Genomic DNA, 72,089 nt, shown 5'->3' on the forward strand with positions numbered 1-72,089 from the left:
AAAAAACAGGTATACAAGTGATACATGCTGATTCCTCTAAATGATAATAGTCAAGAGTATGCACATATGAAAGTTAAATTTCATGTGACTGTTCTATTTACGACATTTTTAATTGTTATCAAAATTATTCTAACAACTACAATGTGTTCATTGATATGAACTGTGCTATCACAAAAATGTTAACACCCTGACTGTATCTTAAGTTAAATTTCAGAAGACGTATATATTTCTCCAAAATATTTTCTGTAATCCCATAAAGCAAAAACAAAAGCATAGAGAAGACAATGTAATTAACACCTCTTTAAAAATATAGTTCCTAAATCAGCAACACTTTATCACACAGAAAAAAATAAATAAACAATGATTGGTAAGTCTAGAAAAGTTCTATTCTACTAAAGAAGATAGCATTAGATAACTCATTTTAAATGCTTCATTGTGTATAGCTAACATGAGATAGTTAGTTGGTCATTCTCAATAAATGACCAAATAAAATAAAACATCTGAGTATATTTAATACATTGCAATTTTAAAAATATAGAATAGAAACTTCCATTAGAAAATGATAACTAAATTGGAATGAAAAATAGTGATTATAAACATATGAATAATTAAATACTCTTCATCAGAAACTATACATTTACAATAATTCTTTAAAAGCAACTACTGTTAAAAAAACTTAAATATAGATAGACATTTTAAACGACAGTTTCAGTTATTTTTAATATTGAACATATGTTTCAAAATTCTAGAAACCGACTTATCTATGTAAAAACATGAGTTTCTATATTTTTGTAATAAAAACATTGATACAGTAAATTATTTGACAATTATAACAACAGGCTTTATAGTTTATAAAGTCATTCAAAATATTTTGCCTCTATCAATATGAATATTATTTAAACATTCTTGTAATTCAGTAAAGAGTTAAAATGTTAAATCTGAGGCACTGAAATACAGCATTTAAATCTTCCAGCATTCTTGTATAATATACTCTCCCTGATTTCTGATCGAAAATCTAATATTTAGTTCAATTTTTCATTATTTTCTTATTGAAAAATGAAAACATTTGAGTCAGATAATTTCTGTGATTTTAACTTAACTATATATAATATGTTTTCATATGCTCGAATTTTAGTTTTGATGACTACTGGATTTAAATTATTTAGAGGACTGTTTTAGATGCCCAAGATAATACTGTGGCTTTGTTTCCATAGGTTTTTACTTATGTTTTTATTCCTTATTTCATGACTTGTTTCTAATTTGTAATTTTTAGAAGGTATTAGGGTCATTTATAATACAATATAAAACCTTGAAAAGAAAAGATATTATCTACTCTTTAGAGACTACAGTACTTATGTGCTCTATATTGTTAATTATATAATTCTAATTTTGTTGTCACTTACTTGATCTGTGATGTGCAAAGACAGTTTAAATAGTCTGATGTGTAATTCTTATTGTACTTCCTGAAGTTATTGTGTCTTGTTTTTTTATGCTGTTTTATTTGGAACTATGCTTTTGGAGAATTACATGACTTGGATTTCATTTAATGCTTTAGATTCTGAGATCAATTTTGTCTGCTATCAATACTGATGGCTCTAACTTTTTTATTGGTTATATTTGCCTCATGTATTTATGCTCATATTTTTACATTCAAAGTTCTTAGGCATATGTCTTGTATTTTGTTTTATTATCCAAACTGAGTTTTTAATTAATTTAATACTTGATTTTATCCCATTTTGTGATCTTACCATACAAGTGTGACTATAAATGTCAGACTATTAGATATTATATTTTATGGTTTCTTGTTATTTGAAATGTTTTACATACAGACATTTGCTGATTTAAATTTCCTCCTAATTTTTTCATGCTTCCTCCCTCATTCTTTTATTTGAAATCGATTTTTAAATTAGTTGCTTACAATTTATAGAATTTTATATTTATAGCATTTCTTTTACGAATTATATGTTACACGGCCTTTCATTTTATAATAAGAGTTACCAATCACCTTGATTCTATTGCCTATGTAATAATTTCAATTCCCTCCCCTCCCTTCCAGTCTATGCCATGATAGAGTTTCATTTCAGAGTTCCTTATTGGGCACCAAATCTTGGTCAGATAGCGTACCTTATTGAGAAGGATTTTTCAAGAAGAACTCGTGGGTGCTTTATTATCTGAATTTTTTATATTTTTAGGTGTCTGTTCCTGTTATAGATGGATAAAATGTGGCTAAATATAAGATTCTTGGGTTATGCTTCAGAAAACTATAGATCAGCACCATCCAGTAAAACTTTCTGATCTACACCTGCCATATCCAGTAGAGTAGCTACTAGTTTTGTGTTGTTTTGTTTGATTGTTTGTTTGCTTAATGAATTTTGAAGTTCAATGATTAGGTATATATGTAATTATTAATATATTATGACAATTTTCTGGTTTGACCCTTTTATTATTATAATAATTTCTCCTTTTCACTTAGAACACTCTTGGTGTTGTCTACTTTTATTATAACATTGCCACACCAGATTTCTTGTGTTAACTCTTTGCATGCTACATATTTTTTTTCCACCTGTTTACTTTAAACCTATTCATATCTTTACATTTCAAGTATGTTTCTTGTAACTGGCACATAAGCGGCTATGGGGAGAAATAGAAAGGTGGGATTACAAGGGATAACAAGGAAACTTTTGGGAGATGATGGTGTGCTCACTAACTTGAATGTGGTAGTGTTTCTGCAGATGACATTTATCAAATCTTACACTTTAAATGCACTTTGTTTATTGTATGTCAATTAAGTCTCAATAAAAAGAATCCACCTCTGTTACTTACTTGCTTCAGTTTCTTCTCAATTTAAAACAGGCAAAATTATAGTTTCTCTGTAAGTCGGCAACTATGGTCAAAAGAAGCAATACATAACGCTATTCACCATAGTCACAATATGGAAACAATCTACATGTCTCTTGATGAATGAATAGATAAAGAAGATGTGATATATATACACAGTGGAATACTATTCAACCTTAAAAAGAAGATAATTATACCGCTTGTGACAATATGGATGAAACTGGAAGACATTATGCTAAGTTAAATAAACCAGGAACAGAAAGATAAGTACTGCATGATCTCATTTATATGTGGATTCTAAAAAGACCAGATTCATAGAAACAGAGAGTAAAAGAGTAGTTACCAGGGGGGATGGGTTGAGCGAAATGGGAAGGTGTTGGTTAAAGGATATAAATGTTCAGTTATAAGATGAATACATTCAGGAAACCTAATGTACAACATGGTGACTAAATAATATTGTATTATATACTTGAAATTTGCTATGAGAGTAGGTTAGAAGTATTCTCAGCACACACACAGGAAAACACACACACAGTTAACTATGTGAGGTAATGAATTAATTAGCTTGATTATGGTATTCATTTTACAAAGTATACTTAACATTAAAACGTCACATTTACACCTTAAATATATACAACTTTTATTTGTCAGTTATATCTCAATAAATTTGGAGAAAAATTGGACAATGCATGAGAAGCATCTATAACTTGGTGAGTGCTCACTGAATGTTTGCTTTTATATTTTACATATTTTGGAGTTTCTATTACATTGATTTATAGTGTATACATCATTATTCAAAATTTTACAAAGCCTATTACAGTTTCACAAATTGCAAATACATCACTTAAACCTCATTCTTTATTATTCTTGATTTCCAAATGTATTTTCTATTCTTGCTAGGGATTTTGGTCTCTCCACCCACAGTCATTAACAGGATACCTTTGCTATTTTCATTGAAATTACATCAAATTTCAAATTATTTCAAAGGAGAAATGTTATCATTATGAATTTATTTTGAGTAACTAACATTGTAACTTTATCAGAAAAAAAAACTTTAATTATATTACAGAACTATTACTTCTGAATATGATGCCAAATGAGTGGTTTAACTTAATTTTTAAATTCAAATCTGTTACTTGAAATTACTATACTAGTTTGGATTTGATACACTAATTACATATGTGTAATAGAATCACCTGTTTTGAATTGAAAATTGCTTCTGTAATTGTTCTCCATCTTATAGATCCTGCCATTCTAGTCTGCTTTGGAAACATTCTGTCGGTAGATGACAAACCTCGCCGCATTTAGTTATTAGAAAATCATTTTTCCCAGATTCCCACTGAAGTCAAACAAAAGGCTAAGCATAAATTATGAGATATCTCCCTTCAAAAACATATATTCTGCTGTTCTTTATATCATAGTCCATAGCTAGGAGTTACCACATCAAAAAGTGTTCTTAATGAAGGCCAGCTATTATAATATCTCACTATAAAATTACAACAAAATTGAGAGTTTAAAATGTGCTCCTGGAACAAAATGATCAGTATATGTGGAACTCAGCTTATTACGGCACCTGCTGTGGCTCTGACTGAAGTCAAGAGACTGATAGATGAGCTTTGTCTATTTGGGTCTTAGGGGCCTCAAAGTCACTTAGATGGATGACTGCTTATGGAGAACAACATAACATTTTTGTACAGGACGAGAAATCTAGGTTGGCGCCAATAGACTGCAATGCTTGCCTAAACTCAATATTCAGATCATGACTATTTAATTTATCTGTCAATGACTTGTTCCTGATTTGCATTACACCTATTTGGCATCTCTATGCAGACGGTATAGTCTAGCAGTTTTGTATTCAATGTAATGGAAGAGTGTTCTGAGCATTTATGAAACATTTTTTTCTAATCCAATTTTATTTCATTGAGACATTTATGTTTTAATTGATGCAGCTAGAATTCAGATATAGTGACATATGAACTAAAACCCATAAATATTCCCATAACTTGGCAGTCCCGTGGTAGTTTAAATTAACCTATGGGATTCAAGTGTTAAACCAGTACATCAAACAAAACAGAGTAAAAAAGAAAGTACTTGTAAACAGGTCTAATGCTAATACAGAATACATTCTTAAATTTTATGTAATAGATAGGCTCCCATTCATAACTAAACAGAATATAAGGCCATACTCTTAGAAGCTTTTTGAAATAATATGCTCCTTCTAAGTTATGATAGAACTATGCTAAATCATACATTTATTATATTAAATAATATTTGGCAAAGGCCCTCGATATGTTTTATTTTAATAATCTATGTTTAAGATAAAATACTATTAACTTGCTTCCTACTAATATCATACAGGCCTAAAGCTTTGGTGAAACAATCAACAGACAAAATGATGTTTAGGATAATAAGTTGTGATAAATGCATTAGTCAGCTTAGGCTGCATAGCAAAATACAATAGACCAGGAGTATAAAACAAAAGAATTTATTTATCACATTTCTGGAAGCTAACAAGTCCAATATCAAGTTGGCCACTAAGTAAGTTTCATTCTGAAGTGTCTCCTCTTGACTTGAAGAGAGCCACCATCCACTGTGAACTCGCATGACCTCTTCTTTGTGCAAATGCTCAGAGAGAAAGCAAGTTCTCTGGTGTCTTTTCTGAGAAGACACTAAGCCCATCAGACTGAGGCCCCACCCTCATGGTGTCATCTAATATTGATTACCTCCCCGAAGTCCAATTTCAAAATACCCACATTGGCTCTTAGAACTTCAACATGTTATTATTATTATGTATTATTATTATTATTATTTTGCGACAAAGTCTCAAAATACTGAGGCTGGAGTATAGTACTACAATCATAGTTCGCTGCAGCCTGGAACTCCTGGGCTCAAGCCATCCTCCCACTTCAGCATCCCTAGCAGCTGGGACTAAAGACAAAGTCCAATTGGGCAGATTGCTTGAGCCCAGGAGTTTGAGACCAGCTTGGGAGACATGGTGAGACCCTGTCTCCAAAAAACAATTAGAAAGATATTGTGGGACGAATAGTTAAGCCCATTTTAGAGACTTTACCATACTTAAAAATTGTCCTCCAAAAAGGTTGTATTAGAGTACATCGTCAACATGGCACATGAATGTTTATGTCTGAACCTTCTCTAGGTTAGTGCACACTTGCAGGTAGTGTCGTTCTGTTGAAACAGCCGGAAGTCACATCTTAAAACAAATCTGATGAATCAAGAATTTGTTGAACCGAGTTAGATTTGGTTTCTTTCTGCAGAATCTGTCTGTAAACACCAAAACATTTAGTCAGCTTATAAAATTCAGTAAACAAATTAAATTTATTATAGATTTACTTTTTAGAAATAAATTCAGTTGACATGATAATACAGATATATTTAATAACAAAGGTAATAAATGTTAATAATAAATATTTGATAATAAAGAAATATTTGCAAAACTACAAGTTTAAAACTTTTATAAACTTATAAACCATGGCAAATAATTTGTCATTTTATTTAAAAATGTCACTCATTTTCTAATAAAGAAGTGCTACCCTTCTACTATAATCTTAATCCTGATAGGCAAATTGTCACCCTGGTTGAAAACTGTATAATAGCTTTGATTCACTGTCCATAGCCACCTGTTATCAAAAACAAAGCATTAGATGGTGTTAATAATCCCTACTTTGAATGTTGCTTGACTTCCATAGCATCAGTTGAAATAACTATGTCCACAGAAATTAACTTTAAAAATGATACAAGTTTATTGAAAAAATATCCATCTGCCTTCTATATGAGATCAGAGATTAACCACTTACTAATTTAATCAGCCTTTAATTTACTCTTTAAAAATATCTGGAAAAATATTTTAGTATCTCATATAGAAAGAACGACATTATCTGCAATATCTGAATCTGTGTGATGATTCTTTCAGGATTGGTTTAATATGATTCAGGGTGGTCAATTAAATAAGCTCTTCTATTGTTCTGGCTGAATAGTGATTTGATTTTCCAAGCCTACTAATCCATTATTTTAATTAGCATTAAATTCGTAAAAAAAAAACTAAATAGGTTTTAAAGGATCTTAAAAACCCCGAAATAAATACCACAAATGCAATTATCAGAAGGAAAGACAATAATAACTCTCATTTGGGTAATAAAGTAGAACTGCTTTCACGGAAAATAATTAGAGCAATAAAAACACACTTTAGACATATTTAGAAGTGTTTGAATGCCACATGGATTACTGCCACCTTTGGGAAGAAACTTGGAATGTAGTTGACAAGAAAGATTTGATTTTTTGATTTATTTATTCAGTCCATGCCACAGAGTTCATGCAGAAGCAGTAAGGTAGCATAATTTAGAAAATTCAAAAAGACTCTCAAAGCCAAACACACACACACACACACACACACACACACACAAATAACTAAATGCCCACCTATATTTTGGGAGATTGGGAGAGAGATTCAAGGGAAATTTTCAAAATCCAAAGAAGGTTATTAAATTATTCTAATGTTAGAGGAAAATAATGCACCAGAGCAAGTGGTGAAAGTTTCTTTATATATTTAACTCTATGGTACTGCAGCTGTTGCTGTAGATATTTAAGTATGTGTTATCCAGGGATTTTCCTGGATAACATGGAAGAGTATTCTGTAGAATACTGTTGAATAGAAGAATGAATATGAATATGAATAATAAATTCATACAGAATATAGATAATTTGGGGAAGGAAGCAAATACAGCATTAGAACAATGATGCTTAAGTCAAAGCACTATTCATACTTTCTTAGGTGTTTTCCACATTTATTGTTTCCACTTTCTCATCATCTGTTGACTTTTGGCACATATCTATCCCCTATTTTAATTTTTAAAAATTTTATCCTGACTTGTTTGCTATTATAAATAATGCTATAATAAACATTATTTTAGCTAAAACTGTATACACCCTTAACATTTTTATTTCATTTAAGGTAGATTCTCAGAATGAATGGGGTGACTTAAATGCATCAAAACAGGGATAGAATAAATAGGTAAGTTTATAGGAAGAACAAATCCATCTCACTTTGAACATCTCTGAGGGAATAAGGGAGACAGCACTGGGCAGTGGGAAAGGTGAACTACCATGCAGCTGTATGGGGGTTCACACCTGTAATCCCAGCACTTTAGGAGGCCGAGACAGGTGGATCACCTGAGGTCGGGCGTTCCAGACCAGCCTGACCAACATGGAGAAACCCTGTCTCTACTAAAAATACAAAATTAGCCGGGCATGGTGGTGCATGCCTGTAACCCCAGCTACTCGGGAGGCTGAGGTAGGAGAATCTCTTGAACCCGGGAGGCAGAGGTTGCGATGAACTGAGATCGCGCCATGCACTCCAGCCTGGGCAACAAGAGCAAAACTCCGTCTCAAAAAAAAAAAAAAAAAAAGTAACATAAAACTCAGTAATGCTGCAAAAAGAAAACAAAAGAGTATCAAGGAGTAGCTAAAAGTAAACACTAACTCATATTAGTATTCTTACATTGAAATAATTATTTCACACACCTCTTCGAACATTTATTAAAAGGACTTCTAAAGTATGAGGTCATTAGTATATAATGCATTGTTTTAAATATCAGCACTCCTTCTAAAATCATGTCATATTATGGTGCACTAATTTGTATAACAGGAGAAAAATATCATATTACATTCATGACTTTGAACTGTACATATAAATATTAATGAAGTCTCTCTGTTTTCTTCCATTCAGAGAAAACCAATATTTACTTTAATGCTACTTACTCAAAAACAGGACATCATCATGTCACCCTCATCATCCAAAACGTTTATTAAGCACACATATGATGCTTTTCTTTGGGGATTGTCTAATTCAGGGCTCAAATTCTCTCATGGTGATAGCGTATGATGCCAGAAAAAAATAGTAAGAACACAGCCTACCTGCAGATATTGTGTTTAGGCATATGCATCTCTCATATACTTGTACTATCTACACTTCTGAGCCTGGACCAAGCCATTCATCATCATTATTACACACATAGCCAGTGATTATGATATTTACATACCTTAAATGATCCTTTGAAAAGCATCAGCTGAGGAAATGACTATTCGCTTGAACAAAATATCTAGAAGGTGAGTGGCTAGTAACTGATGAAGTCATCCTGACTTTGATGCAACCTTTGACTTTACAGAGATCTCTGATCCACTGACCACATTAATTTCTTATGATCTCTCAATTCCCTCCAGGTATCACTATCCTTCTTATCTAACACAGATTTCACAATTTATCATCATCTTCACTGTTTTTTTCAAATATTCTCAAATTCTTGCCTTTTACACTCATTATTTTCAAGGGAGAAAAGTCAAAACTGGGATAATTCTTACTAGCTGTCTTCTTTTTAATATCACTAGACTTGGTGAGAAATCACACAACTAGCTCACTAGGTGCTGCATTCTCATTTCAAGATCAAATACCACCAATCAGCATTCAATACAATTTGCCCTATTTCTTAATTTCCCCAAAGCCTAGCATTCCTAACCCTCTTCTTCTCTTTTTTTTAAAACCACCTGCCCTTTCTCTACCCTCACTTTCAATTGATGATTAATTCTAACCTTACACTCCACTGAAAAAGCAACAGTCCTCAAATGTGAATTTCCTCATCTTTTCTCACCACCAAACATAGAAATCTACTTATATCACCAAGAACTTTTCCCCTTCTCTTTGCTACTAAAAGAGATGGCATCCATGTTTATTGCAGCAAACACCAGCCTCTTCTTTGCTCCAAGCCCTATCTCGCCACCTTCTTCTGGTTCATTTTCAGTGTTCTTATATGCACACAACCAAGTCATAATGAGCCGCGTTCATGAGCAAAACAGCAAGGAAAGCTCCCTTTTATCCCTAATATCCTTTAAATTCCACTTTATTCTTCAGCCCTCTGTCTAAGCAAAATTTCTTAAACATGTTGTTTTGATTCACTGAATCAATTTCCTCATGTGATATTGACTTTGACATACTCCAATCTGGTTTCCACCCTTTGCATGTTATTACACTATTTTTCCAAAATATCAATCACCTCTGTCTTGCTAAATAGAAAAGGAAGTTTTTCTTTGTTGTTGTTGTTGTTTTGTTTTGTTTGTTTGTTTTTGGAGACACAGTCTTGCTCTGTCACTTAGGCTGGAGTGCTGCTGTGGTGTGATCTCAGCTCACTACAATCTCCACTTCCTGAGTTCAAGCGATTCTCGTGCCTGAGTCTCCCAAGTAACTGGGATTACAGGCACCCGCCACCACTCCCAGCTAATTTTTGTATTTTTAGTAGAGATAGGGTTTCACCATGTTGGCCAGGTTGGTCTTGAACTCCTTACCTCAGGTGATACCCCTGCCTCAGCCTCTCAAAGTGCTATGATTACAGGCATGAGCCACCACGCCCAGCTGGAAGTGTCTTAACTTCAATGTACTAAATCTTTTGTGTAAAGTGACCTGTCAGCTATTCCCTTTTTCTTTAGAGTCTCTACTCTCTGTTTCTGTGATACCACATTTTCCTGTCTTTTCCTCTGTTATTCCTGTGCGTCTTCCCCTGGTTTCTATTTCTCTATCTGCCTGTAAATAATTATATTCCTATGAATATGGACCTGGTTCCTCTTCTTTTTTACTCCTGTACTCTCTTCCTGATTAGCTCATCTAATTTCATATTTTTCAATGCTCTTTCCTGGTAACAGTTCATATCTTTGTATTTCTACCCAGGATCTTTCTTATGAGCTCCAGGTTAACATATTAATATATTCAACTTGTCTAACATTTCTAATGAGGTATTTCACAGATATCTCCAACCTAGCTTGTTCACACGGAAACACTTGATTCAGATCCTGGTGCTTCAGTCAACCCACAGAGACTTCTTTTTCCATCTTAGCAAATGATGGACACGATCATCGGTCCAGTGATTAAAGTCAGGAACCCAGCCACCACGCTTTTCTATATCTTCAATTTTATCTTCGAAATGTCTCTGAAATCTGTTCACTTCGTGTCATATAAGTCAGCTTCCATCCTAGTCCAATCAACATCATAACTTACTCCTCCTCTCAAGAGTCATCTTTTGACATAAAAATTGGATTATAATACTCCCCAGCATAATAATTTACCATTGTATTTATAATAAAATATGGAATTTTCCCTGGTTTTACATAAAAATACATGCCACTTTGAGGGAATTTCAGTCTCACCACATTCCATCGTCTTCACGCTCCAACTCCATCTTTGTTTTCACCATCTCCCTAGGCTCACTCTGCTCCAGCCACACTGGCTTTCATTCATTTCCTCAGTCCTGTTTCCCAGTTGTGGTATTTTCAAGCTGCACTAAGGACATTTCCACTCCCCTGAGCCCAGTCTCTGCGGAGTTTGTTTCATCTTATATATCACATCTCACTATACATATCCCTACATACCCTTTCTCCTACACATACTTTCTAAAATATATTTTCTTCATTTTTTATCTATCTGAAAAACTTGTTTCCTTCAAAAGCTTATCAAATCTATTATTTATTTAATATTTACTTGCTTTGTTTTATCATTATTTATCATTTCAGTAGCCTATTAAAACTTAGTGCCACTAGTATACCATTTTTTTCAACACAGTAATCCAGCCCACTAATTTCACATCTTATATATGGTGGACACTTAATATTCATTAAATAAATGGCTATTATCTTTATGTGTGTGTGTATATATACACACGCACACATACATATGTATACAATTAGTGTGTCTCATAGGGTGGAATGTTTTCACTGTTGGTATACAATATGATCTTAGATGGCATACGAAAAACCATTAATTTTTTTTTATTTTAAAAACATAAATAGGCCAGGCATGCTGGCTTACACCTGTAACCCAACACTTTGGGAGGCCAAAGATGGAGAGCTGCTTGAGCCCATGAGGTTGAGACCATCCTGGGCAACATAGTAAGATTTCATTTCTAAAATTTAAAAGAATAAAAAAGATAACTGTGGCCTGTAGTCCCAGCCACCATTTTAGTTGGCTGAGGTGGATCGCTTGAGTCTGTGAGGTTGAGGCTGAAGTGAGCCATGGTCATACCATTACATTGCAGTCTGGGTGACAGAGCAAGACTACATTACAAAAATAAATAAATAAATATACAACTTTATTATATTATAAATTATATTTTCTATAAATATTTGTATTACATAATAAATTATAAATTACATAGGTAAATTATAATATGCATTTATTTTCATATGCTTAGAAAATATAGACCAGCTCTGAAACCTACAACTTTTCAGATAATATGCATGGGACATCACTAAATATTATCACTGAATTTGAGAGAAAATATTGGATATGTTATAATATAGGTGAGAATTAGCTATGTGCAAGCTTTGAGAGTAGCTTATACATTTTTGAAATATGAGAACACTGGTCTAAGATAAGCTGAAAACTTGATGTTGTAGTAAATCCACTTACCAGAGGAAAAAGTGGAAAATTTAAAGGCTAGTGCACAGTTATTAACCTACTCTGGCAGATTGTATTATTATGCCCAAATCCTCACTGCCCATCCCAGGAGGAGAAATACATTTCCCATGCCATATCTGTCAGGCTCCGCCATTTGACTTACTTTGAAAAATGAATGTGAGCATAGGTTATGGGTTTAGAAGAAGCTGTCAAGGCCAGAACATGGCTAGCAGGCTCCCTTTTTACCCTTTGTCACAAGAGCCAGCAATGTTCCCGATGGAGGTTGATCTGTGAGTTTAAGTTCCAAAATGAAGTTAAACGGGAAGAATGCTATAACTTGTGAAGGGTCTAAAATTTTGTTCTACTTACAAGCTAACACAGAAGCCTGTCACAGTTTTATGGATGTTGGCCAAAAAAAAAAAAAAAAAAAAAAAAAATATATATATATATATATATATATATATAGTAAATAAAGCAAAGATGTTGTATTACAGACAAAGGAATGTATTGCTCTGCAGAAATAGACAATCTTTTAAAGATAGACCTCTTCTGAACTTAATGCTTCATGGAATAAGTACTGTTGTTCACATATGTCAAACAGACATTTCCTAGAGTTGCAAAATCAATATGACATTCTAATTAAATAATGCCTAAAAAAAACCTAAGCTCTGTGGACTTAATTTATTACAGTAATAACAATAGCTAGAGTATCATTATTTGCCCATGTTCCCCGAGCTTTGGTTCTTACAGGGCAGCACAAAGAAGACCAGGATACCTGCATATGGAGTGGGATGCTTTACAGGGAAGGATCCAACTAGCTTAGGGAACCCAAAACTTTTTAATGGGCAGCAAGGCTGCCCAACATTTGCCCTGGAGAAAAGCAGTGTCCTTATACTGTTCTTTCCTTGAAAAGACACAATTAGTGCCTGTTGCAAGACATGGAGAAATGCAAAAGACCCTTTAACAATAGTCACCTAACACAGTCAAACAACAATAGATATCTAGCATGAGTAAGAATTAAATTCTCGTTATTGTGTGCCTCTGAGATTTGGGGCTTATTACCCCGTAGTCTAGCATAATCTAGACTTTTCTGAATAGTGTATCTATATCTGTTGATTTTATAGGAATATAGACATGAAATTTAGAAATTCCTTAAACTTCCAGAACTATAGGGAAAAATTGCACATATATAAAAAGTATATACAAACACATTTTTCTTTTTTTTTATTATTATTATACTTTAAGTTCTAGGGTACATGTGCATAACGTGCAGGTTTGTTACCTATGTATACTTGTGCCACGTTGCTGTGCTGCACCCATCAACTCGTCAGCACCCATCAACTCGTCATTTACATCAGGTATAACTCCCAATGCAATCCCTCCCCCCTCCCCCCTCCCCATGATAGACCCCGGTGTGTGATGTCCCCCTTCCCGAGTCCAAGTGATATCATTGTTCAGTTCCCACCTATGAGTGAGAACATGTGGTGACAAACACATTTTTCTTTAGCTAGAAAGCTTGTGACACATTATGAGATTTTAAAGAGTCTATAACCCGAACAATTCTAAAATAAGCCAACAATCTTTTTATAGCTCCCATGTATAGATATTTCGAATTTCCATTAATGTCTAAGCAGAAAGAGAGTATTTTTTAAAAAACACAAAAGGAAATATACATATATGTGCCAGGAAGATGGAAAGTCCAGAAAGAAAATTGGTACTTTTCCTATTAATAAAAACATTATTTTCTGAGTATAATACTTGATATGATATAAGAATATTCTCTTTTAGCCGAGAAACCCCCTAAAAGTTTAGGTGTTATGTTTGGAATATGAATGTTTCTTCAACCTCTTACATAATATTTGCTTGGACTATATTTTTCTCTATCTAAAATGTTTGAGATCACACACACTGCTTATAAAATAAAATGATTGAAACAGAGAAATATAAGCCAGTTATTCTTTATATTCATACAAGACAACCAAATTTATCTTAAATTTTCTTGAATTACAGTCAAATTTCTCACTGAAATGGCACTGAGTAGAAGGATTTCTCTTTAAATCTGGAAGTATTTCAATCAAATTAAAAAGTCAAATAATAGCATAAAGTAAATATATGTGGTTAATAAATGCTTTTACTTACTGACCTTCAATTTAGAATTGAGATGTGCGTGTGTGTGTGTGTGTGTGTGTGTGTGTGTGTGAAAGAGAGAAGGAGAGAGAGATTAAAAGCATACATTTTAAACTCTTAAGTCAAAAAGAGAAAATTTACTTATTAGTGTGTTAGTGCTCCAGGCTCCAGTGGTAGTCAAGCCATCTAAATCAGGGATTGAGTTAAGAAGGCCCACAGTTAGGAGAGGGGCAGACAACACAGTGAATCTCAGAGTTAAAGGGACAAGTCGAGTCAAAGTTTATTAGAAAATGCGGAGACTGAAAATCCGTACAGACATGCATTAAGTGAAGACGAAGGGCCAGAGGGAAGACTGACATTAGGGTAACCAGGCAAGCTTCAGCTCCCACTGTCTTCAGGTAGACGGTTTGGAGCTAGGGCAGTGACTGCCTCTGGGAAGAGAGACCAGAGTTGTTTTCTAAAACAGGCCTTGACTCTAGTTCTTAACCCTCCTGCTGAGTGGGTTTAGCCCTCATTTTGAAGCACCAAAACCATGGAAATTGGGGTAGATCAGGAGTCCTTAATATGGAGTCTTAGAATTTGGAAAAGTATTTACTTTTATAAATTTCTAACTGAAATTGAGCATTGTATTCGATATAAATGTAGGCAAAAACCACAAAAGCATTAGTATTAACTGTAATGGTGTCTTTATTAGCAGGAGAAATCAGATATTTTTGTATCACATTGTAGTTGTTGCATCTATTTTGAAATATCTTTTATATTCATGACTACATCATAATACCTTTTATGATGGATCTTCTTTGTAACTTTGCAATATTTCATTTTACTAATTTAACACATTCTAAGAAGAGGCTTATGGCTTCACTAGACTATCAACGGGATGGGAGATACAAAAAAAATACGGTTAAGAATCTTTTATACAGATGTGCGAAGTTTCAGACTGTTCAAAAGTGTTGATAGTTTTAGAAATGGGATTGTTTTACCTTCTTAATGCATAAGAAAAAGCATCTAAATAGTCATTAATAGTTTAAAATTAACTGCATTCTGGTAAATGTTGAAAATTCTGAATTTATTTTTTGTCAAAGGAACATGTTATTTTTGTGTATGCACAAATATATCAGTAATGACAATTTCAAAATCGAAGACAATGTGCACAGTGCCCATAATTATATCAGTATCAGGGATGGGAAGAACTTTGGATCAGGAATTCAGTCTTCAGCAGGCCTCACACTACCTATGACAAACTCATTCTGTAAGCCTCAGATTCTTCACCTGAGTCGACTGGGCTGCATCATCTCCAAGAAGTCTTTCAGTTCTGTTGTTTAGTGATTTTAATATACACTAAATAAGTCATTTGTGATTTAATTAATAACACAATGCATTTAAAAATAATTAAAAAGCTTTCAACTTGATGTAAAATAGTTTGATTCAAAGAGGAAAAATATATATACACATACATTGTTTGACTAGTATCAATGTATAGCTGCAAAGACTGACATGTTTTTAACTATCTATTCAACTTATAGGTTGCTTTAAGTGCTATATTGTGTCATTTCATAAAGACCAGCAGCTTTACCAAGACTACCTTTCCTTTGTAAAGATAGACAATCTCTTTAAGACAGACCTCTTCAAAACTTAGCGCTTCACCGAATAAGTACTGTTGTTCACATATGTCAAATAGACATTTCCTGGAGTCACAAGATTAATATGGCATTCTAATTATATAATGCCTAAAAAGTAATGCCCATAATGTCTCCATGGGAAAAACCTGATTGAAGACTCTGCTAAACATTACCTATTACCTGAAATTTAAGAATTCCATGACAATGAAAAACTGCATCTCAGATCAGTAAGTCAGGTCTCTCTCACACCAGATTCTCCATGTTGTTAAATTAAAAATTGCTTCTCAGAAATGCCATGATACAGAATATTTGTAGATTGACCTAGATGAGCAATCAAAATCATCAAAGAAAGGATGAAAAAAGAATTTTAAGAAAACATTTGAAACATTTTATTTCTAAAATTGACAAAAATCCATTTCATCCAAATGAAAGGCCTCAAAATCTGTTAGCAAAGAAGAGTGGAGTGAAATGCAGTAAATGTATCTAAAATTATAAAAGTGTTTTTAAAAGTACCTTTCTCATTACATCAAAATGCAATTTTTAGACAGAGACATTGTAACATGACTCTGTGTGCTGTGCTGTGTGTACAATAAAGAAAGCAAAATTAATCCCTTCCCCTGACAACCTCTAGAAATGAAAACCCATTACAGTAATAATATTTGTACTTAGGTCTTGATGTTTTTGTGCTGAATTTGAATGCCATGAAATGATTATATATAGTGGTTGATGGGGATATATGTGCAGATAATTACATAAATAATCTTCTTTACTTAGGGGCAAGGTAACTTTTTAGATTGGGTAAAACTAGTTGTAACCTAATAAAACTCTTTAATACTTTTCTGTACTGCTGAAGCTTGAATTTTAGTATCCCAAAGATTAATTAGGGATATTTCACTTTTCACTGGGATCCAAGGACAGAATAAGCCCTACAACTTCATGACCATTGGCCAGATGCCTATCCTCGAGATACAAGCATCTACTTGACTCATTAGCATCCTTAAAAATGTCAAGGATCTTATAGTGTTGCTCTGCTCTGAAAAGGAATGTAACCTACAAAATTAAGAAGACAGCCTTCACAAAAATAATGTTTAAAAACCAGGGTACGTGTCTCACATACAAGAAAGAATTCTCCCTGGAACTGAAATACTAAACTATCCTTGTTGACCCACCTAAGTTATCCTTCCATTTTTCTTTAGCCATGATGACTTTGATTTCGATCTGTGAAATGAAAGTTTCTTAAGATTTTTCACACAATATGTAGGAAAAACTACTACCTTGTTGCCTTCACTTTCTTCATTGTTCCTTCTTTTTATCTCACTGCAAATTAGCTTGTATGCCTTCATTTGCCAGGAATGCTTACTTTAAAAGTCACCAATTATTTCTTAGCAGGATACACTGTCTTAGTATGATTCATTAGTAGGATACATTAGTCTACTTGGCAGCTACTTGCATGTCAATCTCTCGCTTTCTTAAAATTAAATAGTTATTTGTTGAATGAATAAACGAATGAATGCTTATACTCTCGTCGTTTACCTTTTCTGTTTTTAAGTCCTTCTTCTCTGCCATCTGATGCATACACATAGTTTTATTTTCTGCCTTTCTAGATGATGCTTAGTTATCTTACTGTTTTCTCTACAGTATTCTTTACCAAATTCTAGATCTTGATGTTCAAATGCCTGTTAAAAATTCCCTAAACAATTTCATCACCAATAGATTAAATTCAATATGTCTCCTGATCATCACATTTTCTATTTTTGTTTATATCACTTATATCTCAGTTATTCAAGCTCAACATCTCAGTTTTTGTCAAAACTTCTCACTTTCCAATTAGACGTGGAATCTTGAAGTTTCTGCCTCTGTATTTTGTTTTGTGTTTTTTTCACTGATAACACTATGGTTCACATCAACAGTGCATTTTCTCAGCCTTTTAAGCATGAAATTATAGGCTTAGTTTTCCCCTGAAACCCTGATGCAAAACACGATGTATAGCATACTGTAATTGTTCCATAGACATTGTATAAAACTAGTGAATTTTCCTACATAATCCCACCCCTTTCCAAACCACCTCTAATGAATTTTTCTTACTGAAAAGAAGTTTTGAAAATAACCTACTCCAGCTAAAATGAAAACAGAACATTGCAATAATTCTGCATTACTTAATGAACAAAATCCCAAGCTCTTTTGTCTAATACACCACAATTTTTTCCAACACTAACGTTCTTTTCTGAACCCTAATCCCATTTGTTTTGCTCCTCATTCTGGAATTCTGCTATTAGCTTATTTAATGTTTCAGTCCTTACGAAGACTAGAACTCTTACCTAAGTCTTGCCAATCTCCTTTCCAGAGATTAGAACTTTGATTCTGTCTCTAGGGCAGTGAGTTAGAGTTGTACAATTCCTAAGAGAAAAATGCACTGCTAGAATGAACTCCCTCAAAAACAATGGGCATTCCTGTTATCTCCCTTTGCACATTTCTTTCTTTTCATATGCATCATGACAAGAAGTTACCATGAATTTTGAACATCAAAGTGTATTTGTTCACAAACTGAAATTTGTTTTCAATAAGAGGAATGGGTTTCCCCCAAGAAGGTGAATCTAATACCAGATCTAACCTCTACTCTGCTTACTGTTATTGATTCTGTCTGCAGATATATTTTCTGTTAAAATATTCTAGAATATGTTTCATTTTATTCTTATAACAAATATGGCAAGCTTCCATGTGTTAATTGTTATCTATTTCTTATAAACCCATGGGACTATGACCTTATTAAGGAAAAGGAGTATGTTTTATATTTTATTGAATAATTCACTATAATTTGTACATTAGTTCATATAAAGAGGGTACTCAAATATTTATCAAATGAGTTTTATACTCCATTCATTATCCCTTTTTACCTCATGACACCACAATAGGGTTGCTACTGTCTTTTTGGCTCTTGACTTAAAGAGAAATTAGGGACAGCTATTCTGGTCATGATTGGTTCATAACTGAAAATATGTCCTAAAATAACCTGATATTAAAAAATGAAGATTCAGAGTTCTTGAAGGTCACAGAGAAGATTGAGAATTATTGATAAACTTTAACATTTTGGTCAATTTTAAGAATAAATTTGTCTTTTATTGGACATTGCTCAATAATGTATTTTAAATTGGGGAGATTTTTATGCATCTGCAAACACAATGAACAAATTGTCCATTTATCTTGAAAAACAAGAATCATGAAATTTTAGAAGCAGAATAATATTTTGCAATAAAAGCTCACACTTTTCATTTTGCCAAAGAGAAAACTAACACAGAGAAATTTGCACTCCCAAGACCAAAAAGAGCCAGAATTTCAATAGCTGTAAGGGGAACTGAGTGGGATTCCTAGTCAGAAGGGAAAGCACTTTGAGAGAAGTCCTTGAAATACATATTGCTAATTTCTCCCTGATTGCCATTCTTCTGTTTTTCCTACTAGCTGCACATGATCACTCATCTAAAGACTACGTTTGAAGCATCCTTTAAAATAGGTATGGCAATGAGATTAAATTGCTTGGACTTCTTCTCTTCCTGTTTTCATACCTTCCCACCAGTTGGGATCCAGATCTAGTTTAATCTGAAAAGGTTAAGCAGAGTTTCCCAATCCCTGGGCTGTGAATCGGTGCCTGTCTGTGGCCTGTTAAGAACTAGACTATACAGCAGGAGAGGAGCAGACGGCAAGGCAGCATCACCTCATGTCATTAGATTCTCAGAGGAGCACCAACCCTACTGTGAATTGCACATGTGAGGGATCTAGGCTGCACACACCTTAAGATAATCTAACTAATGCCTGATGATACAGGGTGGAACAGTTTCATCCTCAAACCATGCCCATCCCACCTCCACCACCCTGTCCATGGAAAAATTGTCTTCCATGAAACCAGTCCCTGGTGCCAAGAGGGTTGGGCACAAATGGGTTAAAACAACAATAGAGAAGGAAACAGGGAGCCTCTATGAGCTTATGGAGGATAGCTACCTACTTGCCTGAATTGCTTTCTTATACCTGGATTATTGCATGAGGAATAATATTCTGAATGTTTGAAACATTGTATTTTTGGATGTCTTTTGATTGCAGTGTAGTCTGTGCCCTAATATGCCCTCAGGCCAGCTATCCGGATACATAGAACACAGAATTTTAGTGGTAAATGAGTCCTTAAAGAATTCCTGATCCAATCACTTATCTGCTTGCTGACAGATATACAATTAGGCAATTTCATTGAGTACTTGCAACTTCATTGAGTACTTCCAAGAGAAATATCTTGCAGACTATTTATCTTGTCATTAACTTACCAAGCTTTCCCCCACTAAAGCATCATGTTAAAAATATATGCCTGTGAGAGCAGCAAATGAAAGTGTATATCACTTAGAGAGAAAGTTATGCTGTAGCACAATGTACTGTTCCTCTGAAGCATATATAACTTTGTTCTCCAAAGTTAACTTATTCCTTATGTTCTTATAACTGTTTATTCAAACATGGGATCACAAATAGTTAATGAGTAACTAATTGCTACCTAACAGGAACCATGCTTGGACAATATTCTTGTCCTCATGTTTGATTTAAAAAAAAAAAAGTTATTAAAATAATTAAATTAGCAAGTCTAGTCAACATTACTAAGGCAAAGCACATACTTGTGTTGGGGTGTTAAACAGGAGGACCTAACATAATTTGGTGTTAAGAATTCTGAACTTTTTGTTTGAACTTATTTTTATATGTAATCTGTTATAGTGGCAAAATACTATTAATTTTGGCTGGTCAATAAAATTTTGAGGGCATGAGGAGGAGTGTAAAGCAAGACATTTTTCATGGTGCGGTGAAAATAATCCTAGTGATAGAGAAAAATAACAGAAGAATTTCATGCACCCTCTTTATGTGTAAGACAGAATGGGGAAGAATCATCGAACCACAACCAGAAGTGAAAGAGAAGAACACACAAAAGAAGTTTTTGGCTGTCTATCCAGAGAATAATGCCTCTTTCCAACTGGCCCTATCTAAGTTAAGTAAGCAGAACTATATAACTATGTAATGCTTTGAGTGTGTGATTGTCATAACTTGGAGTTTTAGGGTTATTGAAACAATAAAATATTGCTTGTATGTGTGCGTGTGAATGAATCTTATATAGAATGTATCCATTATGATATAGAAAACTCATTTTATAGATTAAAAATTGATTTCAATAATTTGAAATAACTTATAATAATGAGTTTCATATTACTAGATGTGAGAATTCAGTGAAGGCACTGAATTAGAATGTGACTAAAGGCATATATTGCCTACATGTTGGTTTGAACATTGCAACTCTACCTATTGCTAAGGCAATAGCAATAATAATAATAATAAAGCAGAGAGGAAGAAACAAGTCATTAGTCCTTCATGGTTATCCCTTTAAAGTCATGATATCTGTACTGTAGGATGGTCTGTAAAAATGAAAGAGAAGACAGATGGCAAGGCAGAACCCAGCATAAGTTTGAATGGTATCCACCAGGAGGAAAATGCTTTATAATTGGTAAATACTATAATGAAATATGTTAATGCACATTACAAGGATTTAGAAGTCAAGGCCCATCTGTGTGAAACAAATATCGCCAATAAAGATGTTTTCCCACTTGTATTATCAAAGGATCAAATAGTAATTTCAATCACAGTTCAGAGACAAGCCATATGTTAAAAGGTCTCTCACATCTCAAAGGCAGTAGTGTGTTATGTAGTCATATTTTCAGAAATAATAGGGAAGTTGCTTCATTATTTCCTATTTTCTTTTTCACAGTCTTTTAATTGATCTTATGTGTGTGGTTCTATCTGTTAGTTCACCACAGATTCAGAGGTACCGTTGAATCTTTCCAGAATGCCATTGTTAGTTCATAGTTTCTGATTTATAAAGAGTGCAAATGGGATTGATATATTCTGTCCCCGCATCAGCCTCTGCCCTTCTTCATTTCCCTTTAAAACATTTCTGGAAGCCTAAGAAATCTACAATTATTTCTCTTCGGGCACTTTGCAATACAACTGAAAGTATATTTTGAAATACAGTATTGCTCATGCAAGCATTGCTATTGATTATGCAAAACAAATCTGCCTGTTATGGTGCACGTATTGCAAAAAAAAAAATGCTATATTATGTGGACTGTGTTCTCTGTTGATGAAAAACATGTACCTGCTCACAGCTCTGATTCCAAAGGCCCAATTTACTAAAAATTAGTGATCCGTCAGATTAATGGGCATAAAGCAATCTGCACTGTTGGCGCCTTGAAATTTCTTGCATCAGTCACCAGATCATGATTTACTAATAGGATTTCAGATCTTGCAAAATAGCACAATTCTAACCACATATTAATATTTAATCTGGCATTTTAAGTGCACTTAACAAAAGACCCTAGAGCTGCTGACAGGACCCTAAATTGTGAATTTCTTAAAAGGGAATTGAGCAGGTCCATAGTGATTTCATCAAAAATAAAAATAAAAAGGAAAAGGAAAATAAATGTGTTTCTACATTTCTTATGTAGACCTCACAAGCCTGGGCTCTCATTTTTCTTAAAACTATTTATCATGCATTTTTAGTTGCTTTATTAGAGAATCGCAAGACTGGATCTAGCGGCTGGCTGCAAAATGTACAATTTGATGACAGCCGATGCATTTTGGTTAATAAATTTTATATTAGACAATTTGTTCCTAAAATAATTCATTGGCACTTCCAAAATGTTGCTAAATGAGAGATGATACAGCCTATAAATCACTTGAATCACCTTATTTCTTGCTTCTAAGTAACTAAATCTGTTCTGTAGTAGTGAGTTGAAGCTTCTCAGTAGGCAAGTGTGTTTGCTTTATAATCTCAGGTTTACAGCTCTAGATTACCATCAATGCCAAATTCCAGAGATATCCAGATCCATTTCAAATCAGAAAGTGCAAAAGAAGGGAGAATGACCTTACCTGCTGATGTTATCAATTATATGCCATTGTTAGATTTAACGTATATGATGAGTATACCAAAAAAAAATCATAATTTATGAAAGATATTTCTGTAATAACAGGATGCCACCTGTAATAAGAGAATGTTTATTAGTGAACAAATGAGGGTTATAAATGATGTTGCTTATCTATGAAAAAAAACACAAAAGACAACTTATTAGCCAAAGATAAATTGCTCAGCACAATCTCAATGAGATGCTAGGTTTGTCAAGAAAAAAAAAAAAGCTTTTTATTTGCACAGACCAATGCCTTTATAATCCATTTAAAATAATATACTTGCCACTAGGTGGCTATTTCTGATCAGATCATTTTACCATTTTAATTACATTTTTAATATCCTGGCTGCATAAACAAAGATAAATTACAAACCCTGCACAATCTGGCTGCTAGCTCAGGCATAGTCAGTAATAATATCAGCTTTTGTTTGTGCGTCCTCTAATTAGATTCTGAAATCTAGGCTTTGTCAATCAATAATTTTAATTTTAGAATCACTTTTTGATCTTGCATTTCATGTTTGTTTGGGAAAATGATCAGTAGGACAAAGCTGATAATTTATGCAGAAACAATCTCTCAGCAGAGCTACATGCACATTCCTCCCCATCAACAGAAGCCTGCAGACTAAGCTTGACACAGGTCTAATTAGCATGCAGATATGTCGCCTCATTGGCAATTCAAATTGCTTTTTTATAATGTACCTCAAATTGTGCTACTCAAACATTGTATTTGATTTCCAAAGCCCCCTGGGCATCCCATAATGTCTCCCTTCATCCTGGGTATGAAGCATTTATTGAACAGTCTGCTGAGACTGGCTGTCTTTTCGAAAACACCCAAACATCGTATTCCTGGGACCAGCTTTTCTTCTTGTCAGAGAGCAACTTGTTCTTCTGCGGAATTCCTTGTGCCACATTTGTAGGTTTAGAGATGACATGCTACCTCATGAGTTGCTTCTCCCACGTGGTTGATCTATAGAGGGCTTCACTCCTGTGCCTCTCATTTTTAAAGTGGGGGAGAATGTCTGGTAAGCACACATTAATATGCAGCACATAACCACATCTCTGAATGCCAGTCCTCCATTCTTCATTAAACAAAAATGGCTGGATTGCAGGGATTGTTTTTCCTTTCTTCCACATACTTATGCACACATGCTCACATTTGCTTTCTTGGGCACACCTACATGCACACAACTACATCACGCGCATCTACACACCTATGCAAGACACCCACAGCACATCATTGTCAGGATGGAGTTATGTGTGAAAGTTGTCTGCTGCACACATGACAAATAAGGGGATTCCAGCATACACTGGGGCTTTTTAAAAATTCCTTTTTTTTTAACCATGCAGCAACAAGTGGCAGAATCAATGGTGTACAGTTATTCAGCAATGTAATTCATTTCACTGGCTTTGGCTCCTAGCCAGATCCGCCATCTGTCTCTAGCTCTCTCTCTCCCCCTCTCTCTCCCTCTCCCTCTCTTTCGCTTGAATTTGTCCTACATTTCGTAATGTTACGTGCCTGCCATCCTTATCCTATGCCAGAGATACAACACCAGTCTCACCCCCATTCCGGCGTGGAATTCTCTGAGTTCGGTGGCACTTGGGATATTCCACTTCAGTGCCATGGGAAGAAAATGGTAAGCAAAAAGCAAAAGGAATAATGTAAAAATATATATATATATATAATGTTCTGGTATCCAATTGCTCCTGCTTCAGCCTTTTATCCAAAGCCTTGAGATGGATCTGCCTCATCCAGGAAGTTTTCCTGCTTCGTTAGAGTATCTTCGTTTTCTTTATCAGACGCTGGCTGGCACTCCACGCCAGTGCACGGCTCCATGGAATGCCTGCTGTTGGACACTTGCAGAGCTCTGCCACCAAGCAACCTCCTGCATTGGAAATCGGGGGACTACTCCAGGATCTTATGCGTGCTTGCTGTTTGAAGCTGCAGAAAAGTGAATAATCAATTAAGTATTGATTTCTTGTAAGATTTGGTAAATTTCAAAGGCAAGACAAAGAGGATGGCTTAAGGAAACACTGCAGGGACTTGGCGTAAATTAGACAACTAACGGAAGTGCAGAATAAAATAACACCTCAACTGAAGATTTCCTTGGAAGAATTAGCACTAGCTATTGGAAGACAATGGTGGATTTAATCAAAACAGCAGGCATGCAAGAATTTTACCCGTGAACCAGAAAAAGGAGCTAATTATAACCACCTTTTTAATGGAGCTAATTTGACTGAATGGATGCAAATGTGCTTTATTTATGGATGAAGAAGCAAGCCTTACTGCATGATCTTGGGATCATCGGATCTGCTAAGCTTTGCAGCTCCTGTTACCTTCAGTACATTTTTTATTTCCGGAGAAGGTATTTATATGTAAACAACAGCTAACCATGCAAAAGATTCATCGGAACAATATACTGTGGTATATGAGATATAATCATAATTTTGCAGCCTCTCAGGATTTCCTCTAACTTGGAGATTTTGCAACCTTTGTGTGCAATGGGTTATGGTAAACAATAAATGAATGATGCTAAAGTGTTGTGATTTTTCAATGTGTAGTTTATTAATTTTAGCTTTCTTAACATGTTGATTCTGAATTATTTGCAATAAATCCATATGAAAGAAAGGGAATTGCTGGGTGGGGTTTTTTAATGCATTTGCAGTCTTCTTAGAGATCGGAATGTGTAGGTCCCACCAGCCCATGAGCTCTGTAATTATAAAAGAATGGTAAAAAATTTGACAATTTGAAGAATTGGTTTTATAATGGGAACAATGTGTTATAATCAGTAAAAGGAGACTTGTTATGTTTTCTGTCTGTGTAGAATGTTCTTGAGTGGTTAACTCCTCTGTTGCTGATGAGAAGTAAATACCAGGACTGGCAATAAGCAGAGATTGTAATGACAATGCTTTGTTCCTATGCATCCTCATATTTCAAGCTAAAGTGCATTTTAAGCACTTCCTTCTATTTCTATTATTTTCCTTTCCATTTTTGTTCTTTTCATCATTTTTTCTGTCTTGCAATCTACGTTCCCTGAGCAACCATAGGAACCAAGTTACATTAAGCTTCAACACAAAGACCTTGTAAGAATAATGAATCCTCATTTGCATCGACATTTGTATTCAGATTTGCCAGGCTATAAACTTGGCAGATCAAGCGGAATATTAAGTAGAGGCTTCCATGGTAAATTGTGGCTCTTGAAATTGCTAACTACCCCCTCCCCTTTTTTTCTCTCTCTATCTGTGATGGCAGGTGAAGTCTCATGACTACTTGCTTCTTAAGAAGCGTATTGGCTCCTTCATCTTTCATTATATGATGTCAGTCTCAAGCAGAAGACGGGCAAAGCCAGTTGTAGGTGTTCTAGTTGAAGGTACAAAATGACATGGGACTGGAGCATTAATTCTAGAGTCCATATATCACAAGAGGTGTCTTTAAGTAGTTGAAGCTGTAAGAAAATTAATTCTCACGTGTGGGCTAAGGGTTGATCTTTCTGGTATGTTCAAAATGCATTAACCTCATGAAAGTTCACACTCATTTTTTAAAGCTTCTAAAGGTTGGAGGAGGACCAAGGTAGCTCTTTACTCACAAAATAATGCAGTTACACCATTCTGAGTCATCCTCACTGATCTGCTCATGCCCATTCTTGAAATATTTCAAATGCCTCATTCTATTAAGCCTCCATGGATTGACTGAGTTAATCCTGAGTTTTGCTTGATTCTGAAATGGTAAAATAGGAATAGTTATACTTACTGTAAGCAAACTTTTAAATTCAGCAATATGACCTGTAAGGTCATTTCTACAACACAGCCAACAATGGGGTGAAAAATGTAGACTTTAATTTCCATGCTTGGTCCACCCTATGTGATGCCAAACAAGTGAGTAATCGGAAACATTTGTGCATAACTTAATTTTTCATGCATTACCCCAGTGTTTCAGATTTCTGTAAACAGAGCCTAAATCTATGACCTATTAACAAACTCTCACTTCTTGCCATCCCTTTTTCTCTCTAGAACATTTCACTAGTGGGGAGCAATAAAACATATTAGAACTAACAAACTTACAATGGACATTTAATAGTGGTTTTTCTTTTTATTCTATTTTTTTTTAAATGTAAATAGAGTAAATGATAACATGTAGACTGAATTTTTCATAAAGACATTTTCTTATGGTATATTGCAAGGAACTATGAACTTGTAGTAACTACCATAAGCAACTGACAGGTAAGTCTTACTGTAGGTTGAGGTAAAGTTTAATTGTATATGGAAAAAAAAATTGGAGAATGTTTCATGAAAGATGCTAGACTTTTTTTGAAAAACATACCAGCAAATATGTAGAATGAGGAGTCATACTTTATAAGCTTCCATAAACTTGTAAAACTATGTATAATAATCTTTCCATAGTGTACACTGGTATGATATTAATAAATCACAATGTAGCACATTTTAAAGTAGGGTTTTAGCTATTTTTCTTAGTAACTGAGTTTTAAATCTGAGAAGAAAAATGTAAATTATGACTTTTTGGGAAACTATATGCTTGTATTCCACAATCGAACTTTTAAGGAAAATAAACTATTAGATAGTTTGGTACTAAGTACCTCTGTACTGAAAAACAAGGGTATTGCCACTATCTGGCAATATTGTACTTTTATATTTACTCTTTTATGTGAAAAAGATGGAAGCATGATAACTAACATAAAGTTGCCTTGATCTAATAATAATAGTAATCTCTGATTACTATCAGAATTAGAAACAATATTTACATGGAACTCTTTTTCTAGGGTCCTAATGATAACATCTGATGACGAAGTGTAACCATCAACTTTAAAACAAAATGCAAACAAAGATTAGAGACTGATATATTAGTTTGAAACAATGTTGTTTATACATGTGAAACAAAGACATGACTGCATCATTTTTAACATATGTTTGCTGTTTCAAATAAATGTGAAATTCAATTGATTAGGCTTCAAAACGATATTTTTTTCTAATAGATGGTGTTGATCATTTTATTTTAAAAAAGTATACATTTGGTCATATTCAAAGAATATATTTTGGTTGTCATTCAAATAAAATTTAGAAAGGAAAAGATTTACATTTATAGGTTTCTTCAGCACTGCCCATCAATTTGAAACCGTCTTCTTTAATAAATGCTAATGACTTGGTTGATTACGTTTGTGCATGTACTTACCATGCAGTTTTGGGAATCGACACACTGATGAACCTCGATCAAGAAGAGAAATTATAGCATTAGCTCATTTGCTTTCTAAACAGCAGGAGTGAAAATTCTATCCAAAATAATATTAATGATACTGTTTTAGCATCCGCACAGAAAAGCACGTAAAATTTCTTACCAGTGTTTTGTAGATATGGTTCATATTTATTGACTATTATCTCTTCCTTCTTTGTAGGAATACAACTGGGTACATATTTTAAGCCAGTAAATCAAAACCAAAACCAAAAACACACTAAAATGCCCACTTAAAATTGAAGTGTCTCATCCAAATTTGAGAAGGGAGCAAGCCTATTTGTGCCCCTTGCATAGGAAAATAGCACGATGACATAAGTTCAGGGCAATTTCTCTGTGTTGTCTTTCTGTTTCTATTAGAGGATTTTTTACTAACTGGTCAAAATGCACATTATCATTACATTTTTCCCACCATACCTTATGTAGCCACTGTTATACTAACTAGTAAGGTTGTTAGCCAGAGGAACAACACTCAGAAAACAGGGCGGGGCATTCCAGGGCCAGTAAGTCCTTGTCCTGTATAAATTAGAGCAGTGGAGCCCCATGTGTGTTAAACTGAGAACTTGAGCCCTGCTGAATTTAACATTAACGTGTTTTGTTGGTCTTTTTAGTAGGGTAGCTGAGGGCTTTGCCATATTTATAAAGCACTCAGAATTGTAAGACTTAGGCCACAACATTTAGAACACACGCACATTCATCACTTGACCTTTAAAGTCAGTTTAATGTTTTCACTTTTACTAAGAAGGAAATAATCAACAGCACTGTTTTGATTACATTTTCTTCTACCCAAATAACGAAGGGGAAATTTCTAGACCTATAAGAATATACATGTATATATCTTTGAATGTATAAAATTATAAAAATAAACATATTTATTTAAGTAATTATATATGAACTATATAAATATATAAAATATTTATATATAAACAGGATAGATATACAAAATAGGATAATTTATTCTCAACTATAGGAAGATATGTAGATGGATATAGATAGAGACATATCTATATACATATAGATACTTATATGATGTCAATCTCAAGCAGAAGAAAGGAAAGCCAGTAGTAGGTGCTCTAGTTTAAGATACAAAATGACATGTGACTGGAGTATTAATTCTAGAGGCCATATAAAGATATTTATATCTATATGTGGATAGATAGATACAGATATAATTGCTTTCCTCTCAGATTTTAAATTGTATATACATCATTGCTACTTAGAGAACAATTAACAGTTCATAACTACAAATTCTTTCAATTAAGAATAGAAAATGTGTGTGTACTTATATGGTATATGTATTTGTGTACGTATACATGACCAAATGTGTTTGATGGTAAAAATGGATGTTTGAGATATATATATATATATCCCAAGAAATGAAGAAATCAAAGTAGAAGATAGAAAAAATCCCCAAAGCATAGGATCAAATAAAAATTATTCTCATTTTTGGTATCACCTGATAGTCTCTATAATTAAATAAAAACACAGGTTTAATTTTTATATTTAAATACTTAGTCTGATCCTTTTATAATTCATAGAAAAGGCCATTCCAGGAATAAATGGAAAGACTTGCTAATATTTCAGTAATTTTGAGATCATATGGAATATTTTACTTCAATCATGAGGAAAACATATTCTATGATGATTACAATGACATGATAGAATTAAATTAATGTGTATTTAATTATTTGTCTTAAGAGTTCCTTTTAAATACTAATTACTTAAAAATTAATTGGAGCAAGATTTTATATGTCATACCTACTTTGTGTTACCAATTGTTACTGTAAAATAATTTTAAATAATCATTCAAAATCTTTTTTATATTAGTCTTATTTCTAAATACACTGAAAATTGCTAAGTATAATGATACTCATCTAGGTAGCTGTTAAGAAAACAGTAAAAAATTCTTATTTTTATTTCAACTACTATCTTCATCAAACTAGACTACATTCTTTCCCAGACACCTGAGACATAAATCAGACACCCCTCCCGCTTTTCTCTCTACAAGGACTTACCTACATCCACTTCAATTTTTTTTTCAGTAAAATATTCACCGATTGACTACTGTCTCACCTATTGGACATTCTGACACTAGTAGGCAAGCCTCAATTTCAGGACCCAACTTGAAATGGACAGCCTCTCAGAAAAACATTTTTTTCTAATGTTCTGATTTTGATTAATCTTCCAAGACAGTGGGCTAGGTTAGTCAGCTGTAATGTGGGAAGGGCTTCCTGCCCTAAATTTTAAAATATCACCCAACGAACTTCACAGTTTCCTCTGAAGGTACTACTCACTCTCCGTTTGTTCATATAGGTAATCACATCTCAGCTCAGTCAGTTTCACATCTTCAATCAATGACTGTGTTCTTCACTCCTTAGTTCTCTTTCTAAATGAATTTACCTTCTTCCTCCTTCACTAAACTATTTATCATTTTGAATATTTTATACTGTCCCCTAACCTGTTCTTTTCATTGCTATTAATGCTGAAAAGTGCCCTTTACTTTAGAAATCTGACCTCTTTCATGAAGCTTTACTGATCAAGTAGCTATAAAATAAAACTATTTCTCCCATTTTCAAACAGCAAAATGTACAACAATCATGAATTACATGTACATGATATATATTCATTCACTGGCATCTTCCCATATCATCATACAAGCTATGAGATATATATAGATATAGATATAGATATTATGTATCTCTCTATATATAAAACAATGCAACACAGATGCGTGGAGCCTCTATTTTGTGTCATGCACTTTTGTAGAAGCTTTATGACTATAAAGGTGAGCTAGACAGAGAAGGTAAACAAACTGTTAAAGTAGTAAACAATATGAAAATCTACTAAGGAAGGTATACACAATCTTACAGTTAGACATTTTGTTCATTCTTATGCACATATGGAAGGTCTTTGGGAATTCAATTACAATTCAAAATGCTACCTAAAGAAATCATAAACTTTCTATTGTAATTCCATTTGGTAACCGTGTGGTGGTTCAACTATCCTTAGTAATGACAGCTTAGAACAGACTACTTTACACTATTAAAAATCACTGAGATTATAACAGCTTTTGTTTATGCAGATTATAGTTAATAATATCTATCATATTATAAAATAAAACATAAATTATATTTTAAAATTATTCCTCAATTAATTTAAAATAACAACTATAAACACATTAAATGTTAACATAAACAGTATACTATACTAAAACAATGATATTTTTCAAAATAAAAAAGCAAGGAAAATGTCACTGTATTATACTTTAGCGAATCTTTTTAACATGGCTTAATACAAGATGCTGAATTTTAATATCTGTTGTTACATTTAGTCTTGCAATATGTTATTTGGGTTGTGGTTATGAAGAAAATACACATTTCCACAAATATATAATTGAAAAAAAGGAAGGACATTTTAGCAAACTTTTCAGTTAATTGTAGATATTCTTCTTTGATACACCAAACACCAACAAGTAGTCATTTCTTAAAAGTTAGTTGCAACAGGGAATGAGAAACCATATCAATGAATACTTCACTCTTAGGTTAAAATCTGTCATCTATCTTGCATTTTTAATGGATCTTTGACCCATGTATAATTTTGTAGCATCATGAATTGGTCTTCTATTAAATATTGGTTCACTGAGTTATGCAAATTTTGATACATTTCATTATCTAGTATCAAACAATAATCACATGTATTAATATAACTTCTAGGATCTTATCAGAAATATCATTAAGTATTGGCAATCTGTCATGCTCATGGTGGCAGGTATAAATTCTCCAAAATTCTAATTCTCCTTGAACGTTAAAATCTTATCATTGACAACAAACGCTGTGAGTTGTTTCACTTGTTGTAGATATTCAAGTAGATAATTGTATAAAAGGGGCTATTTCAGCTCAAACTGAATCACACAACTCCTTTACCTCAAAGTAGCCACCACAGTTAGTGCTTCAGTGTGTAGCACAAGTTCTTTATGGGCACTTCCCATTTTGTCACATAAAGTATTAAAAACATACATAACTAAGAGAAAACATTTAATTAAAGTAGTTGCTTCTTCAAAGAGCAATAACATTATTATTATTATTTTTTAATTGAAAGTGTATCATCTTTGCCCAAAATGAAGAACACAATGATTTCTAGCAAAGTTTGGTGCTGTTGATTCATGCTAAAAAGTCAAGACTACTAAGGCTCTAGCACTGCAAGCAAGTTTCAACCCAATGAAAAAAAGTAAATAACAAAAGTATTGATATAAAAGTGGTTTTGGACCTCAAGGACTCCTTAAACATACATCAGGGTTCCTCAGAGATCTGGGCCTGTGCTTTGAGAATCACTAGCCCAGAAAAAACTAAATCATCTATAAATATTTTCTAATCATTTACTAATAATCTGATAGTATCACATAAATTTAACCAGAACTAACTACCACCTATAACAACACTTGTCTTTTCTAAGTTGTTTTGCAATGCATTATATATATAATTATATATATACATATAATGTTCTCATAGTGTACATACTTGTTTATATGTATACATATACATTTTGTTTAATCCTTTCAAAAACCCAACGCACTATCACCATTTTTTAAAAAGAGAAAATTACAGATCTCTCTCGGGTGGAGTCTTCTAATAGCTGGTGCGCCTCTCCTGGCAACATCCTCCTGGCCTCAATCATGGCTTGTGGTCTGGTGGCCAGCAACCTGAATCTCAAACCTGGAGAGTGCCTCCGAGTGCGGGGCGAGGTGGCCCCCGACGCCAAGAGCTTCGTGCTGAACCTGGGCAAAGATAGCAACAACCTGTGCCTGCACTTCAACCCTCGCTTCAACGCCCAGGGCGACGCCAACACCATCGTGTGCAACAGCAAGGACGGCGGGGCCTGGGGGACCGAGCAGCGGGAGGCTGCCTTTCCTTTCCAGCCTGGAAGTGTCGCAGAGGTGTGCATCACCTTTGACCAGGCCGACCTGACCATCAAGCTGCCAGATGGATACGAATTCAAGTTCCCCAACCGCCTCAACCTGGAGGCCATCAACTACATGGCTGACGGTGACTTCAAGATCAAGTGTGTGGCCTTTGACTGAAATCAGTCAGCCCATGGCCCCCAATAAAGGCAGCTGCTTCTGCCCCCTCTGAAAAAAAAAAAAAAAAAGAGAAAATTACAGCTGCATTTAATGACTTTTTCAAGGTCAAAAGACCTATAAATGGCAGAATCCAGATTTATATCCAGATTTTCTGAAGTTTAATGTTCTCATTTTACCATAGCTGTTAAAAATAACTCTTTCACAGCCTCCTCTAATTTAAGGAACAGTGAACAAGTCCTGTACCATCAGCTTGTTAGCAAGTCTCTATTTAAGCACTATGAGAAAATGATATGTATATGTATAAATCTTATTTCAAATCCTTCATGGCATGGCAGTCCCACATTATATCTATTTCATCACTGTTCAAAATTGCACTATAATCATGTGATATTCCTCATCATGCCTAGTTTTCTTAACTGCCATAATGATTGATAGCTGATTTGGTCATTATATTGGCTAAAATATCACCAGCCAGTTCATGGTCCAGTTATTTCAACCTTCAAAACGATAATTTCAAATCAGTGTTGTGATCTATTCAACTGCATACAGGTCAGCTTTAACTGTGTTGACTAAGAAAAACTTACCTAAATCTTAGGGGTTACAGGAATACCGGGAACAGAAGTTTAAAAAAGAATTTCTGAAATGTATGAAGTGCTCTTGCGTAAAACTTTTCATTCAAAGGCAACAGAAGCCCTGAATACTAGCCTTGATGCTAACTAGTTAGCTATGTTAAAAAAGTATTTACCATGGGCCAGGCACGATGGCTCATGCCTGTAATCCCAGCAGTTTGGGAGGTTGAGGCGGGTGGATCACGAGGTCAGGAGATCGAGACCATCCTGGCTAACACGGTGAAAATCCGTCTCTACTAAAAATACAAAAAAAATTGCCGGGTGTGGTGGCGGGTGCCTGTAGTCCCAGCCACCTGGGAGGCTGAGCCAGGAAAATGGCGTGAACCTGGGAGGCAGAGCTTGCAGTGAGCCAAGATTGCGCCACTGCACTCCAGCCTGGGCAACAGAGCAAAACTCTGTCTCAAAAAACAAACAAACAAACAAAAGTATCTACCATCACCATGCCTTGGTTTCCTTGTCCATATGATGAGAGAGAATTACTACATGATCTGTTTCTCTTCTATTTTAATATTGTGTAATTGTGCATAGAAAAAAAGTACACCTCCCCTTGCGCATTCATGATTTTCTTAATTTAAAGTAAGTATTCTTTTCATGCCAGTCTGACTTCACTCTCTATAGTGAAATCTTTAAAATCCAATTAATTACCCAAATTTACAAGTGAAAGTTTTATAGAAGCAAGTTATCGGCCTCTTAAACCTCCTTAAAGTATGATGTTTAAAAAAATATACTCAGACACTCTCTGTTTTCTTTCTCTAAATAAAAATGAATTGTTTTTATAATTGTTTTATATTTATTATATATTTGATAAATGGAGATTGATTTCCTCTTTTAAAGATGAAGTATAATCCATCCTGAAATATTAATAAGAAACCTTCAGAGCGATGTTAGGGTGGGGAGGGGCAGATAAGCAAGTTTTTTGTTTGTTTGCAATTGTTGAAATTATAGAGGCAGAATCCTTCCAGAGACAGAGATATAATCACAATTATCTGGCCTGTAAAGAAATTGTTTTTATTTCTGTAGCCAAAGGTCAGCAAATTATAGGTATTGGGAGTCCTTTTTATATAGAATCTTATTTTGTGTATATATAGTATTTGCTATTTACAACATTTCCCCCTTCTATCTAATATTGGAATCAGAGGCATCCTATTATCAATGAGAATGTGTTTTAAAATCAGACTGCGCTCTGGAACCTGGGCTTTGCTGCTTGCAAACTACGGGAGTGTGATCCCGTGTTTTGCCCTTTCTAAATCTTAATGGAAGACAATAAACCAGTTCTCTCTAAGCTACTGAGAGACATGCAGGCAGTATCTTCATGGTCAGGTCACTGCTGTGCCTTCCATACAGCATACTCTACCTCTGGATGGTGAGAAGGTGGGATGGCACATCGTAGGCAATCAATGCACAGCGGTTTCCCCAGGCTGTTCATGCTATCCCTGAAGCTAAACTGTGAACTTGTAAAACATGGAAATGGCATCTTGATTTGTGGAGTGATGTGGGGACATGGTTATAAAAATATTAATGGAAGATAGCAAGCAAAAGTTTTATAGCCATTATTTCAATTGTATACACAAAACAAACACTGGGGAGAGGCCATTGTATGTTTCTCATTAGGTGACTGTTCAAATAAGTTAAGGTACATCAAAACAATAAAATATGATATAGCAATTAAAATAATAATGTAGTGCTTTAATGCGTTTATATGGAATAATTTCCAAGATATGTTAAATAAAAAAGCAAGGTGCAGAAGAATCTAAAGTCACAATAGTATATAATATGCTCCTATGTATGTAAAGATATGTAGAGTAAGGCTGGGCATGGTGGCTCACGCCTGTACTCCCAACACTTCAGGAGGATGAGGCATGCGAATCATCTCACATCAGGAGTTCAAGACCAGCCTGCTCAACATGGCGAAACTTCTTCTATACTAAAAATACAAAAATTAGCTGGCCGCACTGGCTCACGCCTATAATCTCAGCTACTTGGGAGGCTGAGGCAGGAGAATCACCTGAACCCGGGAGGAGGAGGTTGCAGTGAGCCGAGATCATGCCATTGCACTCCAGCCTGGGTGACTGAGCAAGACTCAGTCTCAAAAAAAAAAAGCAAACATGTATGTGTGTGTGTGTGTGTGTGTGTGTATGTATATGCATCTGTGTGTGTATGTATATATGTGCGTGTATATATATGTATATACATACAGCAGTATCCCTATCTTCCAGGGGTACTTTCCAAGACACTGCAGTGGATGCCTGAAACTTTGGATAACACTGACCCCTGTATATCCTATGTGTTTTTTTCCTGTACTTACATACCTATGATAAAGTTTAATTTATAAATTAGGTAGAGTAAAATATTAACAATCATAAAATAGAAAAACTATAAAAATATACTGTAAAAAATAGTCATGTGACTATGTTCTTTCTCAGTTTCTCTCAAAATGCTGTAATATATTTGGACATTGAACTGAAATCACAGAAAGCAAAACCATGAATAAAGGGGAACTACTGTACATGCATTTAATGGAATATGCAAATAATGATGCAAAGATCACAAACTAATAAAAGCAGTTGTTTCTGTGGGAAAGAGTTTAATTTTCACCACATATGCTTTTGCATAGTTTGTTGCTTTTTAAACATGAGTACACTAATTTTAAGATAGAGAATTTTGATGTAAAATAGAGATGATTTATGTATTTATAAGGCAAATCCTTGATATACTCTCCACTCAAAACCAAAACAAAAGGACAAAACATCAATTTGTTCGAGTTGCTTATATCTTATAAAACCAAAGAAAAGCTATTTTTAAAAATTTCAACCAATGAATGCATTAATTTAAAACAGACAGAGCTATAAATGCAGAACAGACAGAGTCAAAGTATACTGTTAAAAGGATTGTCAGATAAGATATAATATTTTTATTTTCTAACTCGGTCAATGCTAATTGCTGGAAGGTGAAAAGTGTTCTCAATTCTTAAGATTATAGAGGCCATTTTATACATACATATATATAGACACACATAGAATTATATATATAAATCTAATGTTTGCATTGAATATATATAACCATATTTACATAATTACATATAATGTAATATAATGTATATATTTGCCATTTATATTTATATGAATGGCATATATATGTCATTTGCCATTATGTATATATGTATAATGGCCACTTATTTGGCCATTATTTGCCATTTTATATATATATATGCCATTTATTTGGCCGTATATGTATGTTTTTTATATATATATACACATATATATAATGGCTATACATATATCTATAAAATGGAAATATATATTCAATGTCAAACACATATAGAATATATTGAATATATAATTGAACATATATTGAATACATATATAGAATATATATTTATATATTGTCAATATATATTTAATGTACATTGAACATATACATTGAATATATATGTAGCCATATATATCATTACAATGACTATGTATATATTCAATGTCAAACATTAAGATATATTCAGGTAGTCCATTTTCTATTATTGTTTAGGTAAAATACAGTATGCTATTTTATTTGGAGTTTTTAAATGATGTTTTTGAAGTTAGACAAAAATAATAATAAAAGGTTCTCCCAGGTTTAAGGTATTAAAAGTTTATCCAACATGTAATCTGGCTCCAATCTATCTTTTCAAATTTATATTCCCATACTTTCTTATTATCCCACTATGTTACCAACAAATTAATTCTTCCTATGGTTTAGCAAACATGCCTTACCTGCTGAATACTCATTCAGCGCTGACTTTTATACCTTTCTACCAATGTTAAGGGGCTCATGGATCTGAAATGTCAAGAGGCATTTTACTCTAACTGCTTCAGTTGAAAGGTTCTTTTCCTTCTGTGATCTCATGTGCAGAGTGCTTGTTTTACAATGCATTCTATTACTAGAATGTGTGCACTTGTCAGTGTCCCTAATGGATAAATAGAAGCACCATGAAAGTAGGAAGCAATCATTTCATCCAAATCTGTAATTGCTGCGTGTGCTCCAGCAGCCTGGCCTAGTATCTTCACAGAGGTTATAACCAACAGAGTTCAATAGATGTGTGCGTGAATGGTAATGGATAGTTCAGTTCCTCTGAAGGTTAAATTCCAATCAACTTTGAATCTTTCAAGAAATAGCTACCTCGACTCAACATGTAGTAATACCTATTTATAGTTTAAAATAGTCATTATATTGATCTTCAACCATATTCTTTCCAGGCTAAAGTAAAAATTAAATTCCATGTGCTTTACTTAATATTTCTATTTTATTTTCTAATTCCTTAATAATTCTTGTATTGCTTTTACTAGCCCCCAACTTCTTCAATTGTTCTATAGGCTATGGAGTGCAGAGGGGGCATTATGTTCTATTGAATTAGGTCAGTGATGAATGATTTAATTCATGTTCAACGACTTTTGAGTTTTTTCTGACTTTTATATCTTAAAGTATTTCTCTCATACACTGGGTAACAGATGGTAGTAATTATTTTTTAACTAAAACTAAAACATTGGACACTTTATGCCAGGCCCTTCTTTGATTTTTAAAAATATTCTTCCGTGGAATATTTGGGAAACCACTAAGTTAACAGTATCCATAGAAGTTGTAATAAGAATAGCTAACACCTGAAAGTTAATTAGTATGTGCAAAGGATTGCTCAAAGAACTTTAGCTATATAAATTCAACGTAACAACTCTTTGAGAAGCTTGCCATTTAATATGGTTTAGCTCTGTGTCCCCACCCAAGTCTCATGTTGACTGTAATCCCCAGTTTCAGGGGAGGGACCAGGTGGGAGGTGATTGCCTCACGGGGGCGGACTTCCCCCCTTGCTATTCTCATCGTAATGAGTCAGATCTCACGAGATCTGGTTGTTTGAAAGGGTGTAGCGTTTCCCCCTTTACTCTCTCTTTCTTCAGCCAGCCATGTGAAGATGTGCTTGCTTTCCCTCAACTTTCTGCCATGATTGTAGGTTTTCTGAGATGTCCCCGGAAGCAGAAGTCTGTAGAGTCCACAGAAATGTGAGCCCATTAGAACTATTTTCTTTGTAAATTACCCAATCTCAGGTTTGTCTTTATAGCAGTGTGAGAACAGACTAATACACCATTATTATTCAAATGCTCATGATGAGAAAACTGAAATATAAAGAAGTTAAAAAACACATCAAAAGTCACACAAATGCCGCATGAGGGAGCTGGAATTAACACAGGAAAAGTCCTTCAGAGCTCGTGCTCCTAACTTTTGTGCTAACCGGCAACTCATGTTAGATATTAAGCCGTTTTTATGCCCTGATACTAAAACTAAGCCGCTAAACTCCTTTAATTCTACCACATAGACATTTGATAATATTTTCCTACATTTTTTTCATATTTTCAAATCTTTGAGGTAGGATAGAATCTAAAGTCACAATAGATTTCAACCAGTGTCCCTAATGAACACATTTCCCTCACATCATGTAGAATTCTCTCACTTCTGGCACTGCATGTTGATTTTTAAGATAATTCCTCTGGGAGTCCTCTCAAGGTACAAGAAACAGAATTGCAGCTAGTCTGTGGAAAATCAGAAGTTTATCCTAGGGCCCTAAAATTTAGAGCACATAAGCTTTTAAAATAACAATTTTAAAATGTTACCATATCATTAGCAGAGGTCATGAATTAAAATAGGAGCATTAGTGCCACATCAAAGATGACTGAGCAGCTCCACCTCAATGTAAGCACAGAATATAAAGATATAATTAAGAAAAAAAATTAAGCAAGCTAAAAAGAAAAAAAATCAATGCTAGGAAATAAAAATAAGAAACTCACAGCCAGAGTTGTAAGTAACCAAGCTCCTATCCTTGGGGTCAAGTAGGATCCTATTAGATTTAGGCCCTAACACACAGTGATTGTTATTTTAATGGTCATGTAGGGATAAAAGAGAAAAAATCTTGAATCTGGGGTGAGGCAGGGAGCATAAAGATGGAACCTTTGTAGTCTGGATCCATTATCACTCTAGAAAACTAGTAGCTCAGGGAAGTAGATGGGGACCTATCTCTGCCTGGGACTCTGTATGGAAGAAAAAAATAAAGTCATTTGAAAATAAACTAAAATGCAAAGCCTATACCATACAAGTATGTGGAGTTTGAATTTATATTGTTCAAAATATGGTTATCTCAAACTGAGAAATTAAGATAAAACTGCCATCAAAATAGGAAAGCTTTTCTTCATTCGGGCCTTTAGCATTAACCATCCATGTCTTATTCCAAGGGATTTAGGGTGGGAAGAGTGAATGAATCAACTCTAATAGAAAATGAATTCATAATAAAAAGAATCACAAACTATACAATAAAATAGACTTATAATAACGAGACAAATAATTTGAAAGATGATACTATACAAATAGTAATGAAAGAAACAAAAATGCAATAGAAACCTTAATAAAATAACAGCTCACTCTGAAGAATAGAACATCTAGAAAAAAAATACTGAAATTTAAAATTCGATGATTGGTTTAAACACCATATTAAATACAGCTAAAAAGTTAATTTGTGCTGGAAGCTTTATCTGTGAAATTTACCTGGAATGACATATGAAAACTTTGAGAAAATTCGAGGTTGTGAAGGAAAGAATAAGCAAACCCAATATATATTTAATAGATGGCTGAAAAGAAGTAAATATAAAAGATGTGAGAGGAGGCCAAGTGCAGTGGCTCATGCCTGTTTTCTTAGCACTTTGAGAGGTCGAGGCAGGTGGATCACTTGAGGCTAGGTGTTCAAGACCAGCCTGAGCAACATGGGAAAACCCCATATCTACTAAAAATACAAAAAAATTAGCCAGGTGTGGTGGCACGCCCCTGTAATTCCAGCTACTTGAGAGACTGAGGCACAAGAATTGCTTGAACCTAGGAGGCAGATGTTTCAGTGAGCTGATATTATACCACAGCACTCCAGCTGGTTGACAGAGTGACACTGTCTCAAAAAATAAAATAAATAAAATAAAATAGAGGAAATATTCAAAGACACAAAACTTTAGATTTCCACACAGATAGAATCATACCAATCCATGTGTTAGATAAGTAAAAACAAATCTACATTCAGATATATCTAGAGAAACTGAACAAAACAAAGATACTCATCATCAATAGCAGAAGCAATAACAGAAAAACAGTTTTGGCATGTCATGCCAGATACTCGGGAAGCTGAGATGGGAGGATACTTTCAGCCCAGCGTTTTGAGACCAGCTTGGGCAACACAGCGAGACCCTATTTCAAAAAAAGGAAAGATAATATAAAGTAAAAAGACATAATAATTTTAAACTCCCAAGAGCAAATGACTACCAAATAATAACTTTACACCCAGATAGACCACCATTCAAAGTTAAAAATGTTTTCATACAAAGGGAACAATTTTCTACTCATACCATCACTAAAATTACTAACATATGTACCTCATTAATTTAAAGGGAAAAAAACAGAAGGGGTGGGATGTATGATGCTATACTGAGCAAAAACCAAAGCTAAATCTAAATAAACATGGATAAAAAAGTAAAAATTGTAAAAATAAAAATCAGGTATTTTTAAAATTTAAAGAGTTGAAACTATATAACAATGAGATGAAAGATGGAATAAGAGTAGAGGTATTAAATTTATGGTCCTTTTGTTGCGTTCTCTGTTTTTTCACTGCTGTGTTCTCAGTACCAAGGACACGGTAGATGCTCAATAAATATCTTTTGAATAGATCACTGAACCAAAATTCCATAGTTAAAGGTGACTATAGACAAGATCTTCAATTGCATTCCTCAGACTCTGAGCATAGCATGCGGTTTGCTCAGGGATCATCTAGGGTGTGCCCATGCATGTGGTCTTTGTAGGCAGCTGAATTCCTAAAAGTGTGATGGCCCTTGAGGTTAATCACTCTGATCTGCCTTAAAGGGAACATGCTGCACCTGCAGAATCAACTGGCGATCTCCAGCTGCTGACCGTTCTGATCACCTGTAGCTTTAACACTGGGAGCACAGTCTGCTCCCGTGCTCCCAGTCATGACTGAGCACAGCAAGTGGAGGTCCCACAGCATGGCAGGTCTGCCCAAGGCAGAACTCCTCAAATGGGAAACTTTACTGTGGGACATCCCCACAACCTGGCCAAGCTTTCCTGAACCTCACTATAGACCCAGGCTCTTTCTACCTGATCCTTCTTCTTTCCCTCTCCTCTCAAAGGTACTTTGAGGAGTATTAGACATGCTTTGAGGTCGAGAGCTCTCTCTGCCTTCTCTTTCCTCTTCACACTCCCTTTTAGTCTTCACAGTGACGTCTACCAATAAATCTCTTTTATAACCAAGTTTGTCTTGATATCTGTGTGCATCTAGGAGGATCCACACTGACATATAAGGCAGAAGGGTTTCTTCTCTGGAGACAGAGGGGACCAGGATGAGGAGGATGGTCCCTTCATCTGAAAGAATAGCAGTCATGAATAAACTGGATGCACTCAGGGTGTAGACTTCCTGGGGTGGGAAACCTGTGGCATACCTCTTGCACATGCTTTATACCTTGACATTAGCAGAGCTGAGACATCCTGATAAACAGCGAAGTTTCAGGGCTATGACTTTCTTATGTATTCAGTCTGTGTTCTAACTTGGGAAGGTGGTTCAGGCCTAAGAACTTTAAAGTCAATTATCATTCTACTTTATGGCAATAAGCTATATTACCTGAAAACTCTCATAGACTGACATCCTTCTCACTTTCTAAGATTATTGGAAACAGGTCAGATTTTCTGGTCTTTTCTAAACCTTGCCATCCTTTTGGTGAAATCGTATTTGTGAGTCATCCATAAATCACAGTAACATCTAAATGTCATGAACCTTACACAGACATACAGTCATTCAGTGCTATGGTTACATTTGGACCACACACTATCTCTGATACTTTCAGTTCAAATTTCCCATTTCTGAACACAACCTCTGATACCTCCAGCTTGCATCATAACATCATTATGTCACTGAACCTGTTTTTGTCTTTTTATTACTTCTTGCCATGCGCTCTTCTGTATTCATTCTATGTATCCATTCCCTACTATCCTCACTTCCCAGTATATCCAGCCTATATGCTATGATGGACCGTTTTTATATTTTTAATTATTTATTTCCTTGAAACATACTGTAAACAACCAACAGAGTAATGAAGTAACATAATGTCAGTAAATAGAGCTACAAATATGGGATTTTTGGGGGGATTTTTTTTCTTATTACAATGAGACCCAGCATCATAAGCATTTAGTGGATCGTAATAGTCACCGGCATAGGTCTCATCCTTTATACAAATAAATGATTATTTGTTGTTGTTCACTACTCTAAGCAATATTAGTTTGTTGCATGTATATTTATATGTTGCATTTACACTTATCTTTATTGAAAAACTATTATAAAGTGGACCGTATCAAAATTTAGAATCTAGTGAATAGTCGCATGGAAAAAAGTCTTCAAATTGTTTCTAAGTTGTAATTTGCTTAAATATTTTTACCAGTTCTTTCAATTCTTGATTTTCTATCTACCGTGTGATAATATGCCCGCTTTAGTTTTAAATTTTTAACTCAATCTTCAGTAAAGACTGAATTAGTTGAAATAAATCACTGAAAAGCTCAGCTTTTTTTTTTTTAAATCATTCTTTCTTTCACACACTTTGTTAAAGTACCAAAAGTTGTTTTGACATTTTTATAGTTTTATTTCTCTCTGGTGCATTACTAGAGCCACAAGGATCGAAAAACTGTGAGTAAAGATCTCTTTCGTACTATTTCTTATATGACAAAGATAAGAACATTATCCAAGATAATTCAATTTTAATTTATATACATTTCTAAACTAGTTCAGAAAACATGAGAAAAACCATAGAAAATGTGTGGTTACTGAAGCTGCTCACCTTCACTTCTTTAAGGTTATTTCATCACATATAGACGCACATCACTGCTGGAGTTATTAATAAAAATCAGTTTCCTAAAGTCAAGATAACCTAACAATGGAATGATTTTAGGTACATAAATTATCCAGAATTTATGAACTATGGAAACCAGACCTTTCTGCTCTGCCTTTTCTGGCTAATTCACAACAAATAGAGTATCTATTGCTCTGGCTCGTTACGTCCCCTGCCTAGTCTTAAATCGCTAGCCTGGGAATTAGAAGACTATTTATTTTATATCATTGTCAGAAAAGTCTATTTTTTTGATCTACAAATTATAAAGTTAGTCCAATAACTTTTATAAAGATTATTTGGTAGCACTAATATTTACATGAAAACTTTTTTATTTTATTCGTGAAGAATCCACACATGGCAGAAAGAACTAGTAACAATTTTAGAAATAAGAAGAAAATAACAATTTTAATATTTGTTTTGGTAACTTAGTGTTTTTGTTTGTTTGTTTGTTTGTTTGTTTGTTTGCAAATCTTCCTTTAGTAGAAGAATTATATCCTTATTAAATAAAATAAAGCTGGGGCTCATAGTCGAAGGCAAAACTCCTTACATAAAGAAGGCTACATACACATACAAAAGAAACACTTGAAAGATCAAGTCTTATTCCAAGTTGGTTAGCCAAGAAACATGTGGAACCCAGACTCTAATTTATAAATTAATTCATATTCTCCTTTGATTCTCATGCCCAAAATCACCTATTTTTAAAGAGGAAAAAGTATTCATTCTGTTGCATTTTCTTCACTATTTGATAGATAACTAAAATAATATATTAAATATGATATTAAATAAAACCTGTCACTGAAATGTAGTTATTACATATGCAAAAAAAAAAAAAAAGAAAAATAAAGAAATTCTGTTATCCCAAATAACTGCCTGAGTGGCGTGATGGACTGTGAATATTTTGAAGCCAAAAGAACACACAAACCTTCTTTTTCCACTTCTACTACATTTTTATTTTCAAATGCACAGAGTGAATCCCTGCTCAGAGAATCACCAGTGCAGAGTACACAAAACCCAGATGTACTTACCACATAAACCTACTCCTGACTCTGGACATGTTATTGTAGTCACAAAATAAATAAACCCAAAGTCTCTCTATTGCAAAAGCCTGATAGAGTCATGTCTGAAGAGCCTAAAAAATGATCACTAGACTTAAGAAAAGTGGTAGATCATATGGTGTTTGGCTAATCTAAGTAACAATGTGTGTGTGTGTGTGTGTGTGTGTGTGTGTGTGTGTCTGTGTGTGTGTGTGTGCACGCACGCATGTGTGTGAAATCCTCAGAGGCAGCAATTATAAAAGCAAAAGTTTTAAAATGCAGTTATGGGTACATGCATTTCTAGAGTAATTATGTCTTCTATGTATATGAAAATCTAAACTTACGTGAGCCAGGTTAACAATATGTTTAGTAAATTTTCAATAATTTTCTAGAGAAAAATATGTGGGAAAATTCTTGTACTTTCTATTTTGTAAGTTTAGCATGGTATATTTAAACTTCTCCTTCACCATTTTGTCACCTAAAAAATGAGACAATTATGCATTAATTTTATCTAGTACAAATTAGTTTACAAATATGTGTGGGAGCATATACATATACCTATGAATAAATAGCCACATCATGCTTGATATGAATTACCTTTTCCCTGTTTCATAAAAACTATTCTCTCATACTATATAAAATCCAGCTGGAAAGTCAGTCTGAGATTTCAGTGACCAGGTAATCTCAACAGAGTATCACCCAGAGACAGTGAGTAACTTTGTGCCAAAAATAGCACTTGATCTCCTGCATCTGTGTCCATCAACCATGCCCCCAGCTATTACTAACCCATTTATGCCAGAGGTTGCCATTTTTTGAACTTTTACATGAGTGAAAAAAACCAGACCTTGGTGATAACCTTGAGCAGCAGGATATAAAAAACTCCCACATGCTCAGCGCTCCAATAATGGAACACTAGGCATAAGTGGGTCAATTCTTCCTAAACTTTACCTTATCACTTATTTTCTTTCTGCTAAATGTGAACCTAAGTTAGTAAATGGGTAACTTGCCATGTTTAGTGCTAGATACAGACTTTGGATTGTTAATTAGATGTATGGGGAGCTGATTTTAATCAAGGAAGGGCACACATTTCATAAATATGACTGGTATTAATTTAAGCTAAAGGTTAGTAAATAATACTAGTAGGTGCTATGTAAATATTTGCTATATGCCATGTACTGTCATAAGTGTTCTGCCTGTATCAACTAATTTAATACCTCAACTATGAGGTAGATAATATTACTGCCATCTGAAGATGAGGAAATAGAAGGACAGAGAGAGTAAGTAAGTTGAGTAAGGACCCCCAGCAAATAGTGAATCTTGAAATTAAACACAAGCAGACCAACTCTAGAATCCATGCTCTTAACTATATACTGTACTGTCTCTCAAAATGAAACATCCATGGAGGTTTTCAGCATAAAAGCTTTCAGAGAAAGTTCTTGGTAGATTTATGGCTCAAAAATATTATAGTAAATTAAATTTTTGACACCCCTCGCCATCCAGTCTCCAATTCCTAGGCACCACCTCGGTCTTCTTGACATTCTGGATGCCTCTGGACCCAAATAGGGACCAATTCAGATAGAAACAGACTGTACCCTCCTTTACCCAAGAAACACCTGTAGCCTTAAGGGAATCCACATGTTTCCTATGATTATGGAATTCAATTCCAGGTTTTCTCTCCTATTTATTTTTCTATAATCCATCTCAATTTTAAAAGGTAAAATGGGACTGGAATAGAGGCAAATACTCAAATGCACAACTAGCTTGTTATCACTGTATTTAAAGACCTAAAACTTTGCAAATTATCATTAGCATTTCTTTTAAAGTTCTAGAAGAAAACAATACAAACTTTGGGGGAAATACATGAAATTTATACTGAGCAAAGTTCTCTACTCCTATGATTTGCCTAGCTATTTTATTTAAAAATATTTTGGGATACTTATAATATTTTGACATTTACAGGTTTATTATGTGTAGTAGCTTAAAAGTAGTGTTTTCAGTAATTAATCAATTAGTTTTGGTTTTATTTGGAAAGCCATTTTGCCTAGTTCTATGTTATATATTTTTCTGTATCACAAATAAAGTCAAACTATATCTTCCTATATATTATCTGAATTAATACCATATTGACATGTCATGACAAACATGAGACATCGTGAGGCACTGTTTCCACAAAAAAAAAAAAAAAAAAAGATTTTTAAATTAGCTGGGCGTGGTGAGTGCACCTTGTGGTCCCACCTACATGGGTGGCTGAGATGGGAGGATTGCTGGAACCCAGGAAGTAGAGGCTGCACAGTGAGCCATGTTCATGCCACTGCACTCCATCCTGAGTGACAGAGTGAGATGCTGTCTCAAAACAAACAAAATAGACCTAACCCAGCCTTTAAGATCTTTACCATATAATGGAGAAAGAGGATAAAGTGAGTATTTTGGAGTTCGAACAGCAAGTAGAAATCAGCCATAATTCACCTATTAGGTTTGCTGTGGAGAAAGGTCAAAAGCTCATAACTAATTACCAGATGATGCGGAAGTTAAAATTCTTGTTCAGGTTGCATATTTCAGACATCTGGGAGGAACCATCCCCACCTTAGAGCTTTTCCTGAGATTTAATATGGCCCCTGTGGCAAGTGCATTACAATTCGACTTCTCCCTCCACACCCTGCTTCCTAATTCCTCACAGGAATTGTTCCCCAGATCACTTTCCAAAAAAACATCCTACATGCATTTCTCAGTCTGTTTCCCAAGGAATCTGAACTATGACAGAGGTATTCCTATATAAAATAATAAACACATAATGATATAAAATATTTAGTTTTTCTGTTTGTTTCTTCACATGCATTCCAGGAAGTATTTGAAGCAGTTAGGAAATGTTGGATAAACAACTATGTCAACGACATTGATTTTAAGATTTGGAAACTGTTAGAGAGACTCAGATAAGAATTCTTTAGTCACTGTCCCCTCTCTACCCCAATCTGTGCGTGCACACACATACATACCACCCTCTGTATGGCAACCAGAAATCAACGCAGTTAAAAAATCTAAAAGACAAAATTAGGTCAAAGATATAATTTTCTTTCTGACTTGGCCTTCAACTTTCCTTGCAACTATTAGCATTGAACAGTTGATGATTTAAGAGGAAATTGAGCTGCAACAAATATTTAAATGTGTGGAAATCATTATCCAAATACATTCCAAATACATTTCATAAAATGACAAGCTTAAAATTATAGCTGTACATGGACTGAAACTTAACTCAGTGTATGAGGATGCTATGAATTATTATGTGATACGATTATATTGTTGTTACTAACATTGATATTGTCATTCTCTGTTTCACTTCTTAATTACTTTACAACCGAGTTCATTTACATGGCTAAAGCTTGCCGGTAGGTGGGCAAGATTCTTTTTCTAGTATTAATTGTGACTATCAATTTCAAAAAGTATGATTATTCTTTAAAAATCTGCAGGTCCAAATCCCTGGATTTTTAAGCAAATTTAAAAAAAATTATTTTATTTTATTTTAAGTTCCAGGATACATGTGCAGGACGTACAGATTTGTTACATAGGTAAACATGTGTCATGGTGGTTTGCTGCACTTAACCCATTCCCTACATATTAAGCTCCACATGCGTTAGCGATTTATCTTAATGCTCTCCCTCCCACAAGAATCTCCCTCCCGACAGGCCCCAGCATATGCTGTTACCCTCACCATGTCCATGTGCTCTCATTGTTCAGCTCCCATTTATAAGTAAGAACATGCAGTGTTTGGTTTTCTGTTCCTGTGTTAGTTTGCTGAGGATAATGGCTTCCAGTTACATCCACGTCCCTGCAAAGGACATGATCTCATTTTTTATGGCTGCGTAGTATTCCATGGTGTACATGTACCACATTTTCTTTATGCAGTCTATCATCGATGGGCATTTGAGTTGATTCCATGTCTTTCCTATTGTGAATAATCTTGCAATGAACATATGGGTGAATGTATCTTTATAACCGAATGATTTCTGTTCCTTTTGGTAAATACCCAGTAATGGGATTGCTGGATCAAATGATATTTCTGGTTCTAGGTCTCTGAGGAATTGCCACATTGTCTTCCACAATGGTTGAACTAATTTACATTCCAACCAAGGGTGTAAAAGCATTCCTATTTCTCAACAGCCTCATCAGCATCCATTGTATCTTGACTTTTTAATAATCATCATTTCTGACTAGTATGAGATGGTATCTCATTGTGGTTTTGATTTGCATTTCTCCAATGATCAGTGATATTGAGCTCTTTTTCATGTTTGTTGGTCACGTGTATGTCTTCTTTTAGAAGTGTCTGTTCATATCATTCACCCACTTTTTAATGGGGCTGCTGGGTTGTTTTTTTTTTTTTTTTTTTGTACATTTGTTTAAGTTCTTTGTAGATTCTGGATATTAGACGTTTGTCAGATGGATAGATTGCAAAAATTTTCTCCCATTCTATATGTTGCCTGTTCACTCTGATGACAGTTTGCCGTGCAGAAGATTTTTAGTTTAATTAGATCCCATTTGTCAATTTTGGCTTTTGTTGCAATTGCTTTTGGTGTTTTAGTTATGAAGTCTTTGCCCATGCCTATGTCAGCCTAGGTTTTCTTCTAGGGTTATTATTTTAAGTTTTAGATTTTACATTTAAGTATTTTAGGTTTTAGGTCTTACATTTAAATATTCAATCCATCTTGAGTTAATTTTTGTATAAGGTATAAGGAAAGGGTCCAGTTTCAATTTTTTGGATATGGCTAGCCAGTTTTCCCTCCATCATTTATTAAATAGGAATCCTTTTCTCATTGCTTGTTTTTGCCATGTTTATCAAAGATCACGTGCTTGTAAATGTGTGGTCTTATTTCTGAGATGTCTATTCTGTTCCATCGGTTTGTGTGTCTGTTTTTGTACCAGTACCATGCTGTTTTGGTTACCGTAGCCTTGTGGTAAAGTGTGAAGTCAGATAGCATGATGCCTTCAGCTTTGTTCTTTTTGTTTAGAATTGTCTTGGCTTTACAAGCTATTTTTTGGTTCCATATGAATTTTAACAGTTTTTTTCTAATTCTGTGAAGAATGTCAATGGTAGTTTAATGGGAATAGCATTGAATCTACAAATTATTTTGGGCAGTATGGCCATTTTCACAATATTGATTCTTCCTATCCATGAGCATGAAGTGCGTTTCCATTTGTTTGTTTTCTCTTATTTCCATGAGCAGTGGTTCGTTCTCCTTGAAGAGATCCTTCACTTCCCTTGTTACCTGTATTCCTAAGTATTTTATGCTCTTTGTAGCAATTGTGAATGGAAGTTCATTCATGATTTGTCTCTCTGCTTGTCTAATGTTAGTATATAGGAATGCGTGTGATTTTTGCACATTGATTTTGTATCCTGAGATTGCTGAGGTTGTTTATCGACTTAAGAAGTTTTTGGGCTGAGATGATGGGGTTTTCTAGATATAGGATCATATCATCTACAAACAGAGACAGTTTGACTTCCTCAGTTCCTATTTGAATACACTTTATTTCTGTCTCTTCCCTGATTGTCCTGGCCAGAATGTCCAATAGTATGTTGGATAGGAGTGGTGAAAGAGGGCATCCTTGTATTGTGCCAATTTTCAAGGGGAATTAAGCAAATTTTTTCCTAGCCTCCTCTTTTTACTTTTTCATGAATTTTCATAGGAAATATTCATATAAAAAGTAAGATAATGTATTTAACTACACTCCGGTAATAATAAAGGGGAAGCTTAAGAGATGCTAAGAAGATCACCTTTACTATGGAAATCTAAATCTACTGTTGAAAATTTCTCACCATGCAATCAATTGGATTGTTGCCAAGTTGGGCCAGTTGAATAATTAAGAGAACTTTAAACAATGTCTCATACTTTGGTGATTAATAGTAAAAATAAGATCAAATATACTATACTGTAAATGATTGCTAAAAATTTAGCACTTTTGTTGCTTGGGAGTAAAAAACAAAAACAAGGAAAATAATAACAATAGTTACAATAATAATAAGCAAAACCCTGATCTTAATTGAATTTTACTAGACCAGCACTAAGTGACAAAATATCAACATCTTTACTGATATTGTATGTATTTGCCCATAAACATTGACTAAGTATCTGCTATCTGCCAGATATTTTAATAGGCAATGAGAGACAAAAAGTCTAATAAGACAATCTCTAGCTTCTGATAAATGATACTATAGAAATTTACAGAAATTTATGTCACCGCATAACGATGTCAGTGGGGGCGAGTGCACGGGGTTCACAGATGAGAGACTAACACAGCTTAGGAGAGTTGAAAAGCAGATTTGATTAGGATGAGTAAGACTTTGTCAGATGAAGTGAGAGGGTAGGAATCTCAGCCTACAATGAAGTGTTCAAAAAGGCAGACTTTTGAAAGTGTGTCAGAGAATATAGGGCAAGGAAGAAGCATGGATAGATATTTTGGAGTAAATTTATGAAAGACTTGATGTGCCTTACTAAGAGACTTAGAGTTTATGTTGCAGACAGAAGGTGACTCATAAAACTTAAATGAGCTAGGGGTATTTAGTGACTCCTGAGTCTAGGTGAGAAAGCCAAAAGATGAAAAATAAAATTTTATAGGATCTGCACAGTAAGGAGAAAGAAAGAAGTTTTAAAAAGGAAGGAAGAAGGAAAGAAGAGAAAGAAGGAAACAAGGATGATCCTAGGACTATACAGTCATTACATAAAATTGTGGAATAAAGAAATATACTTCTGTATACAATATAAATCTATCATGTGTATCATGTGTAAAATAAAATATAGAGCACATATACTAATAAATGCCTGACATTCACATAGTTCTTTTTTTTCTTTTGGTTGTTTTTTGTGTTTCTTTTTTTGTCCCCATTCCACTGGGATATATAGCTCTTTACAGTTTACAATACATGTTTATGTTTATAACCTTATTTAATTATTAGAGCCATCACAAAGAAAGGCAGTATCTCCATGTAGGTCTAAAAGTTAGACAACTCATGTGGAGCAACTACAAACTACAAGCACTGGATTCTAAACCCAGCTCTTAGCCCCCAATGCCAATGTCCTTGCAATTAAAGCAGCAATTTATACACAGAGTGAATGTATTCGAGCAAATTTGACATGTGCATAAGTTCAGATTTAGTTTATACATTCAAATATCAAGCAACCTGAGCACCAAAGCTTAAGTAAAAGAAGGAGCAAAACCAGACATGAGTACTTCAGTAAATAGAGCAAACAATTCAGAGGTCTGCATGTTGTTTGTTAGGATTCACCTTCTTTGTGGGAATAAAGTTGATTCTTTTATCTTTTTACTTCTCCCTAATCCCAACTTCTCTACACCACGCTTCTTCAGTCCAAACTGATGAAACTTTAGTCCACCAGCACTGCCTCAAAAACAAGACATGCTAAACACACACACACACACACACACACACACACACACACACGAGAAAGATAGGTGAAAGAGTCTCATAGGTTAACTTGACCACCATTTCTTTGATATAATTTAAAGCATGAAGTCCAGAGAGCCTAATGGCTTGACAAATGTGGCACCCTAATTGGCAGGAGAGCTGAGTCTGAACCCCAGGCTCTCTAACCTTCCATCCGTGGAGGTTTCCACAGCCTCCAGCCAAGAATCATTGGATATATTCTGCCAAGAAGAAAACTGAAAGAAGGAGAGACTCCCAGCAATGCCCATCTGGGACCCGAAAGGGGGAGGAAGCCGGCCTACTGCAATGTTTCCCAGACTTTTAGATTTCATGGAGCAACAACATTTCAAATAAATATATAAGTTCCATCATTGGGCTGCCAATATTTTAATTTTGCCAAGAGAAGACATTTTTAAACAAACAAAGGCAAAAGAAATATAAATGACTTTCACCACAATTTCACCCAAAAACACATTGCCGTATCAAAGTTTAGGACACTCTTACTATGGAACGAAGTCTGCTCTATGGAAAATTCACCTTATTATGGCCTTTTTTTCTAAATAGCTGAGGATTAATGTATGCTTTATCCTGCACCAGCACTGGGCTGATGGCCAAGATTTAGGAACTACCGTAATATGGGAATAAGCCCTAAACTAAGTATGAGAGGACCAGGCTTTAGTCACTCACTATCACTCGAAGACTGTGCAACATGGGCCCCAGCTCTGAATATCAGACTAGCTCATTTAGATTTCCAATCAGCTCTAGAATTCTAGCATTCTAGGAAGAGTTAAATATCTAAATCAGACCAACCCTACAGATGCCACCTGAGAACCCAGGGATTTCAGAAAGCCTGTTTCCCAGGTCTTGTCCTCTCAAGCCTCAGGGGAAAATTTGGGCAGGTGGGAAATAATAGCTGCTCAACCTGGCATGAAACACTTCATGTAAGTCCACTAGTAGCTTTAAAATCACAGCACAGGAGACAAAAATCAGGCTGATCAGAACTCTTGATATTTAAATTCTCAATTGCCCTGTGCCTTTTTTTCCTGTGGTAACTATGATTTCTGACATCATATTGCTCCTATCCTTGTAGGAAAAAACAGCAACAGAAGAAGGAAAGAGGAGAGAATGGGGAGCAGACACTAAGGTGTAGTGAAAGGAGGGAAATGAAGGCTAAATCTAATGATGTGAATCCTCTTTGAAAGTAAGCCATGTCAGACACTGCTCTTTACAAAGAGTCTCCAATCTCAGTCTCTGCTGGTACATTCAACCCCTTGTGTGTCCATAACTAAAAAATATAAGTAGGGGGATGGAACAGAACTTTGCAATTCATCAACAGAGGAATCCTATTTCATCCTTCTCGTCCAGGGGCCTGCAGAGGGAGGACTGAAAACCTGCACATTCAGTTAAATCTTAATGAGGCCTTTAAAAGTTACTTTGGATCAAATACAGAGTGAAAGTGCAGAGATGAAACCACAGGAAACCTAGAAACAACAAGGTGGAAGCGGATTTAACTAAGAATTTCCTTCCCTCAGTCTCTTTTAGTCACATCCATAATATAATTACAGCCTAGCATTTGCATTTAATTATATAGTGTTGAGAAACACTCTGAACTTTATAGCAAAGCTGAACCAAAAAGCTTTATTGCCAATAGGTTTTGTAGTTCCAATGTGGGGAAGGAATTGCAGAACAGGCAAATACAAATCTTGGCTAAATAGAACAGAATGAAGATGTTTATGATCATGCCAAGCATAGACATATTTGCAGAAAGTATGGTACAAATAAACAAATGTTACAAATTTGCTTAGGCAAATAGAAAACTCTCAGTAAATGTTAGGTGTTATCATCATCATATTTGCAAAAAATGATTCAAGATTTTTTTTTTTAACTTCCATGCCAATAAAATAAAATCTACAGAAGAGTTACTGTAAGGCCTTTGAGCTACCTTTTTTAAGGAAAACCCACAGCATTGAGTTGAGCCATATACACCTTCTTTGGTGTTATTCCACTTCCTTTTCTTCCATCCTAAACTCCAGAGGTGTTAAAAAGAGGGTAAGGTCTTTCCTTGGGGTGGATTTTGTGGTACCAACCACAGGAATTTCGCATGACTTTAGTGCCTAAGTAATTGCTATCATGAAAATTCCTGATTTTTCAAAAATAAATGATGCATAAAAGGCACATAAAAGTTCAGTTAATAAGTCCCAACGCGTTCAAGAACGTATCATAGCTCAGCCAATGGAACTAGTTCTTTATTCAGTGGAGACCCCTTAAATGCATTGCCTCAGTGCACAGTAAATCTATTCTTTTAGCAGGTTTATTCCTTTATCTGGTAGTCAATTAAATAGCCCTTCATGAAATGTAGCAATGACATACATTTGTGGAGGGAGGTATATTCTTATAACTTGTCTGATTATCTTCAGGCTTTAGCATGTATTATTTATGAGTGTTATTTCTTGAGCAGGTTTATGTTTTCATCAAGTAATCATGAACACATTTTAAGTATAAATATGAGTCGATAGCAACTGGAAACCACCATGGTTTTAACCAGGTTCATTCTTGAACAAATATCTCATTCAATTTTGAAGAAATTGTATTTTGAGAATAAAATTTATTTTGTCATTTTCCCTCCTCACTTTTCAAATTGTAATACCTCTACTACAAAGAAAAGCAATCATCGCTGTTGCATGCATTCAACTAAATATTTCTAGCTATAGAAATGCCATCAGCTTATTTCATACATCTAAGATGAACCGAGAGAAAGCTTTTAAAATGCAACAGCATCTATGATAATTCTTCAACCTAAGAGGAACTTTGCAGAATAAATGTCAGAAAAATGTATTGACACACTTTTGTGGGTGATAGAATATGATCAGATTTTTAATGTTTGGCTGTTAGATTTTGGTTGTTGCTTGTTTTTGTTAAAATTTTCATCTGACCATTGAATCACTTTTTCTGTTGTAAAAATGGTTAAAAACTGAAAGTTGTTATTATTATTCTATTTTTAAAGATGGAATCTTTAACTAAATATTTAAAAATTTATTTCATTCATGAAACGATTGAAATATAAGATGAATCAAGAATTATAATTTTGCCTCTAATCTTATTATTAAACCAGCATTTTAGGCAACCATCCTGTGTTCAATTAAATATTTTTTGAATCATCATTATTTTGGAAATAATTAAAGTAGCAACATGGTTGGCTGGCATTATTTCCTATACTACTATAATCTTTAAGTGTAGGAATTAGCTGGTCTTTAATTAAGGAATATTATGATACAGTAATGGTATGACATTCTTTTTTATGACTATAGCTCGGGTTGTAATGTGACAAGGAAAAAAATGTAATGTTTCCAAAATGACAGTTACTTAGATTTGTGTTGCCTGAGGTAGTTCAGCTGAACAATAAACTATAATTTGATTGATGGAAAATTGAAGTGGTCCATCTAATCTGCCAGTCTAGCCTACCTCGGCTTGGTTTTGCATGTATGATGATGTATCACACTTTTATAGATAATGTTGTTTGTATTAGGAGATTTTTTTCTCCCACATAAAAAAGAAGGACTTTATTTCACAAAAATGATCAAAATATTATGCCGTAGATTAACATGGAATCCAATTTGTTGGAGTATAAGTTAAATGTAGAAGACTAAATGATATAAATAAAGCCTCAGAATACAGTTATTGGTTGGAGATAAATTAGCCATGTACTGATGGTAGAATTATTAAGTCTGGGGAAAGGTGACATCTGCACCTAGAAAAGCAATCAGACTATAGCTAGTCCACCTTTTTAAAAAAATAAATGCTGCCTTAATCAAGAGAAATCTTATATACATGAATTATATTAAGACTCCTAAGCTCTAGAGTAAAAAACATATTCTTTTGTATTATACTTTAAGTTCCGGTTTACATGTGCAGAACGTGCAGTTTTGTTACATAGGTACCACGTGCCATGGTGGTTTGCTGCACCCATCAACCCGTCATCTACATTAGGTATTTCTCCTAACGTTGTCTCTCGCCTGACCCCCCACCCCGCAACAGACGCTGGTGTGTGATGTTCCCCTCCTTGTCTCCATGTGTTCTCATTGTTCACCTCCCACTTATGAGTGAGAACATGTGGTGTTTGGTTTTCTGATCTTGTGATAGTTTGTTGAGAATGATGGTTTCCAGCTTCATCCATGTCCCTGCAAAGGACATGAACTCATCCTTTTTTATGGCTGCATAGTATTTCATGGTATATATGTGCCACATTTTCTTAATCCAGTCTGCCATTGATGGACATTTGGGTTGGTTCCAAGTCTTTGCTATTGTGAATAGTGCCACAATAAGCATACATGTGCATGTGTCTTTATATTAGAATGATTTATAATCTTTTGGGTATATACCCAGTAATGGGATTGCTGGGTCAAATGGTATTTCCAGTTCTAGATCCATGAGGAATCACCACACTGTCTTCCACAATGGTTGAACTAAGTTACACTCCTACCAACAGTGTAAAAGCATTCCTAATTTTCCAACACCCCTCCAGCATCTGTTGTTTCCTGATTTTTTAATGATCGCCATTCTAACTGGAGTGAGATGGTATCTCATTGTGGTTTTGATTTGCTTTTCTCTGACGACAAGTGATGATAAGCATTTTTTCATATGTCTGTTGGCTGCATAAATGTCTTCTTTTGAGAAGTGTCTGTTCTTATCCTTTGCCCATTTTTTGGTGGGGTTGTTTGCTTTTTTCTTGGAAATTTGTTTAAGTTCTTTGTAGATTCTGGATAGTAGCCCTTTGTCAGATGATTGATTGCACAAATTTTCGCTCATTCTGTAGGTGCTGTTCACTCTGATGATAGTTTCTTTTGCTGTGCAGAAGCTCTTTAGTTTAATTAGACCCCATTTGTCAATTTTGGCTTTTGTTGCCATTGCTTTTGGTGTTTTAGACATGAAGTCTTTGCCCATGCCTATGTATGTCCTGAATGGTATTGCCCAGGTTTTCTTCTAGGATTTTTATGGTCCTAGCCCTTACGTTTAAGTCTTTGACCCATCCTGAGTTGATTTTTGTATAAGGTATAAGGAAGGAGTCCACTTTCAATTTTCTGCATATGGCTAGCCAGTTTTCCCAACACCATTTATTAAGTAGGGAATCTTTTCTCCATTGCTTGTGTGTGTCAGATTTCTCAAAGATCAGAGAGTGGTAGATGTGTGGTGTTATTTCTGAGGCCTCTGTTCTGTTCCATTGGTCTATGTATCTGTTTTGGTACCAGTACCATGCTCTTTTGATTACTGTGGCCTTGTAGTAAAGTTTAAAGTCAGGTAGCATGATGCCTCCAGCTTTGTTCTTCTTACCCAGGATTATCTTGGCTATGCAGGCTCTTTTTTGGTTCCATATGAAGTTTAAAGTAGTTTTTTCCAATTCTGTGAAGAAAGTCAGTGGTAGCTTGATGGGGATAGCACTGAATCTATAAATTATTTTGGGCATTATGGCCATTTTCATGGTATTGATTCTTCCTATCCATGAGCATGGAATGTTTTTCCATTGGTTTGTGTCCTTTCTTATTTTCTTGAGCAGTGGTTTGTAGTTTTCCTTGAAGAGGCCCTTCACATTGCTTTTAAGTTGTATTTCTAGGTATTTTATTCTCTTAGTAGCAATTGTGAATGGGAGATCACTCATGATTTGCCTCTCTGTCTGCTATTGGTATGTAACAATGCTTGTGATTTTTGCACATTGATTTTGTATCCTGAGACTTTGCTGAAGTTGCTTATCAACTTAAGGAGATTTTGGGCTGCAATGATGGGATTTTCTAAATATACAATAATGTCATCTGCAAACAGAAACAATTTGACTTCCTCTCTTCCTATTTGAATACCCTTTATTGCTTTCTCTTGCCTGATTGCCCTGGCCAGAACTTCCAATACTATGTTGAATAGGAGTGGTGAGAAAGGGCATCCTTGTCTTGTGCCTGTTTTCAAAGGGAATGCTTCCAGTTTTTACCCATTCAGTATGATATTGGCTGTGAGTCTGTCATAAATAGCTCTTATTATGTTGAGATATGTTCCTTTGATACCTTGGTTATTTAGAGATTTTACAATGAAAGGCTGTTTAATTTTGTTGAAGGCCTTTTCTGCATCTGTTGAGATAATCATGTGGTTTTTGTCATTGGTTCTGTTTATGTACTGGATTATGTTTATTGATTTGTGTATGTTGAACTAGCCTTGCATCCCAGGGATGAAGCCGACTTGATTGTGGTGGATAAGTTTTTTGATGTGCTGCTGGATTTGGTTTGCCAGTATTTTATTGATGATTTTTGCATCGATGTTCATCAGGGATATTGGCCTAAAATTCTCTTTTTTTGTTGTGTTTCTGCCAGGTTTTGGTAACAAGATGATGCTGGCCTCATAAAATGAGTTAGGGAGGATTCCTTCTTTTTCTGTTGATTGGAATAGCTTCAGATAAAATAGTACCAGCTCCTCTTTGTACCTCTGGTAAAATTCGGCTGTGAACTCGTCTGGTCCTAGACTTTTTTTGGTTGTTAGACTATTAATTACTGCCTCAGTTTCAGAACCTGTTATTGGCCTATTCAGAAATTCAACTTCTTCCTGGTTTAGTCTTGGGAGGGTGTATGTGTCCAGGAATTTATCCATTTCCTCTAGATTTTCTAGTTTATTCGCATAGAGGTGTTTATAGCATTCTCTGATGGTAGTTTTTATTTCTGTGGGATCAGTAGTGATATCCCCTGTATCATTGTTTTAATTGTGCCTATTTGTTTTTTCTCTCTTTTCTTCTTTATTAGTCATGCTAGGGGTTTATTTTGTTGATCTTTTCAAAAAACCATCTGCTGGTTTCATTGATTTTTTGAAGGTTTTCTTTTGTTTGTTTGTTTGTTTCTCTATCTCCTTCAATTCTGCTCCGATCTTAGTTATTTCTTATCTTCTGCTAGCTATTGAATTTGTGTGCTCTTGCTTCTCTAGTTCTTTTAATTGTGATGTTAAGGTGTCAGTTTTAGATCTCTCCTGCTTTCTCTTGTGGGCATTTAGTGCTATAAATTTCCCTCTAAACACTGCTTTAAATGTGTCCCAGAGATTCTGGTACGTTGTTTCTTTGTTCTCGTTGGTTTCAAAGAGCTTCTTTATTTCTGCCTTTGTTTCGTTATTTACCCAGTAGTCATTCAGGAGCAGGTTGTTCAGTTTCCATGTAGTTGTGTGGTTTTGAGTGAGATTCTTAATCCTGAATTCTAATTTGATTGCACCGTGGTCTGAGAGACTGTTTGTTATGATTTCTGTTCTTTTATATTTGCTGAGTAGTGTTTTACTTCCAATTATGTGGTCAATTTTAGAATAAGTGTGATGTGGTGCTGAGAAGAATGTATATTCTGTTGATTTGGGCTGGAGAGTTCTGTAGATGTCTATTAGGTCTGGTTGGTCCAGAGCTGAGTTCAAGTGCTGGATATCCTTATTGATTTTCTGTCTCATTGATCTGTCTAATATTGACGATGGAGTGTTAAAGCCTCCCATTATTATTGTGTGGGAATCTAAGTCTCTTAGTAGGTTTCTGAGAACTTGCTTTATGAATCTGAGGGCTCCTGTATTAGGTGCATATATGTTTAGGATAGTTAGCTCTTCTTGTTTAATTCATCCTTTACCATTATGTAATGACCTTCTTTGTCTCTTTTGATCTTTGTTGATTTAAAGTCTGTTTTATCAGAGACTAGAATTGCAACCCCTGCCTTTTTTTTTTTTTTTTTTTTGCTTTTCATTTGCTGGGTAGATCTTTCTCTATCCCTTTATTTTGAGTCTATGTGTATCTTTGCACATGAGATGAGTCTCCTGAGTACAGCACACTGATGGATCTTGAATCTTTATCCAATTTGCCAGTCTGTGTCTTTTAATTGGGGCATTCAGCTCATTTACATTTAAGATTAATATTGTTATGTGTGAATTTGATCCTGTCATTATGATGCTAGCAGGTTATTTTGCCTGTTAATTGATGCAGTTTCTTCATAGCATTGATGGTCTTTACCATTTGGCGTGTTTTTCCAGTGGCTGGTACCAGTTGTTCCTTTCCATGTTTAGTGCTTCCTTCAGGAGCTCTTATAAGGCAGGCCTAGTGGTGACTAAATCTCTCACATTTGCCTGTCTATAAAAGGTTTTATTTCTTCTTCACTTATAAAGCTTAGTTTGGCTGCATATGAAATTCTGGGTTGAAAATTCTTTTCTTTAAGAATGTTGAATATTGGCCCCCACTCTATTCTGGTGTGTAGGGTTTCTGCAGAGAAATTCACTGTTAGTCTGATGGGCTTCCCTTTGTGGGTAACCCGACCTTTCTCTCTGACTGCCCTTAGCATTTTTTCCTTTATTTCAACCTTGGTGAATCTGACAATTATGTGTCTTGGGGTTGCTCTTCTTGAGGAGTATCTTTGTGGTGTTCTCTGTATTTCCTGAATTTGAATATTGCCTGCCTTGCTAGGTTGGGAAAATTCTCCTGGATAATATCCTGAAGAGTGTTTTCTAACTTGGTTCCATTCTCCCCGTCACTTTCAGGTACACCAATCAAATGTAAATTTGGTCTTTTCACACAGTCCCATATTTCTTGGAGGTTTTGTTCATTTCTTTTCACTCTTTTTTTTTCTCTAATCTTGTCTTCTCGCTTTATTTCATTAATTTTATCTTCAATCACTGGTATCCTTCTTTCCGCTTGATCAAATTGGCTATTGAAATTTGTCTATGCTTCATGAAGTTCTCGTGCTGTGGTTTTCAACTCCATCAGGTCCTTTAAAGTCTTCTCTGCACTGGTTATTCTCGTTACCCATTCGTCTAACCTTTTTTCAAGGTTTTTAGCTTCCATGCGATGCATTAGAACATGCTCCTTTAGCTCAGAGAAGTTTGTTATTACCCACCTGCTGAAGCCTACTTCTGTCAACTTGTCAAATTCATTCTCCATCCAGTTTTGTTCCCTTGCTGGTGAGGAGTTGTGTTCCTTTGGAGGAGAAGAGGCATTCTGGTTTTGGGAAATTTTGGCCTTTCTGCTCTGGTTTCTCCCCATCTTTGTGGTTTTATTTACCTTTGGTCTTTGCTGGTGGTGACCTACAGAAGGGGTTTTGTTGTAGATGTCCTTTTCGTTGATGTTGATGCTATTCCTTTCTGTCTGTTAGTTTTCCCTCTAACAGACAGGCCTCTCAGCTGCAGGTCTGTTGGAATTTGCTGGAGGTTCACTCCAGACCTGTTTGCCTGAGTATTAGCATCGGAGGCTATAGAACAGCAAATATTGCTGCCTGATCCTTCCACTGGAAGCTTTGTCCCAGAGGGTCACCCGTCTGTATGAAGTGTCTCTCAGCCCCTACTGGGAGATGTCTCCCAGTCAGGCTACAAGGGGGTCAGGGACCCACTTGAGGAGGCAGTCTGTCCATTATCGAAGCTCGAACATCATGCTGGGAGAACCACTACTCTCTTCAGAGCTATCTGGAAGGGATGTTTAAGTCTGGAGAAGCTGTCTGCTTCCTTTTGTTCAGATATGCCCTGCCCCCAGAGGCGGAATCTAGAGAGGCAGTAGGCCTTGCTGCACTGCTGTGGGCTCTTCCCAGTTTGAGTTTCCCTGCTACTTTGTTTACACTGTGAGCATAGAACTGCCTACACAAGCCTCAGCAATGGTGGACGCCCCTGCCCGTCAAGCTGCAGTGTCCCAGGTCAATCTCAGACTGCTGTGTTAGCAGTGAGCAAGGCTCCGTGGGCATGGGACCTGCCAAGCCAGATACAGGAGGGGATCTCCTGGTCTGCCAGTTGTGAAAACCATTGGAAAAGCACAGTATTTGGACAGAAGTGTACTATTCCTCCAGGTACAGTCACTCATGGCTTCCCTTGGCTAGGAAAGGGAAATCCTCTGACCACTTGCACTTCCCAGGTGAGGAGATGCCGTGCCCTGCTTCGGCTCACCCTCCATGGGCTGCACTCACTGTCCAACCAGTCCCAGTGAGATGAACCATGTACCTCTGTTGGAAATGCAGCAATCACCCGTCTTCTGCATCGATATCGCTGGGTGCTGTAGACCTGAGCTGTTTCTATTTGGCCATCTTGGAAGTGCCTCCTAAAAAACGTATTTGAAAAATAATAAAAGAACAATAAACATCACTAAACAGCTTAACCACGTGCAAATTCAAATAACAAATTGGTAAACAAAGAACATGAGGCTATGTATAATTAACTGCTGAATATTGATGATTTTTCATATTTAACCATGGCAAATTGAAATTAGCATTCCTTGCTTAATTTCAGAGCATGATTTTGAACAAGATAGTTTTAGTTCACTTCTGCTACTAAGAGACAGTCAAAACAACTTTGTGAATTTTGTATACAATTTAAATAATAATATAAGAAGTGTATCCAGGCCGGGCGCGGTGGCTCAAGCCTGTAATCCCTGCACTTTGGGAGGCCGAGGCGGGTGGATCACGAGGTCAGGAGATCGAGACCATCCTGGCTAACATGGTGAAACCCTGTCTCTCCTGAAAATACAAAAAAAAAAAAAAAAAAAAAAAAAAAAAGAAGTGTATCCAATTATTTGTCATTAAATTGCTATGAAAATTGAATTCATAGAGAGGTTTTATAGTTACTTAAAATTTAGTATTCCAGATAGGAATATATCTGTTATCAGACAAGTGATATATTTTAAAATAAAAATTATAATATTGGAAATTTTGTGTGACAATTTCTTCTCTATTCAAGAATGAGCAATGGTTATTATAAAGGAAACCACCAAAAAATTTGGGGATTCAATATCATTTCTGGACTATACAATTTATCCAAAGTAACATAACCATGGAAACATTTTTTCACTTATCAATTTAAAACATTTAAAATATTTGTTAACATTTAAAAAGTCACCGTCACCAGTTTATTGTGAAATGAATGCTCATTTAACATGGATGGAAGTGCAGTCTATTATGACCTTTCTAGAAAGCAATTTGAAAATGTAAATATCATTACTTGAGTACTTACAGTGTTTCAGGAATTGTGCTGTCCATGTATTTACTAGAGTATAAACTTTGTATCAAGAGCCATAAAAATATTCATAACCCCTGATTTGTTAATTCCAGTCTTTAAAATAGATCTTAAGAAAATTAATGTAACATGAGAGAGATATATATGAATATTGATTGCAACACTACTAACATAGGAAAAATTGAGGATAACTATAGTTTTCAATAATTATTTAATTATGCTATATTCTTTTGATCACATATTATGATTCAGTCATTGAAAATTATTTTATGTAAAATATTTTATTACATGTAAATTGTTTATAGTACGTTAGGTTAGAAATAACAAGAAACAAAATTGTACTCATTACATATATTAATAGCAAAGTATGCAAAGTTAGCATAGCAAACTATTCTAAGGAAACAGTTGGTGGAAACATAGTTTTCCTCTTCTTTTACTTTTCTATATTCCCAAATATTTTTTGGTCAGCATGCATTACTTTCATAATTGAATACTTTCATAATTGGAAAAAGTCATGAGCCCTATTGCTTTGATTTTATCCATACTTGCTTACATTGGCATATAAAGTCCCTTAGATGTGAGAGAAAGAGCATGAACTCCAAGGTCAAACAAGCCTGGCTTGAAACGCCAGCCCCACTGCTTTCTAGCTATCTGGTCCTGAACAGGTTATATAAACTCTCTGGGATTCAATTTCCTCATATATAAAAGAAATTTATCAATAACCCTGTATAAAAGATTCAAAGATTAGAGACTTATCAACACTAACCTTAAAGAGGAAGAAGGTCCTAGGAAGGGATTCAACAAGAACCTAATGTTTAATGAGTCCTGGAGGAAGAAATGAGTGTATATATCTGACTTTTGCAGGATGAGTTGGCTGTATGTATGTGTATGTGTGTGTGTGTGTGTGTGTGTGTGTGTGTGTGTGTGTGTGTATCTCCAAGCAAAAGGTACAGTTGAAAAGAGGTAAGAGGAAAGAGACAGAATGATGTAGTCTGGAACTTGCTCCTAACCTCTTAGTATTGCAGAGCAGTAGATGTAAAAGAGGTACCCACTTGGCTGACTGTAAAGCTTGATGTTATAATATTAATGAGATATTCTAATTTAGAGATGTCATTAAATTTGTGGATTTTCACAAGTTTAGGGATCACTGCCTTTAGACATCGATTTTCAATTCTTTGAGTTCCTAAATTAATTTACTTGTCTTATTCTGGAAAACTGCTTAGTTTTCTCTCTCATGGAATTAATAAAACATAATTGAATCATGGAAATTGAGAGACAGAAAAGACATCGCATTATCACTAAGACTACCATCACCTTCAATGGGCAAAAGAAAGGAGATTCATATTTAGAATTTGCCACAATGTTGGATGTCTCCATAACCATATGCAACATGAAGGCTTGTTTGTTTGCTCCTATAACTACCCAACTAATACACCTCTCCTTGGAATTTAAACTAATAATCTAAGCAATATTCCATTTTAGAAAATTTAGCATTTATTGTTATTCATCAGTTTTTGCTTCTGCCATCAGAAAATCATTCTGGAATTCATGAGAGCTTGCTGATCTCCTTTCCTAGTTATTTCTTTGTGTATAGATTTATGTTTTGCATGGGTTTTTGCTCAATGTGTTATGGTTACTTGTAATCTTTTATATTTATTTATACTTTATTTGCATTATTCCAAAAATTCATCCTAAAAGCTTCATTTATTTTATATCTATTACTTAGATTTGGAAATTGAGGTCCCTACTAAGCAGGTCTCACTTGATTTAGCAGTAAAATTTAAAAATAACATTTTTATGGTGTAAGAATAATATACCATGCATATAGTTAAAACAACATTGAAATGTTTACACGTATTGAGATCCATATATTTTATTCATATGATGATTGCTGTTTCTATGGTAGACTTCAATAGTTTAAGTCAAGGGTCTGTAAATTATAGCCTGCCAAATCAACCCACTGCCTCCTTTTGTAAATAAAGTTTTATTGGGACATAGTCATGCCCACTTTTTTTTTTTGTTTTTTGCTTGATCTATGCCTGCTTTCTTGTTACAATCTCAGAGTTGAGTAGTTGCAACAGAAACGAAGTGGCCCACAGAGCCAAAAATGTTTATGGTCTGGTCCCTTTCAGAAAAAAAAAAAAAAATGTGTCAATCTATATTCTAAGTAGTCAATACTGTTTTGCTACATGTTAATTGGTATGAAAGTTATTTTTGGAGGCATTAATTTCAACTTCGGTAATATATTTCATTATCAAGATACTAAGTGTATTTGCCTGTTCTCACATTCCTATAAATACCTAAGTCTGGGTAATTTATAAAGAAAAAAGGTGGAATTCATTTATGTTTCTGCAGGCTGTACAGGAAGCATGATGCTGGCATCTGCTTGTCTTCTGGGGAGGCCTCAGGAAACTTACAACTATGGCAGAGAGCAAAGAGGGAGTAGATGCTTCACACGGCCTAAGCAGGAGCAAGAGAGAGCAAGAAGGGAGATGCTACACACTTTTAAACAAACAGATCTCATGAGAACTCACTCATTCTCATGAGTACAGTACCAAGGAGGATGGTGCTAAACCATTCATGAGAAATACACCCCCATGATCTACTCACCTCCCACCAGGCCCCACCTCCAACACTGGGGATTACAATTCGATGTGAGATTTGATGAGAATACAGATCCAAACCACATCACTAAGTCATCTTGAAAACTATTACCTCTTATAGAGTCAGAGTCACTGCAATTGGGAATTGAAAGTAGCCTATGTACTCAATTAAAAAGACATGTTTGGGCAAACCAATAGTTAAAACATTTCCATAGCAGAACACCACTTACAAAAAACCCAGTTCATCTAAAAACCTAAAGTTTATATATATATATATATATATATATGTATGTATGTTTATATATATGTATGTATATTCATATATATATATAAAACTTTGTGTGTGTGTATGTATAAACACATATGTACATATATAATATAAAACATACCTATAGAGAGGCTAACACAGAGAGAGATAAGGAGACAGAGAGAGCTCTTATGAAAATACGGAGCAGAAGTTCTGTGACTCTACCTCCCCACCTTCCTGCCATCCCCGGGACAACTTTTGATTTACAGCAGTAAAATTCAGGGCTCTCGAGACTATAACATGTCACTCACTAGTACAGAGTTTCCATACAAGAGTTTACCATCAATTTAGTCTTAGCAATACTTGTCATGCTTCAACCAGACATAGTTTATTTAAACTGATTGTCATTCTGTACAATACCTCTACCTTTACTTCCTTCACCAGTCACTCTGTCCCTACCTATATACCTCCAGTCTGCCAAAATAATCATTTAGTGATAAGACATATTTTCAACCTCCCTTTTTCAGTAACTTCTAACTACTTCTACCAGAATTCACCCAAAACCATGTGTCCAAACTTTCATGTTTCTGCTATGTCTCTTTGCTACTACAGAAATAAACAGCAGCTCTGTTAGGTACAACTATGGAAATTAGTAAGGAATAATTTATTGACCAAAGCGTTAAACACTAAAGTTTCAAAAAAATCTAAAGTTTTTGCAGATTGTTATCTGTGACAAATTTTTAGACATGGTTAACAAATCTGCATCCTTTTATCTTAATGTCATATTTTTAAAATAAAAAGCTTATGACAATTTTTCAGAACACTCTGGGCTGGCATAATGGTTTTAAAATTGTTTCTCATAATTTCCTTCAGTGACTACACCCTGAGGACACCAAATTGGATGTTGTGAATAGATAAAGCCATGGTGGAGGAGAAGGTAGAGGTGTGAGGCATAACTCTCTGGAATATTAATTTTATTTATAGACTTTTTTAAAGAAAAACAACTTAACAAAAAGCACTCATTTGCATGTAAAACAACACTGGGGAGTAGAATTAGAAATTCACATTAATTTATAGGAAAACTCAAGGTGGATAAGCCTTATTGACTTTGCCTTCAGACTTCTCACTTGCCCACCAATTCTTCCCCAACCCCACTAAGAATTCATAGTTTGCCTTTGTATGCACTTTAATGGAAAAGTTTGCAAAGGACACCTATATTAAAAACATTTTGGCCTGGCGCAGTGGCTCACGCCTGTAATATCAGCCCTTTGGGAGGCCAAGGTGGGTGGATCACCTGAAGTCAGGAGTTTGAGACCAGCCTGGCCAACATGACAAAACTCCATCTCTAATAAAAATACAAATATTAGCTGGGCATGGTGGCAGGTGCCTGTAATCCCAGCTACTTGGGAGGGTGAGACAGGGAGAATCGCTTGAACCCGGGAGGCAGAGGTTGCAGTGAGCTGAGATCGCGCCATTGCACTCCAGCCTGGTGACAAAGTGAGATGCTGTCTCAAAACAAAACAAAACAAAACAAAAAACATTTTGTACATACTGGCATAGTATATTCTTCATTTCTGGCTATGTGGGGGTGATCCTGGTCAAGTCACTTAGCTTTTTCACCTCTTCAGCAACCTTGCTTTTTAAAGAAGAAAATATGATAGTATGATTGTCACAAAATAATTAAGACACTAAGCTGTCATGCAAAACTACTGTCTGGGCAGCCCACCTGTCCTTCACAAGGAAATAAAAATTGGAAAGAAGATTTACAGAAGCATTTTTGGAGCCCAATAAGCTGAGAATTTTGAAACAGACCAAATTAAAGGAAAACCAGGTTGTAAATAACATCCAGCCAATTCCTCCATCAGGCTTCCATTGTGTGCTCCTACCTTCTATCAGAAGCCACTACAAACTATATACATTTGTGAACATTTAAATTCTAAAAAGCATGTGCTTGCTCACCAGTATCACATAAAAATAATTTATGCATACATTTGTATACTTAAAAATGCATATAACTAACATCTACCTGTCATATATTAGTGGATGGTGTCAGTTCGCTTTTGGCACAGATACGTAGATAGAGAATCACACCAGTGGTTTTAATCTTTTAAGTACAGGGACTAACTGAACATCTGGAAGTTTTACAGAGCTGGGATTGAACGTTGCTGATTTAAAGAAGGGCTCCTATTTTTCAGCACAAAATAAGGCTGACACGATAACATTTAGATAAGCAATTTTTTGTTAATTTTAGAAAACTTATGCTCCAAAGCAATTCAGGATTTCTGTGTTTGTTGATATTACCTTTTAATGTGACAAGCATGACACCATTTTCCAAAACAGATGGATTAATGTCATTTAAAAAAAATTACTTCACCTAGACAGGTGTTTCCTGTGTATGTTTGACGTGAAATTAAACATAGCTCCAGATGTTCTGTTTGTAGCAAAGCCAGTTAATTTTATTAGAACATTTAATCACAGATCAACAGTGTACTAGAAGGGCAGGGAATGTGAAGCAGAGATTTAACAGAACTTCCTAATGAATTGTGAATTAGTTTATAGAGGGAGATCCAGAAGAATACAATGCTGCTTATGTGAATCCCATGGTGTGTTGATTTGAGTTTGTTATTTTTCTGGAACTCTAATACTATTCATATCTAAGAGCTTCACTAGAATTGTGAAGTGATGTGTGTGTGTGTGTGTGTGTGTGTGTGTGTGTGTGTGTGTGTTTGGGTTTGAAATTGACAATGCAATAATTACATAGTTACTTAGTATGAGTAGAATTTTTTTTTTTTTAAGTCCAACGTTGTGCTTTATTGTCAACACTACTTCTTAGGCATGAGTGAGGCTGGAATTCTCTCATGGGCCTCAAAGTGCATTGGGGTGTCGCTGGTATTCACAGAGAATGCTCTGCCTACCACTCACGTAGTCAGGAGACAGCAGCTCAGAGTTCTGTTATGCCAAGTTTAAACATCATTATATGCCTCGTTATTTTTCCTCTAAGATTAGCTATAGATTTCCCATTAATTATAACATCAGGTTGATTCATCATTAATAAAATAAATCTCAGTGAACTGTCACTGATTTCTTGACTAAAATGAAAACAAATGAAGAAAAACCAGTTCCTGTCTTTGTTACACTCTTATCAAATTTGTCTTTGTATCAGCCTGGTCATTTCAGAGGCAGAGCAAAATATTCATAATTTTCTACTTTGAAATATTAGTGTGCCCATATGCACTAATAAAAACTTAAAGCCTTGCTATGATTGATGTTTTTTGTTGGCCCGTCACCTCATTGTATAGAAGTTTGTTTTAATGAGTTTCTCTAATGAATATTTTATATTGCTACTTGGATGAATGGCATATGGTAAATGCAAGGTAAATTACAGCTCTTTAAATAAATATTTTTCATAAATTATTTATTTTGTGATGCCTGTATTGGTAAGATGTCATGTCAGATAAAGATTGGAAAGTATTTACTGTAATACTTATTTGTAACTTGAAGAAGTAAAATTTTTTAATTATTAACAAGCCTCCAACATATCCATGAAACTTATAGCAAAATTAGCATAAACTCTATCACATTACAAATTTGTATAGACAGCTTCCATTCTATAATGCAAAAATAAGATAATCTCTTATGTTTGTAAAAATTTTTATATAATACTATGAAAATAAGGGAGAAAAGCTATTTTTATAAGGATAAAAAGGGAACTTGGTAATAACCAAATTTGAATGAAATTTAATGTTGACAATTATCCAATCTCTGAATTATATTTTTAAAAGAAGAATACAATTATTTTAACAAGTAACCACACAACATTTTTTATAGTATTCCTTATTTTCTTTGGGGATATAGTTGAGTGAATGGATTTTTCATCTAATAAATATTAATAGCTACTATTTATTGACTGCCTTTTAAATATTATCTCACTAAATACTCAGGATAACCATAAAATTGTGGTTGTATTATTTCTATCTCTACATATAAGAAAATTAAGACTCACAGAAAGTAATGAAGATTTGAACTTAGCATAGATTGGCTGCAATGTGTATGGCCTTCCAGCTGAATCAGCAAGGTCCACAATTCTTTTATCTCTTACAGAACAATTACATATGGGAAAAGCAAATATTCCCTATTCTTACAGTATCTTATTATTAATAATAGTAACAGCTAACACTTAGCAATTACACTGTGGCCGACACTAAGTGCTTTGCCTATATCAATTTACTGACTCCTCACGATAATGCTAAGAGATAGATATTATCATGACACTCACTATACAGATAACGAAAATGAGGCACAAATCATTTAGCAAACTTGCCTAAGGTCACAGAACTTTTAAGTAGCAAAATTAGCATTCAAACTCAGACATTGGGCCAAAGTCTGTGTTCTTAACAATAAAGCCTATCTTGTTATACTGAAGCATGTTCATGTGTTTCTCTCTCCCCTGAAATTACAAGTTCCATACAGTCATAACTGTGTCTTATGTGTTACCCCTATACATGTAACATTGCTTGGGAGAGAGTAGACACTCAACAAATATTTGTTGGACTCACCAGTATCTACTGTTTACATATATTTTCAAAATTGATTTTCTCAATATTTTAACTCCAAAATGAGAAAAAGTAAGCCAATGCTAACAGTTGTGTTCTGAAATTAATCATGTATGGGTCCACCCTTGCTATCCCCAAATTAAATTATATTATAATTTATATGTAGAGGTAGAACTGTTTGGTGCAAAAAAGAAAATATAATTTATACCACCTGCAGTTTGGCTATACTCATTCTCTAATTTATTTATACATATGTGTTTGTGCTGCCTTTGTGAGCATTTGAGGTTCTACATTGAATACCTTAAACACATTAGGGTAGAGGATATATAGACCTGGTGATAACAATTATATTAAGACAAGAAGTCGTATCTGATCCTTAGAATGCTATGCATAACACTAGGTTAAAATAAACATCTTAAAGTAATAAAATATAAAACGATTTCCTTAAAATGGTGAGTAAGGTGAAACATCATTAAAAATTAAATTAGTATGATCCGTATGAAATTACTAATATTAAATGATTTTTAACCTACAAAAAATAGCAATTTTATGTGGTTCAACCCAATAGGTAACTGAGTGCCAACTTTTACACCATACTTGGATTACCAGTTTCAGATTACAACACAGTATTTATGTTATGTTAAACTACGCAAGGTGCCGTTTAATCTCTCTTTAGTCATCAAAAGGGACATGAAGATTTTATAGTAGTTTTAGAGATATCATTACCAAAAATGTACTTTTTAAAAACTATTATAAGCATACAATTCAACATTTCCAATTACTCTACTATTGACCTGATTTTAGAAAAAAGAAATTTATGCCACATATTTTTTACCTTTAAAAATTGTTATGGGTACATAATAGCTGTACATGTGTATGGGGTACATGTGATATTTTGATATAAGCAAATAGTGTGTAATGATCAAATCAGGGTAACTGAGACATCTATTAGTTCAAATATGTATCATTTCTTCGTATTAGAAACATTCCAAATCCACTCTTCTAGTTATTTTGAAATATACAGGCTGTATGATTTTTAGTATTAATGCATAGACTTCTTCCTGCAAGAGCTGAAATTTTACCTTTTATTGTCTGCAAATTAATTCGTAGACCCAAATGTAAGCAACAGCCATCAAAAACATGTAGTTGGCAACATATTTTCAAACATATTGATTCTAAAATATCTAGAGAAACACAATGAATTCATCCATATGTTGCTTTTTTTTTCAATTCTGACAGATGGCATACTTGAGAATAAATAAAAACAAATGCCTAAAATCAGAAGAGTTCTTATATCTTAATTGCAGCTAACAATATAAATGTAAAATATTATTTAATTTATTTA

The 72,089-nt window shown here is 34.7% G+C and overlaps 1 long non-coding RNA gene and 1 pseudogene across 1 annotated transcript; one reads left to right on the forward strand and one right to left on the reverse strand.

The window, feature by feature from the left end:
• Positions 1-2,818: 2,818 nt before the first annotated feature.
• Positions 2,819-23,044, reverse strand: LOC102127333 (uncharacterized). Its single transcript, XR_010577351.1, has 3 exons — positions 22,984-23,044; positions 16,222-16,362; positions 2,819-6,120 (listed from the first exon to the last, which is right to left on the reverse strand). It is a non-coding gene; the product is annotated as an uncharacterized lncRNA (long non-coding RNA).
• Positions 23,045-32,864: 9,820 nt separating this feature from the next.
• Positions 32,865-33,412, forward strand: LOC102126953 (galectin-1 pseudogene; annotated as a pseudogene).
• Positions 33,413-72,089: the final 38,677 nt, after the last annotated feature.

The sequence above is a fragment of the Macaca fascicularis genome, chromosome 8, assembly GCF_037993035.2.
Source record: "Macaca fascicularis isolate 582-1 chromosome 8, T2T-MFA8v1.1".
Lineage (NCBI taxonomy): Eukaryota > Metazoa > Chordata > Mammalia > Primates > Cercopithecidae > Macaca > Macaca fascicularis.